Genomic DNA, 71,001 nt, shown 5'->3' on the forward strand with positions numbered 1-71,001 from the left:
TACAACTGAAACCAATGTCGATTGTTACTGAAAATACTTTAAATGTATGTCAACCGCAATTAAAACATTAAAATTAGATTACTTTCCTAATAAGATATAGGAGAGATTGATAAGAAAAATAGGGAAAGAATCAGCAACCTGATGTTAAAATGAGTTAAGGATGACTGTTCACTCCACCTTTCATGCTTCATAACAGCTTCCGTGTTCCAGAGAAAATGGGACTGTCATCCAGAGCCCAAATGTCCGTCCTAGAACTCACGGTCCGGGAAACTAAGTCTTAGATAAACAGCTGCAAACGCAAACCAGGAGCGCTAGTCAGGCTATACAGTGCAGGTGCCGCTCACCTGGAGACCCCACAGACACACCGGCCCCACAGTAAGACTCGGTCTCCGGGAATCGGCGCATTTCACCAGCCGTGACCACGCTGGTTTCCAGAGGAGCAAACTGAATGTCGCGTAGGTGACTAAGTGGGCCGGGCCGCTCAGTGGCCGACCGCAGACCTCCCACGCTCGCGCTGTCCGCACACCCACCCGGCCTCGCCAGCACCGTGGACTCACCACCCAGTTCGCGAAGCGTCTAGAACACGTGCCGGCCTTTCACAGGGAAGCCTCTTCTGACGAAGCGACCTCTGGAAGCACAGCCGGCGTCGGGGGACCTGCGACCCCCGCGCCGGCCGAGCGCCGCGACCGAGCACCCGCGCGTCAGGTCACGCCGCCAGTCACCCACCGACCTTCCGCTCCCACCCAGTGGGGCGACACCCCTCCTCCGCCCTCTGTGCCCGAGTGCCGCGGGGCTCCGCTTTCACCCGCGCGCCAGCCTCAAGGACACGGGACCCAACCCACGGCGCGCGGGAGCGGAGGCGGCCGAGCGGCAGGTGCGGGAACGTCAGGGAGAAAGCGGGTGTGAGTGGGCGTGGCCGCACACGCGCAGAAGGAACCAGGAAGACTTCCCCGAGTCCCGTGGGGACACGTCCTTGAAAGTCGAGACTAGTTTCCCACGAGCGTCTTCGTCAGAAGCCCTCCGAAGACGTTTTGTTTACTTGCCGCGTAATGGATGAGATGTCTGTATTTACCTGACAACCACGTGGAATTCCGGTTTCCCATTTAATCAGTTTGAAAACCTGAAAGAGACTGTGCGATGAATGAGGAAATTTGAAAGTGGGGAAAACATTCCATGATATTAAATGTTAGCTCTAATTGTTTTAGTTGTGATAATGGTTGTGGGGCCAGAGTCCCAGAGAGCAGTTTCTCGGCCAGAGAGCGGTTTCTAGGCTCTTGGCCTCACGTGGAAAGGTGCTGGCTCAGGTAGTAGATGGCCATCAGCTGTGACTAAGTTGGTTGTCTGCTGTTACGGGTTAGCCATTGGCCACTGATATAACTGCCGTGGCTAAGCCAGCAAGGGCAGATTGTGGAGTGCAGGTTGCAGAGAGGCGCGGATTGCAGTCAGCAAGTGAGGCTGATTGGCAGAGAAGCAGCTGGCGGGTTGCCGATCATGTGGCTCCTGCTTCCTGTGTCTCCAACTCAGCTGCCAGTGAGAATATAGTGCTATGACTCCCCTATCTATGGCTCCATGGGTGTTCCTTTTTGGTCTCACCATATCCTGCGTTCTTATGTGGGGAGCAGGAGCTGAGACCCCGCTTGACAGTGGTAATGGGTTATAGACCTACGTCTACTTTTTACCCTTGTATGCTAAAGCATGAATGATGAAATATCAGTGTCTGCATTTTATTAAACTACTTAAACCAATTGCCAACTGTTGTGACTTTGTTAAATTAACACTTTCAAAGTAAATTCCCAAATATGGGATAGTATGCTGTGTTTTCAACAGAAGACAAGGTAAAAGTGAAATAGAGAAGTTTATTACTCACAGGTCTGGGAGGAGCTATACAGCAGACCTCAAGGGGTCACCAGGGGAGGTCAAGGCAGGGTGCAGGCAGAGAGCATGGGGCAGGCCTTGGAGCACATGCCTTTCAGGGTCCACTGTGGAAGTGGTTTGGGGTTCCTGAGCTACGGCCCGATTGCTCAGTTCAAACAAAAAGTAAGCTCTGCAGGGGTCTTAGGTAAGGAGAGCAGGGGAAGGTACTGGGGAGGGAGGTGCTGTTACTCACAAGGGCTGCTGGGGAAGTCCTATCTGGATCCTACATGAGTTTATGACTCTGTGGACTATTATCTAGGGCTTGCAGGAAGGGTTTCTGTCAGTTTGAGGTCACAGCAGGCCACTTGGCCACATAATATGGATGCTGAGGTAGCAGTATCATGGAGTAGTTTAAATAAGCAACTGTTGAAAGCAACTCTCTTTGAACCCATTAAAAAGATGCTAAAATATTTTCTCATCCACCAAAATAACTTCTAAGCCATCAATATAAATGATGTTGGATCAAATATATGGTGAAGGAAAGCGAACTGATTCTGGGTGGTGCACACACAATGTGATATGTAGATGATGTGATACAGGATTGTGCACCTGAAATCTATGTAACTTGACTAACAGTTGTCACCCCAATAACCTTTAATGAAAAATATATATGTATATATATGTGTGTGTGTGTGTATATATATATATATATTCTACTGGCAAAAATAATTCTCCAGAGAAAGCCACAAGGAAAAAGTTTACTGAGGAGGGAGGTAAGGGGAAAAGAAACAGAAAACCACCACTGGGAGGCTCCAAGGGGCTCCCACGTGGAGAAGGAAAATAATGGCCAGGTTCTATTTATAAGCATCCCTCCCCCTGAAGTTACCACAAAGTTCAACAGGAAGTTAGGGCTAGAGAGTCAACAGGTGGCCCAGCTCCACCCACAGTCCTCCCAGCTCCATGGTTAAGCACCCCAAGATGTCAGTTCACTTTATCTATTTATCTCTATATCTATGTCTATCTATCTATCTATCTATCTATATAAATGTTACACTGTGATGGTATAAGAAGGTGGGGCCATTGGGAGATCATTATTTCATGAGGGTGAAGCCCTCGTGATGGGATTGGTGCCCTTATAAGAAGAGGCCAGCTAGCTAACTCTTTTTCTACCATGTAAGGGTACAGCAAGAAGTCAGCCATCTGCAACCCAAAAGAGGGCTCTCACCAGAACCTCACCATGCTGGCACCCTGATCTCGGACTTCCAGCCTCCAGACTGTAAGAAATACATTGGTAATTTGTTACAGTAGACAGAACTTTGTCCACCTCACTCCTGCTGACCCCTTTTCTTCCCATATTGCCAAATGTGGCTCATATCAGTGGAGGATTTCTTTAGCTGGGACCAGTTTTCTGAGGTAGTAGTACTTCCTGGCCAGTGCTCACCCTTGAGGAGACGACAAGACTTGTCATCGCTGAGGCTCGGTCAATCAGCATGTAAATACACAGTTTGACCAGGAAGTCAAACTGAGACTGCTAACAGCCGAATGCCATTGCCCAGATAAGTTAGATGTTCATGCTCAAAGGCATTCATTCTCCTCCCAACATTTTCCATCACTCTTGAGTACTTCGGAGTTTTCCTAAGATATTCCTCAAATTGAAATCCCCGAAGCAGCGTTACATTTTTCTGTTGGCAGCAGCATCACCACTGCATGGGCCTGATGATGAGGACGGGCCCCTCTCAGGCAGGGGCAGCTGGCTTCAGTTTGCTGATTTGCCAGTCTGTCCAAGTTAGATTTTGGTCACACCCCATGGTGGTTGGGGTGGAAAATGGGTTCGTACAACTATAGACCCAGTGACAATCACATCCTAATCACAGAGCCTGTGAACACGTTACCTTACACAGCAAATGGGACTCTGAATATGTGATTAAGGGTCCTGAGAGGAGATTACCCTGGGTTATCTGGGAGAGCCCACGGTTATCAGAGGATCCCTGCAAGAGAGAGGCGGGGGGGTTGGTCAGAGAGCGATTGGAAGATGCTGGCTTTGAAATATGACTCGTTTTATTCAGGACATGCACACAGCTTTCAGTGTGTCGCACTTTGCATACATAACCTGCTCAGCCTCGTACTCTGCACAAAGCAAGCGGCTTCTGGCATGCCCATTTGACCACCTTCAGAGTGCACGGGCCTCCCACTCATGAACGGGGAATGACACAGAATTCGTATTGGGGTGGAATGCTGCCAAACCCGTTCACGATAGGGCTGAGGTCAATATCCTTCGGGTCAACAAGAGACTTCAAGCGGAAGTGCTGCAACATGGCGGTCAAGAACAGGAACAACTCCATGCGAGCCAGGCCTTCTCCAACACACACCCGCTTTCCTGGAGTGACAATAGTGTGCATGAGACACTGGCACAGCTTTTGGAGACAGCAGCTCAGGAGCCAGGGAGGAGGAGGCTGTGGGCAAAATGCCACCCTATGCAGAATGAACCCCTCTCTGCCATTGAAAGGAAGCACAGGGTGGATTTCAGTATAAGAAAACCAGGGTTCAGCCTTCACAAACCTTAGTCACTTGGACTTGGTTGCATAAACCGATACTGGATTGGAGAATGGTCCCTGCCTACCTCAAGTTCACCCCAGTGTCCTACAGGAAAAAGGTCAACGCTGCAACATTGGTGTGAAAGTTACGAGTTGGCCATATGCCTGGCCCTCACACCCACACCAGAGGGAAGACCCTGGAAAGAAGGCCAATGGTCCAAGAGGGGGACACTGAGTCACAGCTCAAAGAAGGCTGGATGGGCCTATGATGAGCCCAGATAACCAAACGTTAGATTTTGTCTAGTAATCCTATTGAGAATTAGGTAATACAGTTTTGAAAGATTTTTCAGTAGGTCCTATTAAACAGATAAAGAGTTTTAGCCCTGAAAGTGAAATATCCACCGTATGGAAGAATAATTCGTCCGCAACACCTCACTCCCAGTATTTCTGGTGAAAAGATGTCACTTAACCTCTCTGAACAGGGAAGAACACATTTGGGTCATGTCAGTGAGAGAAGTGGGACATGATGTAGGTGTGGAATGATGGCAGATCACACATGGAGCAGAGGGCAGGAATTTGGGACAAATCCCTGAGGAAGGTGCTACATTTGAACTCTTCTTACCTGCGGAAAATGCCTTGAAATGGTCACTGTACTTGAACTTTCCATTTTCATTCAGAAAGTGCTCTGGCTTAAACTGCTCTGGATCAGGGAATTCTTGTTTGTCATACAAGAGGGAGTCCAGTGTCGGAATTATGATTGTGCCCTAGAAGGAAAAACAGTCAAGTTAGCAAACCATGGCCTTCGATGTGGAAGCCAGTTGTCTTGAATTTTACCTGACACAGATAATTTGATTCCAGTCGGGGAAGGTGTTTGCTTAAGGATGAGACAGAAAGCCGTCAGCGGTCAGGGCAAAATAGTGATGAGAGTTCTGATCTTTTCAGAAGAGTTACTCCAGAGCTGGATATTACTGTTGTTGGTTTCTGGTGTCAGAATACACCACAAGGCCCTGGCACTATCTGATGAGTCCCTTATCTGTATTTCCTCTGTTTCTGTGCTCACTGGGTCCATGTGAGGATTGCTGGGGAGGCAGCACTCTGCTGGCCCAGCCCCCACCATTCGGCCACATCTGCCATAAGGAGGTTCCTTTGGATCCCCCATAATGTGCCCTGGCAGGATTCCTGCACAGCTGCTAGAATGGTGCTCAGGGAGTGCAGTCTAGGCACACATCTGACCTTGGGGATCTCGTATCCTCTGAACACCGTGTCACGGGTGGCTTTGTGGTACACGTTCAAAGGCACGAGGTTGATGAACCGCATAATCTCATGCACCACGGCATCCATGTAGGGCATCTCCAGCCTGTCCTTGATGGCAGGGAGGCGGCTTGGCCCAATCACCCTATCAATTTCCTCGTGAAGTTTCTCTGCCAAGATATAAATGGACAGATGTAAAGGATTGAGTCCAGGCTTACTCAACATCCATCCATCCATCTGGTCACGCAACAGATGTTTATGAAGCACTCTGAGCAGTGCTTTGGGGTGCCCCAGCTACTCTGGACTGTTGGATAACCGCTCCATAAATGCCACTAAGAGCTAAGCTCTATGACGCTATAGTCTACAGCATGTTTTGGCCTCCATTATCTTTTTATCTTTTACTGAGGTAACATTGTTTTATAGCATTATTTAAGTTTTTGATGTACAACATTAAAAATCGCCATCTATATGTTGTGCTCACCACCAAAAGTATACTTTGCACCATCACCATACAATTGACTCCCTTTACCCACTTCACCCTCCCTCCACCCCCTTTTCCCTCTGGTAACCATGGATCTTTGGACTGTTTTTATGAGTTCATTTGTTCTGTTTTTTAATATTCCACATATGAGAAATCATATGGTATTTGTCCATCTTTTTCCATCTGACTTAGTTCACTTGATATATAGTAACTTAAAGGTCCACCCATGTTGTTGCAAATGGCAAGATTACATCCTTTTTATGGCTTAATAATATTCCATTCCATCTTCTTTATCCATCCAGCCACTGATGGACACCTAGGTTATTTCCATATCTTGGTTGTTGTAAATAATGCTGCAATTAATGTAGAGATGCATATATTTTTTTCAATTAACATTTTAATATTCTTTCCCCGCCCTACCCTTCCCCATTTTTTTTTTTTAAATTTTATTGGGGAAGGGGAACAGGACTTTATTGGGGAACAGTGTGTACTACCAGGACTGTTTTCCAAGTCAAGTTGTTGTCTTGTCAATCTTAGTTGTGGAGGGTGCCGTTTAGCTTCAAGTTGTTGTCCTTTCAGTCTTAGTTGTGGAGGGCGCAGCTCAGCTCCAGGTTCAGTTGCTGTTGCTAGTTGTAGGGGGCGCAGCCCACCATCCCTTGCGGGAGTCAAGGAATCAAACTAGCAACCTTGTGGTTGAGAGGACGCACTCCAACAAATTGAGCCATCTGGGAGCTCAGCGGCAGCTCAGCTCAAGGTGCCATGTTCAATTTTAGTTGCAGGAGGCGCTGCCCACCATCCCTTGCGGGACTCAAGGAATTGAATTGGCAACCTTGTGGTTGAGAGCCTACTGGCCCATGTGGGAATCGAACTGGCAGCCTTCTGAGTTAGGAGCATGGAGCTCTAACCGCCTCAGCCACTGGGCCGGCCCCATCCATGGTTTTTAAGCCATTGTTTCTCAGTCTAGTTGTAGAGCGCAGCTCCCTGGTCCATGCTGATATTATGAGCCTTGCACTCCACCCAGCTGAGGCAGTCGGTCACCGGTCATTGGTCAGCTGTTCACAGCAGCTCACGGTAGCTCTCGTCAGCTGACAGCCGCTCACGACTGCTAGCACAGCCACTCACAGTAGCACACATGTCAGCACACAGCGGCTCACACCGACCTCCGGCTGCTCACAGCAGCCCAGCTCTAGGGAGAGCAATTGTTCACAGTCTTAGCTGTAGAGGGCTCAGCTCACTGGCCCATGTGGGAATCGAACTGGCGGTGTTGGCGTTAGGAGCACGGTGCTCCAACCGCTTGAGCCACCGGGCCAGCCCCATTTTAATATTCTTCAGATAAATACCCAGAAGTGTGGTAGCTGGATCATATGGTAGTTAGATTTTTAATTTTTTGAGGTCTCTCTATACTGTTTTCCATGGCAGCTGCACCAATCTGCATTCCCACCAACAGTGCACAAGGGTTCCCTTTTCTCCACATCCTCACCAACACTAGTTATTTCTTGTCTTTTGGGTAATAGCCATCCTAAGAGGTGCGAATCTCATTGTGGTTTTGATTTGCATTTACTTGATTATTAGTGATGTTGAATATCTTTCATGTGCCTGTTGGTTATCTGTACGTCCTCTTTGAAAAAATGTCTGTTCAGATCTTCTGCCCATTTTTAAATCAGGTTGTTTGTTTGTTGTTGTTGAGTTGTATGAGTTCTTTATATATTTTAGATATTGACCCTTTATCAGATGTCTGATTTGCAACTATCTTTTTCCATTTAGTAGGTTGTCTTTTCATTTTGTTGATGGTTTTCTTTGCTGTGCTGAAGCTTTTGAGTTGATGTAGTCTTATTTGTTTATTTCTATTTTTGTTTCCCTTGCCTGTTTGAATTATTAGAGTCAAATCTACAAAAACATCACCAAGACCAGTGTCAATGAGCTTACCACCACCTATGTTTTCTTTTGTATATTTTATTGTTTCAAGTTTTATGTTCACGTCTTTAATCCATTTTGAGGTAACTTTAGTGGAAGATAGTGGTCTAGTTTCATTCTTTCACATGTAGTGGTCCAGTTTTCCCAACACTATTTACTGAAGAGACTGTCGTTTCTCCATGGTATCTTCTTGGCTCCTTTGTTGTATATTATTTGTCCATATATGTGTGGATTTATTTCTGGGCTCTTGATTCTGTTCCATTTATCTGTGTATCTGTTTTTCTGTCAGGACTACACTGTTTTGGTTACTACAGCTTTGTAGTATAGTTAGAAATCAGGAAGTGTGATACCTTCGGCTTTGTTATTTTTTTCTCTGGATTGCTTTGGCTATTTGGGGTCTTTTTTGTTTCCATACAAATGTTAGGATTTTTTGTTCTGTATCTGTGAAAAATGACATTCGGATTTTGATATGGATTGCATTGAATCTGTAGATTGCTTTAGGTAGTATGAACATTTTAACAATGTTAATTCTTCCAATCTATGAACACAGGATATCTTTCCATTTACTTGTGTCCTCCTCAATTTTTCCTGAGCTCATTGAATGGTCTTTCTGAGTTTTCTTGCAGCTTGTTGAGTTTCTTCATGACAGATATGTTGAATTTGCTACCAGTTAGATCACAATCTTCTGTGATTTTCAGTTTGGTTTCTGGAGAATTGACACTTTCTGTAATATTATGTTACCAAGGTTTATCATGGTGGTGGAAGGGTTGTCCCTCTGCCCTGCATTTGCAGTAGCAAACACTACTCTTTTTTAGGTAAGGCTTTTTCTACTTTGATTCTGAGTTCAACAGGTTGATCATTACAGGCCTTTCTTCTATTTTCCAGTAGGTGGAGCCATAGCACACGTTTTTGATTTTTCCTACCTGAGTTGTCTCCCGCTCTGACAGCCTGCACTTTCCACCCTTCACTGCCTCTGCCAGAGGTGCCGCAGGTACCTTTCTGTGTTTATTCTTGTGCTGCTGCCGGTGTCACAGAAGTTGTGGGCGGTGCTGCCAGGGTCCCTGGGATGGTGGGCACCTCTGCTGCATCTGGGGTCGCCTGAGTCGCAGGTGCCAGCACCATGGTAGGGTAAGGGCGAGGGTGGGGCAGAAGCCAAGGTCATGTACAAGCGCATTTCCCCTCAAAGAACTTGCCCATCAATCCCAAGTGCCACTCCTGCAAGGGTTAACAAGCAATGCCAGTTTCCCACTTTGCAGACAGAAAGCTGAAGCCCAAACACTCTAGGCTGACCGTTCAGGTATGATAGCCACACAGCCCAGGCATCCTTGTCTGTCACTTGACATACCTGCGACATCTGGGTACTTCATGAGAATCAGGAGCCCGTATCTCAGAGTGGTGCTGGTGGTCACTGTCCCCGCAAACAAAAGGTCGGCCACGGTCACAGCAATGCTGTCCAAGGTGTACACAGGCTCTGCACTGTGTTTTTCCTGAAGATGTTAGAGACAGACAGGAAGTTGATAAAGGGACATTTTCCGGTGAAAAAGAAACAGACCCTTGTGTCCCCCACAGCAGAGAGCCCGGCAGCACTGCCAGCTCCACAGGGAGGAGGGGCAGGTGTGCACAGGCTGTCCTGTGGAGACACAGTCATCTCCGTCGAGCAGCCAGAGATACCCTGGCTCCCAGAACACTAGCCACAGAAGGGACTGTGCCCCTTCCATAGCCTTGGGGGCCATCTTGGGGGTGAGGCTCTTCCTGGTCCTATGCTATGACCTCCTGTAGTCCAGGGCTGAGCTGTGGGGCCTCTGCTAACAACCCAAGAGTCTCAGGAGCTGCACTCAGCCACCTTCAGCCACCACAACCAGTTCCTTTGGGTCCCAGGAGGGAGGGATGTCCCTGGGACCCAGATACCTGGAAGGGCAGTGAGGGGCCCAACTGCTGGACGGGTTTCTCAGATACCCACAGGCCGTCATCTAGGGAAATCAGATGTGGAGTCACATGCTGTGTTAGAGCCACCAGTGACATCAAAGGAAGAAGGAGAGGCTTCACCAACCTGAGCTGGGGGCCTGAGAGGCTCAGGCAGATGCTGGGTAGGCCTGGGACCTGGGTCCAAATTGGGGTTTATGAACTGATGAGGAATGCTGAGGGCCTCTCCTCATATGGGACATGGCCGTGGTTAGGAAGCAAGGACTGGAGGCAGCCAATGTGAGGGACCCACAAACCCGGTCCCACTGAACAGCCTCTGACTGTTCCCCAAGAAAGACTGTCCTGTTGAGCAGTGTGGTGGCCAGTGCAGTGGTGGTGAAGGTCAGGCAGGCAGGCTGTCGACTGGTGTGGGAGCAGCGTGTGGTGGTTGTGCTGAAGGCAGTGCGCTTGTGTGAAACTAAAAGAATCACAATGTGCCCAGTGAAGGCAGCTTGGGCACCAGCAGTGCAGGTTATAATATCAACCTGCCCCCCACCTCCATCTCCTAACAGCTGCACTTGGCTTTACAGGCTGTGTGGCAAGGGTACCTTCTCCATCTCTATGAGCAGGCAATCGATGAAGTCTTGGGGGCAGTTGGGGTCCAGTGACTTATGGTGCTCCTTCACTCTTTCTAAAACATAGTTTTTTATTTCAGACACAGTTTTCATTACTTTTCTATGGCTTCCAGGCAGGTAGTGTACATAGGTTGGAAAAATATTATAAATCTGGAAAGAGAGAGAGAGAGAGATCTTACTATATATGTTTGTTTTTTCCCTGGATGCAACATAATTTTGTGTACTAAACTAGTAAATTTCTCCAAATCTAAACGTATGGCTGTGGGTATTGTATTATTTATAGTATTTGGGCCCACGGTATCTCTTGGGGCACTCTTCTATTAGGTGGGGTGAGTTCTGTGGGGAATGTGAATGTATCTGGTGGGGACTCATTTTACAGAGTGAAACGGTAAGTGTCCAGGGGAAGCAAGGGGCCAGTGGGCACCCCCAGAAAAAATGCTCGCAGCAGGAGTCCTGGCTCCTGCAGGCCTGTCTGCCCACATAACCCGGATTTCCCTTCTCCCTTTTCTAAGGTAAACTCTGGGTGGAAGGTGAGCACAGACTCACGACCAGCGCGGTGCCTTCACCTGCAGCCAGGCGGTGCTCAGCAGATAGAAGTTCTCGTGGAGCAGACGCCGCAGCCTCAGGCCCAACTCGTCGCGGTAGCCAAAGCGCTGGCGGAATAGGATGTCAGAAATGACGTTGAAGGGGGCGCAGTCGAGGAGGAAGGTAGGGTTGAAAGGCTGGCCTGGAAGACAGGTGCGAGATGACAGGGTGGCCCCTTGGTCTGTGGGCGAATACGCACCCGCGCCTGGGAGGAGACGCCCTGAAAACCGCGACAATTCCCAAGAGATTGGGATCTTGGAACCCACTCGGACTTCTTCACTTTTCGGTTATTCACGGAGCCGTGAAGCGGTGTCCGAGGGTAAACACGCCTTCCCGCGGGCTGTCCCCCCGGATGGGGGGAGCCCAGCCAGGGCGGGGCGCGGGGACTCGGGAGGCCAGGCAGCCACACGCACCCTGGGTCTGCCGGAGCGCCTCCAGCAGGAACTGGGCCTCCTTCTGGATCCGGTGCTCGTTGCCCTCCTTCCCCATCCCGAAGTCACGCAGGGTCGTCAGGGAAAACCGCCGGATGTCCTTCCAGGTCGGGCCATCATTGAAAATTATACCTAAGGAAGAGGGAACGGCAGAGCAGTTGCTGCCACCACGCAGAGCGGGCGCCAGGGGGCGGCAGCGAGGCACGCGCGGGATAGGACGCGGAGCCACCTGCCCGCCTCGGCCTGCGGTTCCTGTCCCCGTCCCGCTTACACCCACCCCCTCGGGAGCCCTCGCGTTCACTCCAGCAACTCAGTGTCGCTCCTTTTCCACTTTGCCTGCTCCCCCGAGTGAAATGGACTACGCTTCCCAGATTTTTCCTGTCTGCTGACGAAATTCCTGGAAAGCCATTCTGTTGTCATCGGTTTTTAACCCTTACGCCACAAATATCTCCAGTCGCAGCTCTGTGGCTTCACAAAGTATCCTTGCTACAGTGTCAGGGTCACAGGCCCCCAGCTCGGGAACTACATCTGACAGGTCTGGGACAGGGGCCTGTGGCCCTGTACCAAGTTCAACACAGGGGCCCGCCCAATGCGGTCCTGGGTTCCACTCCGTGTGTCTGAGCCACATATTCTGGGGGACTTTGCGTGGTGCACCGCGTGGACACTGGGCAGAGTCCTGGTTGCCAGGGTGTGGGCCTGGGGACATGGGACCCAAACACGAAGTTTCCAAGGGATCAACTGGCTGGGTGATCCAAGAAGGGGGTGTGGGGACCAGAGTGTCGCCCAGGAGGCAGGAGGCCAGCCACTGAGGGCAGTGGGCTAGGGGGCAGGTGATTTAAAATGTCACAGAGATGAGTGGTGTAGCAAGGTACAGATGGAAGATGGAGAAAAATTTGAGGAGAGACACAGAGAGAGAGAGACAAATACAGAGACACACGGAGAGACAGGCAGAAACAGACACAGAAAGAAACAAAGACAGAGACACAGAGATACAGGGAGACAGAGACAGATAGACACAGAGAGAGAACCCAGAGGAGCCAGCATTGTTTGGGACCCCTAACAGGCTGAAACGGAGCCAACAGTGGCTTCTGTCTCCATGTTTTATGAAGACTGAGTGGTGGGTACAGTTCTTTTGGCACAATATGATGCTAGCAATGAACATTCATGTCACTGTCCCTGGGGTACAGATATGTCCCATGTCCAGGGCCCGGCAGATGGTCAGGGTCAGCTCTGGGCCAGGTGGGATATGTGAAAACAGGGCTTTGGAGCCCCCAGGTGAAGCCCCCGTAAGTGTAGCCTGTGGAATGTGGGTGCTGGGCCCTGCCTGGCTGTATCCAGGGGCCCGTGACTTGGACCAGATGGCAGATAAGTGCTCTCTGGAACGAGGACAAGAGCTGCTTGAGTAAAACCCAAAAAAGTAAAACAAATCCACAATGTCCAAGAGGGAAAATCCAAGGCCATTGATTGTGACAGAATGTAACCTTGGAGACGTAGACTGGAAAACTAAGGCAAGAACACCATGAGAACACTGTGCCCAACTGTAACTGCATCGTTTTGAAATTTTTACGTAAAATGGATGAAGGTTTTCTTGAGGCTTGTCACCAAAATTGATTTAGGAAGAACTAAAGGCATCCAGGTTTTGTAGGGTGGACGAGACACTGTGTTTATTCCTAATCTGCTTTGGCATCACCCTAAAACTTAAAGCAACAGTGAACACCTGAAAAATAAGCAGGGGCAGTCAGAGGATGGGGGGGGGAGCAGCAGGTGGGGGCAATGAGCATTTGGAGGCGAGAGCTGAAGGAAGGAGCCCCCACTAAGCAGGTGCCCATATGAGCTCCAGAACATCCCAGGAGACACAGAAGGCGGGGCCTGGGGTCAGAGTTCTCAGACAAGGACCAGTTAAACCCCAAGACCCCAGCCCTCTTCCCCCTGCAGGAGGTGACAGGTGCGTTTTCTGGATGAGGGGACTCAGGGCTGTGGAGACATGGGGTGCACAAGACAGAGAGGTGAGATGGCACCCCTGGAAGTCTCATTCTGGTCTGGGACTGCACTCAGCACCCCCTTCCTGGTCTGAGAACACCCCCTGGTGGATATTGTTGGCCCCTCAATGGAGAACACAGACTGCAGCTGAGCAAAGCCCTGCGGACCTGCTCAGAATCCAGCAGATTTCGGTGCCCATCATTTGGGAGGGGACCTCAGTGGCCATTGAAGCCTTGAGCGGGAAGTGCTCCCAAGATCAGAGGAGGCTGAGGGCCCGCAGGCTGGAAGGTCTGCCCAAGGAAGGCATGCTCATCCTTCACAAGCATCACTTGCCATCTGTCGTATTTCTCTGCTAAAATGTCTGTCCTGCGGGTCAGAGTGTGGGTGCTGGAGGTCCTAGTCGTTTGGGGTACAACCTCACATAGAAGTTTTCGCGAATACACACACTGAGTGATGACTGAATGAATGAATGCACCAACCATCACCTGAATCATCTGAGCATCTCTTTACCTTTCTGCCTTTACTATGCGGCTTACTGCTGTCGTTTCAGCACCTGCCAGGCCCATGCACCCAGCTCGGCACCAAGAAGAGGGAGTGTGGGGACAGAGCCCCAAAAAGCAGTTTCCAGGCTCTCGGCCTCACATAGAAAGGTGCTGGCTCAGGTAATAGATGGCCATCAGCTGTGGCTGGTTGGCCGTCAGCTGTAACCATTGAGCCATTGGCCACTGATATAACTGCCGCGGCTACGGAGGGAAGTAGAGGAGAGAGGAGGAGACTGAAGGAGAGTGGAGGAGAGTGGAGGAGAGTCGGTCGGTTGGCAGCAAAGCGGACAGCAGGTCGCACGTCGTGTAAACCCAGCCTCCAGTGAGACCATAGTGGTTTGACTTCCCTACCTATGGCTCCGTGGGTGTTCCTTTTTGGCCTAGCCATATCCTGCGTTCTTGTGTGGGGAGTGGGACCAGAGACCCCGCAGGCCGCCCCGCGTGACAAATGGCGCAGCGAGCAGGGTCTCCCGCACGACAGGGAGGTACCTTTGTCCTTGTGCTGATGCATCATGAAGAATTCCGCTCGGCCGGAAAAGTGGTCCTTGTGTTGTAGCAGCGCCTCCCTCACAGCCTGGTAGCCATGCAGGACCACTATGCGAAAGGAGCCCAGGTGCAAGGTAAACACTGGCCCATACTGCTCTGCCATCTGCAGACCAGCAAGCAGAGAGTGAGGCCACCGGGGCCCCGGGGACAAGAGGACCCCCAAAGCCATTGCTGTGGACCAAGAGAACCCAGAGGGATCTGGGAAAAGACTGTCCTTGTCAAGCCTGACTTGAGAGGATCTTCCCCAGATGGCTTTCTTCTAAAGGAAGCCTTGCTCCTGTGCACCTGCACCCCGGCACAGCTGGCCACACTCACCTGGGTGTGGCTAGTACCCCTCCTGGTGGGCCAGCTTCCTCGTCCCTCCCCTGAGGCCACTTTGCCGACATCTGTCCTGTTACCTTCACTATTTGCGGTCCCCAGTCAAGGTCCTGGGCCCCAGTGCACTGCAGGAGGACCCAGACCCAGCACCATCCTGACCCCTGTGAGCCCATCCTCCGTGGCACATAAAGCACCGTCAACACCTCCCTTAACTCAAACACTTTCCAAGCCTGCCCTGTGCCTTGTGGCATTCTCTAAGGTATTAACTCATTTAATAGATTTATCAACTCATTTAATTTTTACGTTTGTTAGCTCATTCATGCTCCCGACGTAGGAGGAAGTAGCAGGCCGGTATGTCAAACACACACTTCACTTTTTACTCTGTTCTTGGACATACTCAGAGGACTGTGAGTGACACCCAGGAGGTGTGTATCTGGTGTGAATGCCGGGCCCTCGTATCGCAGGGGCAACATCAGCCGCAGCCACACAAGCCATCCAATGACAAGGCAGTTGACACTCAGCTGCAGCAGGGCCCCCCAGGGCTGGCCAGGGCCAATGCCCATTTGAGGACTCCACGCCCAAGCTGGACCATTAGTACACATTCTGAATATCACTCTTGGATGCTACTGTTAATTCAGAACAATTTGTCTGACAATGGGGACAATGCACATATATTACATCTAATTCCCAAATTCTCCTCTACCAAATGAACAGTATTTCTCTTACCTTGCTGAAGGATTTGGGCATATTACTGATTTCAATCTGGAACATGTTGCCAATTATGGGCAGTGGGAAGGGACCGGGGGGCAGTTTCCGGCTGCTGTAGACCTGCTTCCAGATGGAGAAGACCAGCAGGCTGGCCATCCACACCAGCAGGGCCACTGTGACGCTCAGGGCAGACATGGCACCGTTGCGGGCTCTGCCAAGTTCTGGGGACACTTCTGCAGAAAGGCAGAGCTTTTATAATGCACCGTTGAAAGGGAGGGTGACCAACCACCCAGTGCCTTTTCTTCTGGCCCGACGTGCTAGTTTATTATTACCTGCTGTTTGCTGTCACTTCAAAGGCTAACTCCTGTAGTGATTGCATCTTAGAAGCTTCATCCAGGCCCGACAATACCTGGCTCTGTAAACACTGCTGGCATCTGTCGGTGTTTACATAAGAACACCCCAACCTGTAGAGAATTTTTATAAAAATGTATTTGAGCTAAACAGAGGATACACCTGGAAGCAAGATCTCAACAGGCTGAGAAAAGTGCATCCGAGAACGACAGTGTGCAGCTTCTTTCATGCATTTAGAATTAAGGAGGGCATATAGGAACTTTAAATGGAGGTCAAGATCATGTGCTCTCTTGAGGGCGGTTACACCTCTGAGGAGTCTGAACAGAGGATCGCTCTGGCATTTCAAAGGTGTGCTAACCTACATACACAAGAATTGTGGACAGGGGCTGGCTTGAGGTGAAGTTGAACCTCTTAGTAAAGAAGTTACAAGCCTAAGAAGTGACTACCTCCCATGACCCGCCAAGTTAGGAATTCATGAAGTCACTTTCAGTTAGGTTGATTACAGCACCACTTTTTTGCCCACATCAGTAAATAAAGTCCAGGGTCACCAACACATAGGTCAGAACGGGGGATGGGGGACTACCTCCCTTTGATTCTGGTTGGACGAGGAGGATTAACGTTATGTTTTCATGTGCTTGTCTGGAGTAGGATTTATGCAAGCCAACATCAATTATATGCCGACTGTGTCAGGTTGTGCTGTTCAATTCTCTGAACATCGGATCAATAGTGAAGTTGTTAGCTCGTGGATTGTGAAAAATTCACAAGGCAGGTAGAAATACAGAAGGAAGATTTATTAAAGTAAGAGGAGGGCAGAGTCGGCTGGAGACTACTGCTTTGAGTCTTTGTTTCATTTGAAGTTTTATATTTTCTAACCAGGAAGTAAATTGCTTTGGCCTGTAATGGAATCTTCTATTGCATTTGGCTTTGTCTGTTGGGGTGGGGGAAGGTGCAGTTAAACTGGGTATGGCCACCTTTGCATGTTATGTAAATTAAGTTGGAGCAGGGGGGGATCCCATACAGATACAGAACCTCTCCCAAGTCACAGTGTCAGGCATACAAGGCCGAAGTACACAGAAGCATTGAAACTGGAATTCATGGTAAGTGTATAGTAAACAGAGTCATTAAGTTTTGACGGGTAGAAGGAAAAGAAAAGAAAGAACAAAACACTTTCAAAAAGTCCCAAGCTAAGTTATACTTGTTAAATCGAATTATACCAGAGGTCCAAATCTCAAAAGAGAAGATTTAGTGCCACCGTTAAAATCCCCCTGTCTTACCAGTCAGGTTTGTCTGGATAGCCCCTAATCGTGCCTGAATCACCATCAGCCAAACTCACAAGACCAGAGAAGGAAAATTCAACATCTGAATTCCATTCCACTTGTCAAATCAACTGGCAAAATTCAGTGGAGAAAAACGGGCATGGAAAAAAAGAGTTGATCAATTTTGAAAAAGTTAATCTCTGATTATAAAAGAAACATATCTTTTTATTGTAGAAAATTAGGAGACAATTAATCATTTTACCAAATTATAAAAAATTTAATGAGGATTTTTGTTGAATTTGCTGTAAATCAATGAGTTAATTTGGGTAGACTTTGTATTTTTCACACATCCTATTGTTAACAGAGAGAGGGCCCTTCTTGGCACAATGTCCAGGTTCCTGGCGTCTCGAGCAAAAAATTGAATGAGATACCCAGGTAAAGTAGTGAAAGAGTAGTTTATTAGAAGGAAAAGTACACTTCAAAGAGGTAGAAGCAGCCGGAGCAGAAGGCAGTGGCTCAAGGACATTATTAGAAGAGAAAGTACACTCCAAAGGGATTGGGGCGGGTCTAAGCAGAAGAATGGGCTCAAAAGGCTTGAAGGCTCAAAGGCGCTCACTGGCGAGGACTTGGAGTTTTTATCCCTTTTTTCTCTAGAGTGGGCTGTTCCTTGTCAGTTGTGGGACCACTTGATTGACACCTGTGATTGACAAGGGGCTATTACCTCATCTTTTTAGACTGAGCATGTTCCCTCCCAGAATTCAGTCTGTTACAATAATATTAATGAACTTCCGGGCATATGCATGATATTATAATGATGGTATAATGAGGCCCAGATGAAATTAAGGTCGTTGTGGCCTTTACTACGCAGGTGTGAGTGACGGGTTTAATCCAGCCGAGTATTTTGTACCCATTTGATCCCTGAGAGGGGTAGATAATTTTAGTGAGAAGGGGAAGTTTTGGACAGAGAGGGGAGGTCTTTTGGGTGGTTGCATTCTGTGGGTGCAGGAATGCAGAGACCCGGTGCCTGTCTCTAACTGCCTGCTTTGTTTTTCCCTTGAGGGACTGCCTTATTTCCCCATAAAATCTCTATGGGAAGTTGAGGGACAGAAGGTCTTTTCTTCTGTATCTGCTTCCTGCTGGACAGGGGCATAGAGTTGTCCTTACCTACTGAGGATTCACGGAACTCGCGCCGTATCTGAATCTTACATGAGAGAAAGGGGTCTCGAGATCCGCATCGAAGACTGTGCTGGCTTCTTTGGTTGGGACTGGTAATCTTGCTGGGGTATCCTCTGTATCCACAAGGCCCCTGAATGAGGAAAAATAGATTTTGGTTAAACAGAGTTAAAAGTGTTGGCCCAAGAAGAAGGACCCAAAGCCATCGACGCAAGGTGGCTGTGTGATAGAAATTCTGTTTAGCTTCGTGGACCTGTCGCTTTTTCCTCTGGCTAATCTGGTCATTCAGGTGGTGGTGTTCACCCAGGAACTGGGCCTGGAATGGAGCAGGGGGCAGGGGATTTCCTATGATTCAGGCTTGGAACAGTCTTCTGTTTAAGATGAAAAAGATGATTTGAAAGGTGATTAAGACAGGAACCAGGGAGCTATCACTATTTATGTCCAGGAACACGGAAGACCTCCATGTTGTACATCTTCTGCATCACAAATTCCTCCTTCACACAGACCCACTTCCAGCTTCCCATTAGAATGGTTTCTGGGTATTTTGCAGAGCTTTTTTGTGTGTGGTTAGAACTGTTGACCTAAAATGTAAAAGGCCAAACTGAGAGGCAACACGCATCTATTTAAGAACCTAAAGAATAGCTACTCAGGAGGCACTGGATCCAGGCACAGAGTCTCAGTTGGGAGATTCCCAGGAAGGACAAGGGGCATTTGGGAGGTGGAAGGGGAGCAATTACATGACAGAAGGAAGGAATTTCTGTGGGTACACATAAGCCAACAGTGATGCTAATCCCGGGAATTTGTCTTTAATTTTCAGTGTACTCAGTGTCTGCTTTCCTGTCACCTTTGCAAACAGTTGTTTGGGACGCGAAGCTGCGAGGGCTCGGTGCAAAGGTCACTTTGCCTGTTCTAACATCCGAAGGTTTGAGGAGTGAGATGAGCAGAGCCAGGCAGTTCCTCTGGGACAGCAGCTCTCACTCCATTTGAAGTGGCTCTGTTTATATAATTTTCTAGAGAATAAAGAGGATGTTTTTAATTGTCTCTTCTAACTGGTGACATAAGGGAGATCTTAAATTACAGGTTATAATTTTACGTTTTTTATAAGTCATGCATATTTGTGCACAATAGAAATCTTTGTGTATGTTGAAAGATGAAAAGAAAAAAATCTCCTTTTATAATTTTATTTACATAAAAATGAGGCTGTACTCCATACACTGAATTCCAACCCATTTTTTTCTCAATTTATTAGCAACACAGGCAAGCCCTTGATTGTTCTGCTTTGAAAGTGCAGCCACATTACTGGTGCTTACTTGTTAGCTCTCTTGTATTATGAAGGGGATTGGCTTCAGGCAGGACTAAGAGAGTCTTTGCTCCCTTCCAGCGTTTTGCACCCCGCGGACCTGGGAACTGACAGGGCAGGCTCTGTCCCACTTGCACTTTCTCTGAGCAGTGAGGGTGAGGACAGGATGCCTGTGAGGTAGGCAAGGCTCCTGACTCGCCTGAGAAAGGCCACACTTGCACAGCTCACCTGAGCTGTAGCGGGCATGGAGAGGCAGAGGGCAGACCACAGGTGCTGCTGTGGTCCAAGTGGAGTAGCCCTTCTCTGGGCACCCAGCCGGGTGTGGGGGAGCACGAAGGGCATGAAGTAGGGGTGGAGTTGGGAATGCGCTCAGAAGACTTGATTTAAGGAACCTAGCCTGGAAATTTCCTCTTATTTTGTGTGGCAAAAGAGTAGCGAGCCCCAAATTAGAAATTAGAGCAGACAAGTCTATCATGTTTAATGTGTTCTTGGTTAAAAATAATGACCTTGACAACTGCCAAAAATCTTTTCCAGGTAAAACAAAAGTAGAGGATACAGCATTACAGTGTCCAAAGGGCAAGCCAGCTTGGCTCAGGGACACATGTGTCCACTCAAGGGATCCACAGATTATATGTGTGTTACCTTATTTGTCACTCAGCTCTGCCTCTGAGCTGTTGTGAGAGATTCTGGTAGCAAGCCACATATCCCCTCTGGGTGGAAGCAGGACTCCTCCGAACTCTGGATGGCGACCTCCAGCTAACAAGACTCCAAAGGAGATGCCAGTTATTCACCTAAAAATGAAAGGCCTTTCAAAGTGAGAGGCAACAAGCATTTATTGAGTCTCCAAAAAAAAAGAAAGAAAGAAAGAAAGCTATTCTGGAAGCACTAATTCAGGCAGAAGTCCAAAGAGTGTTCCAATGAGGACACAAAGACCAGGGGTGTTTATGAGAAGGGGAGGGGACAATGACATCCTTAGAAAGAAGGCATTGGTGCCGATAACATGACACGGTGACACTAATTCTAAACAATGTTTTCAATTTTCACTCTGGTTGTCATTCGTGCTGTAGTCATAACATTTGCTTTCTTGTTGTCTTTGCAAACAGTTCTTTGAGACACAAGGTTGCTTTAGGCCCCGTTCTAAGGTTACTTTGTTCTAACATCTGAAGGTTTGAGGAGTGAGAAATGCCAGGCGGTTCCTCTGGGACGGCAGCTCCAACTCCATTTTGAAGGGGCTCCTTTCATATTATTTTTTCACACAGCCCATCAGTGGTGTTGGGCTTGGCAGCTGAAGGATGGCAAATAACTCACTAGGGAAATGCAAATTAAAACCATAATACAACACCACTACACACCTATTAGAATGGCTAAAATGCTTTCCTATGTAATTACCTAAATGTTTGGCAACCTCCCTTCCACCTACATCTTGTATCACATCCCACAGCCTCCCTCCACAGGTAACACTGTCCTGAATTTTGCTTCGAATATTCTCTGTGATTTTCTTTGTATGATTTTACATTGTATAATTGTTCTTATTTTTGAATTTCTAAAAGGGATTTCATAGCACGTATATTCTGAGGCCTGAATTTTTTACTCATTGTTACCCCGGGGTGCCCAGTGTGACCTGTGGTTGCAGACCACTGATTCCATGCCTTGCCTGCTGTCCTGTCAGATCACTCCCAAGTTCTTGGTGTCACACAAGAGTGCATACTTCCTGGAACACTTTGCAAGAACATGTCTAGGGCAGGTGTGTACATGGGACACATGACACATGACACCATATTATTGCTCAAGTATTTGGACCCGTTTCCACTCTGACCAGTGTGTCTCCATGATCCTGTATGGTGCACACCTCTCCAACACTTAATACTAGTAGGTTTCTTAATTTTTGCCCACCTAGTGCTATAAATTGTGTCTAATTGTGGCTCCAATTTGCAGTTCCCTGATTATGAATGAATGAAATATAGAATCTTTTCTTTCTTAAAGATTTTATTGGGGAAGGGGAACAGGACTTTACTGGGGAACAATGTGTGAACTTCCAGGCCTTTTTTCCAAGTCAAGTTGTTGTCCTTTCAGTCTTAGTTGTGGAGGGCGCCCCTCAGCTCCAGGTCCAGTTGCCGTTTTCTAATTGCAGGGGGCGCAGCCCACCATCCCTTGCAGGAGTAGAACCGGCAACCTTGTGGTTGAGAGGACGCGCTCCAACCAACTGAGCCATCCGGGAGCTCAGTGGCAGCTCAGCTCAAGGTGCTGTGTTCCAACTTAGTTGCAGGGGGCAGAGCCCACCATCCCTTGCAGGACTCGAGGAATTGAACTGGCAACCTTGTGGTTGAGAGCCCACTGGCCCATGTGGCAATCGAACCGGCAGCCTTCGGAGTTAGGAGCAGGGAGCTCTAACCACCTGAGCCACCAGGCCAGCCCTAGAATCTCTTTATAGATGTTTATTCATCAAGATTTTATCCTCTTCCATAAAACTCCTATTCATGTATTTAGCTCTTCCCTTGGGGTTTCTGTCTTTCCTCATTGTTTGTAGAAATGCTTTCTATATCTGGTTAATAATTCTTTTCTAGCTTTATGTGTTGTAAGGATTTTTTCAACTCTTTGGGCTACTGTTTCACAGTATTTATGGTTTTTTTGTTGTTGTTTGTTTGTTTGTTTTGATAAATAAATATGTTAAAATGATCAGACTTTTATTTTGGGGTAGGCTCTCCAAAGGTTTAAAAAACCTTTTCTTTCTTTCTTTCTTTCTTTCTTTCTTTCTTTCTTTCTTTCTTTCTTTCTTTCTTTCTTTCTTTCTTTCTTTTTCTTTTTTTTTTTTTTACCCCACAAAGATTGGAAAGATAGCTGCCTGTTTTAAAATTTTACCTTTCACATTGACATCTTAAATCCATGTGGAATTAATTCTTTGTGCTGTAGGGGTAGGATGAAATCGGTTTTCCCAGACAGCTGTGAGTTGTCCCAGGGCCAGTAAGGGGGCGAAGGGCCTGGGACAGGGCACATGCTGCCCGTGAGCACCTGCTCTGTCTGTGGTGACACCAGCCAGGAACTGGGGCAGCACACACACACTTTGAAGAGACTGTGATATCCAAGCACATGAGCCTTTTTCCAGTAATTCACTTGGATTATGCTTTTTAAAAATATTAGCCCATATTGGGTTAGAAAACAGCAAAACCATACACTAAACTAACTCTTTACTACAGACAGTCTGAGGGCACTGGTCTAGATGAAGCCCATCTATGTCTAAACTGGTTATTCAAATGTCTTTACTTCTAAAAGTATTTGTTTGTTTATTTGCTTGACTTCATGATGGACAGAGGACCATCAAAATCTTCCAAATTTCTCCCTGTAGGTCTATCAGTTTTTATACATTTTGAGACTACTTTTTGGATGCAGTGAAGTTAGTAAGCCTGAAAACACCTTTCTTACAGTCCATTTTGCTTGGTGTTACTGTAGCTACCTTGGCTTTCTGTAGAAGGTGTTAAAGCCCAACACAGCTGATGGTACCTTGTGGGACCAAAGAGTCATGGGTGGGTCTGTTGCTTGCTTACATATACCTGGATCCTGATTCTGGGATGTGGTGCTTGGAACAAGACTTACACAACCCACAAGAAACTTCTGCCCAGCTCAGCAAAAGACAATCTTCTCTCAATTTCACACCCCTCCACCCAACACAGGACCACACATTCAAATGTGGGGGGCAGAAGGAAACACAGGGTATGAGCTTGTCGGGCACTGCCACCTGTCACCCCGAGGGGTGATCTCTAAGTGGAATCGAAGACCCTCACCCATGCTACTGGTAGTTCACCTTTTCTCCTCTATCTCTGACTCATAAAATGCATTTCGGTTTTCTCATAGATTAGCTAAGAAATAATGGAAACATGAAGACGGGATTGGGAGAAACATTGGCCTCGAAGAAAAATTCACATTGGTAGAAGCAATGAGGTAAAAATAATAATGGATATCAAAAAAAAAACCCACTAGTTGATGAATGAAATTTTCACGGGGTAAATTAAATGGATAAACTAATATAGATGAAAACCATTTAAGTAAAATTAAAATGGAAAAAAGTTAGGCATATTTTCCCTCTATAGGAAATTGAGCAAGATATTAGACGATATTCAGTGAGTTTTAATGAAATGTTATCAATGGTGACACAATTCTGTTTTACAAGTGCATATTTATGAGAAATTGTCACTGGAGTTAAAATACCTTGCAGTCTAAGTGCAGTATAGAATTGTTGGGGATCAAAGGTCTCCTGCCTTCCTGTTAAATGTCCTCCAGGAGGATGACTTCAGCTGCAGTCGAGGGCTCCCTGGTTAAACAGCAGGAGGCTGGAGATATCCCCCACATACACACACACACGGGCATGTTTCAGCTCTACAGCCTGCATGTTCTACTTTAACAAATAGACTTCTCTGGCACGTACCACCTTTCACTTGTAATTAACTTTGCCCAGATCCTGGCAGCCCATCAGCTCACCAAGAGAGTGATCAAAAAATACCCAAGTCCAGGAGCCCCTAAAACAATCACACTTGCATCTCTGGGTGTGGGGCATGGCATGGCACGAGGAGAAGCCACGTGCAGCCTGGATGGAGAGCGCTGCCTCACAGACGATACCTGTAAGGGGGATGGATGGCTCTTCAAAGGGGATGGCTCCAAGTAAGTGGAAAAGATGAGGGAAGGCGCAGAAGAGAGCGGAGTCTGGAGAATGAAAATAAGCTGGAAGGAAGAGTGTGGTTAAGAGATGGTGTCAATGATTATAAAGTTCTTCTGGGTCTAAGTGAAAAAGGAGCAAGCATACCCAAATCATTGTTTTCCTTCCTATGATGGTGATGATAATAGTGACAATGCCAAGAATGACAGCTGATGGTGCTGATGGTGGTGATGGTGCTGATGGTGGTGATGGTGCTGATGGTGGTGATGGTGATGGTGATGGTGGTCACTAAGACTGTAAGAGGCCTCCATCTCAGAAGACGGGGGCATTATTTCTTGGACTTAAATCATGTGGAAATTGTGATGTGTTCAATATATTTATCTTATTGGAAGGGTTCATAAGCAGAAAGGCTCTCAGTTTTGTTAATAGCCTTGGACACAGAGCTCTATCTAAAATTCCAGAATTTACATCATGGTTGTTTTTTAAAACTGCTGTTATTTATGACAATAATCTTCTGTCATACACTGTGTAAGCTACTATGTATCCAGAAACAACCCCTGCAAAGTCCAGACTCTTAGGGTGCATGTCAGGAGACGATAACCTTTGGATGAAGTTCATCAACAAACTGTCACATGAGTAGATCTACTTGCCAAAGTCCACATCAAAGTGATGATGGCAGCATAATGGGAAAAGCCAGTAATAATGTGCTTCCGAGAACAGGCATGTGGACAGCAGTGGAAACCACCTTCAAAAGTCCTTTTTCAATAATTTAGTTTCATTTCATAATTAGTTACTATGGGAGGAACTGCCTTTTAACTACTTCTAGCTCTATTGACTTCTTTTCAAAATAGGGGGACTGTAAAATATTTCCATTTTATAACTTGTTAAGATTTATTGTGTTCCCAAGTACATAAATGTTTTTGTTTATTTCAAAGTAGGCTTAATGATTACATTACTCAATTCTTTTCTGTCCTTACTACATTTTTGTACAAATTTGTCCAATTCTGAAATACTGTTTTGAAGACACCCACTACAATAATCCTTTCATCTAGTTTTCTTTCTAGTTCTAGTAGACCTCAGTTTATATAGTTAGTCCTATGTTGTCTTGGTATATACAGATTTGTGGCTGTTATATTTTCTTTATAAAGTATACATTTAAAAAAATTTTTTGATTGTATTTTTTTCTTTATGGAAAAATATGCCACAGCATTTGTGTAAAAAAAAAAGAGAAAAAAGCATAAACATGTCACTAAAGCCACCAGAATTCCCTATACAAAGAAGATAATTTGACAACAAAATGTACTTTTTAAAGCAAAAGAAAAAATGTTACAGCATTTCAGATGAATTTTAACCCATAATCATACACCTACTATAGGTGTTTGATAATATAGGTAGATAAGTTGGGTGGGGGGATCAACATTCTAATGCTAGCTTTTATCATGGCTCAAACAATTTCATTTACTCTGAAATTTAAAGAAGCTTGTAGGAAAAAGGCATGAACACTTTTGTGCTCCATATGTAAGCACCCAAAGTATCAAGCAAAATTATTGTAGTTTTAGACACAAGTGAAAATCTCACCAACAGAAATTTTTGAGAGTTTGGCTGAAATAAACTCATAAAAATTCTCCACAGGTTTGGACTTTCTTACATGGACAGTGAGAAACAGGCCATGTCTGAACCGGGAAGGGCCCCGCCTCTGACTGGATCTGCAGGTCTTCAGTGTGGACTTCCAGCCTCCAGCACTGAGAGACTAAATGCTGGCTGTTTACTTGGCCTTGGTCTGTGGCATGCAGTTTTACGTCTCCAAATGAACTAAGACCACATCTGAACAAGTGTTAGGTCCTCCTGCCTTTGTGGGGCCAGTACACTCCGAGATAGTTCTCATAGGGTAGGTAGGAAGGGCGAAATGAGCAGGGAAGGCAGGAACCAGCCCCGTCAGGAGACCCCCTGGCAGCTGTTCCTACTTGGGCCAAGGCCCCTGGCAGATGCTGTCACTTGGGGCAAAAACACCCCTGCTTGCTCAGCAGTATGTATACTGAGAACAAGATATGTCATTAGAAGGAAGAAAAGTGCTGGAGAGGGAGGGAAACCATCCCGTTTATCCGAATGTACACCCTGCTTCTCAGGGCCATTTTAAGGACCTTCTCAGGTAAATCCTGGGAAATTGATGGGTTCGCGCTTTTGTCATGAAAAACAACCCTGGGAACCAGAGGGGAGGATGGAACACTTCAGCAGAGAGAGAGGAAGGTAACAGAGAGGGAGACAGGAGATGGTTCTACCCACAGAGATAAAAACCCTCCCACAATGGAAGGAGGCTGCTTCCTCTCTTGGGTCATCCCGCTCTGAGTCTCAACTGTACTGGCTTTTGCTAATAAACTTCTTGCTATCCTAAGCTGCACACACTCTGTCTCCTGACTGAATTCTCTCCTTCAAGAAGACAAGAGCCGAGGTGCGATATCATTCCTGCTAACAGTCTTAACTGAACATGCTTTTGGGAAAGCGAGGGAGTGGCCGAGACCCAGCCCTGACAGGCCTGGGAGGACGTGAGAACTGCCCTGCTTGCTAGGCTCTCGGTGGCATGTGACCCCATGGCTCAGGAGTCAGGCGCCACCAAAGCGCTGCTGTGCCAACGTCCTCTCTGGCTGAGCTCAGACGCCCTCGCCCCTGGAAGTTGCAGCCAGCTCCAACTGAGAGGGAGGTTTCAGTGCTGCTATCGAGGATTCAGAGAGGGAAAGATCCTGAGCCTGTGCTCCACGCTCACCTGCCAGGTGGTTAACGAGGGAAGGCTCTGGGCTCCCACCAACTGCCCGAGTCACCCACCAGCCACGCACAGCGACCTCCAGTATGCTTTTACGTGAACCACAAAGAAGTCCCCACGAGCCTGAGCTGTGGCCAGCTGTCTGTGCAACAGGAAGCACAACCTAGTTCGGTGGGAAGAGCAGCCGGGTAGAGGGTCACTCTGGGGGAGCTGAGGATTTGCAGAACCGAACACTGAGAACAAGATATGTCGGGTAACCAATGGGGCAGAAACCCATCTCCCCAACATGGGAGTGGAGAGGTTGCACTTGGGCCCCACTTGGGGCCTAAAATCGCAGTAGACGCGTGTCATGCAGGGACTCAGCTCCCGCTCCCTGCACAAGAACGCAGAATAAGGCCAAAAAGGAACATCCACGGAGCCACGGATAGGGGAGTCATACCACTATATTATCGCTGGCGGCTGGGGTGGAGACACAGGAAGCAGGAGCCACATGTTCGCCACAATCCACCGTCCGCTCCTCTGCCAACCAACCACCAACCAACCCCCTAGTGTAGCCACGGCAGTTATATTAGTGGCTAATGGCTAACCGGTAACAGCTGATGGCCACACAGCCACAGCTGATGACAGCTGATTACAGCTGATGGCCATGTAATAACTGAGCCAGTACTTTTCCATGTGAGGCCGAGAGGCTGGATACTGCTCTCTGGGACTCTGTCCCCACATAGGTGTACCTGAAGCCAAGAGACATTTTACGTGGATCCCAGAAAAACTGAGCGTCCCAGCAACCAGGGCCTTTCGGCCAATTCCCGGAACAGTGAGGAGATGGAGGGCTGAGTTAGGACAAGAAACGGTGGACAGAACAGGGCAGACACGTCTCACATGACCCATGAGCCCACGACACATAGGTCTCCCAGGCGAGCGAGAGAGAAGCATGCTGGGGAGTAGACACTTGGGTGCAGGCCATGGCCGTGACAATGAGGGCTCTCCCGCAAGAGCAGCTAGGGATAGGAGGGGAAGCCAGGCAAAGAGGAGCCCCGGCCCAGCGACCTCTAAAGAAACCACACGGTAGTTGTGGCCACTTAGCGGTAAGCCCCGCCAGCCTGCAGGGAGAGGCACAGGGGGGCGGGACTGCCTCTGGGGACACTTGCTGTTGGCAACTCTGCTCCAGGAAGCACATAATTAAGATATCAGCGAAGGCCCCACCTCAAGGAGACAACTGGAGAATAAGTTCTCCACACTGGACCCCTGCACCCCTCCCAGACCTGCAGCCGCCCCCTCCCATGAACCCTGCCTGTGGCTGGGCCACCATCACACGTAAAGTACACAGCATGAGCTTTCCCTCACGTTGCTCCCAACACTCCCCACACGTCCAGACACAGGGAAGCTCGCTGTTGCAGCCTCTGTCGGCCTGGTGCTGTGTGGGGGTCCCTGTTAGCAAGTCAGGCACAGCAGGTCAGATTCCCAAAAACAGGACCCAACATCTAGGACTGGGCCTCAGGACAGGATGGAACTTACGCCCGTGGGTGCTGCAAGATGGGCGCTGGGGCTGTGGGGAGCAGAGAATAGGGTCCTGGGGGCAGTGAGTGGCTGGGGGCACAGCCTGGACAGAGCTGGGCACCAGATGGCTCAGGCTTTTTGGGGAAGGTCCTCCATTGTCAGAGTCAGCTGTGGACTGACGTGGTCACAGCCCATTAGCCTCTGCCTGGGCCACTCCAGGCCGCTCCCTTGGGCAGGGCAGGCCCCCACGAGGCAGGAGGAGCGCAGCTGTCCTGGCTCCTGGTTCTATCCCATCCTCTGCTCTCGGGCTAAGCACCAGCTCATCTCCTGAGTGAGTCAGGCTGGGCTAGGGGCTGGGGTACAGGGAAGAAGGGCACAGACTCAGCACGCTGCAGCCCCAAGACCTGCCGACACACCCACCCAGCTCCCAGGCCTGCACCACACCCCTCCTGCCTCACGCCCCTCCCAGGGCCTGGCTGGGCTGGGGCCCCTGCTGGACAGGCTTCTCTTAGAGAGCCTGGCCTGCTTAGAGACCAAGCATATTGTGGTTTCTCCCCACTGCTGATCTGTGCAGTGCTGCCTGTCCCTGGGGCCTACTGTAGTGGGAAAACACATAGCAAAGCAATTGTGGTATATTTTTTTCCACAGGAAAGTAGGTCAGGGCAAAAACAAACCTAACTTTTCAGAAACATCAAAAAGAAAATTAAAGACGATCGTCCACAAGGCGAGGCAGGAAAGTTACTCGCTGAACATGGGGTCGTGCCCCCACTTGTCTCCTGTCTAAACATGAGACCTGAACATTTTCAGGAAAAGACGCAGGAAGTTCTTACTCTGGTGGAAAATGAGATGTGGTGTGAGGTAAAGGCTGTCTCTCCTAGTCCAGTGACTCTTGTTGATTGTTGACCTTTAAGCAGAGTCTGTTCCCTTGGGGTGAACACTGAAGTGCTGGGGAGCTCAGAACACCCCCGGGGACGGCTCTCAGGGAGCAATTACTCCCCCTCCCCAGAGGTAAACGGGGAGCCCTGTGGGCACAGAGAAGGCCCAGCACAGTGTTCAGGGGACACAGTCTTGAGGGCAGAGAGTCTGAGGAGAGTCAGTGCTGGTGGGCTGTCCCCGGCCCCATGCTGAGCGGGGCCCTGACAGTGATGCTGAGTCACGGTGAGCTCATCGTGGCTGGTTCCTTCCACAGCTGATCGATACAGTATCTGTTGATGGTCTGTTCCCAATATGTCCAACATACAGAACTGACAAAATAGCAGGTACAAGGGAAGTCTAGCAACTTAGCGACCAAGTTCAGAAAAAAAGACACACAGAAATTAGTCATTGCAAAGGAACCAAAAAAGGGGCCAGTATTAATTTACAGGGGTTCTTAACAAAAGAAATAATCACTGGTCCCAAGTGTCCTCAGGTCTTTCGACTCAATCAATCAGCACATATTTTTAATCTCTGACCAATAATTATCTATTTCATGTGACAGTAAATGCAATCGTTTCAATGACTCAAGATTTGAACAATTCTTCCAACTTACTTAGATGCAATACAGCTTCCAATTGTGTCTGATTTGCCTAATCGATACACCATGTTATTATAGGGCTGATGTGGGTTTATAAAAGCAGCCAGTGATGAAAGATTCCTTTGTAGCATATGAACCTCAATATTTGTACTAACTGCTTAATAACAACCTGCCACAAGCGTAGAATTATCCCAGAGCTGTGAGGATTCTCAAAAAGGTGCCAGAGTCTCTCTCCTCCAGAGGGTTCCAGGTCCACAGAGCAGCAGGATGGCCCACCAGCAAGGCCTCACATTGCTTCCTGATGTCACATTGCTACAAAGATACAGTAATCAAGACAGTGTGGCACTAGTGTCAGGACAGACATATAGATCAAAGGAATATAACTCAGAGTACAGAAAAAAACCCATGTAACTATGGCAAAATGATTTTTGACAAAGCTACCAAAGTCATTTGATGGGGAAAGGATAGTCTTTTCAACAAATGATATTAGGACAATTGGACAGCCACATGCAGAAGAATGAAGTTGGACCCGTACCTCACCATATACAAGAATTAAGTACAAAGGGATAAAAACCTAAGAATTCAAACTATAAGACACTTAGAAGAAAACATAAGGGTGTATCGCCATGACCTTCAATTTGACAATGGATTCTTAGATATGACACCAACAGCACTTCCAAACATCTAACAAAGAAATAAAACCAATGCTACATAAATTCTTGCCAGTATTTCTTAAAAGAGGGAAATGTCCTAATTTTAATGAGACATGAACAAACTTCATACCAAGAAATGAAACAGAAACATTTACAATAAAGGAAAATTACACATCAATCTCTCTTGTAACTATTGATCCCACATATTGCCAAACTGATTTCTGTCATAAATAAAAAGAACAATACATCACGACAAAGGCTAGTTTGTTTAACCCAATGTTGGTTTCACGTTTGAAAATCCATCAACATAAGTCACCACGCTAACCACAAAAGGGAGAAAAATCACATACCGTCTTAATAGATGCAGGGAGAGCATTTCATTAAAGTCAACACTTTCATGATAAAAACCAAAACTCTTAGAAAATTAACAATAGAATGGATTTTCCTTCGTCAGATAAATGGCATCCACAAAAACACCATCAGACATTATATTTAACAGCAAAATGAGATCTGGAGCACTGTCACCACGGTCAACAGTGAGACCCAGGCCATGTGCTGCCTGGACCAATGTCGGGTGAAGGCGTCCAGCCCATGGAGTCAGGCACAAAAAGGAAAGTGGGGGTGTCGAGGAAAGGAATGGATAATCTGACAGTGTTCACAGATGACATGATTTCACGTGCAGAAAACCTACAAGATATTTTGGGTTCAATGAAGTAGAGTTTACGAGAACACAATGAAGGCAGAGTCCGCCGGGTGCCACAGGCCACCCGGGTGCTGCTGGCAGCAGCAGGTTACAGATAATACATGACGATGGTGCTACTTACACTTTTTTGTTTCTGTTTTAAAGAAATAGTAAACACAACCATGGATTTCTATATGCGTCAGCATTTATCGTGATGCACAGGAAGTCTGCAGGTTATGAGGTGGAACTGTCCACAGGGAAAATCTCCCAAAGGGGACGAGGCCAAGGGGACAGGCGGGGTGAGGGAGGACGGGGCACCAAGAGTGATGTCTCTGTGTCATTCTGAAATTCGACACATTGCAAAGGAGCAGAAACAACAGTGACTCCAAGGACACGTCAGCTGCTGAGTTTTCCTCCAGGGTCTTCACGGCGTCGTCTCCTCCAGTGGAATTGCAGCATCGTCATAACCCTCCTCCACTGCAGACTCTTCATCCTTGAGGTTCGCCACCTCTCCTGAAATGACGCATGAGACACCATGTCACCATGTTGCCACAGAAGCTATATCTGACTCGTCATGGGTGGCCTGACCTGCTGGTTTCCCTCTCGTTAGGGAAGCGTAGCAATGTCACCAAAAAGCACTTGACAGAGTTCAGAGCATCTGGACACAGGCTCCTCAATCATCCCGTCACAGCGATGTGGGTGGTTCCATCATGCGCTCCTCCAGGTGAGGACGCAGGCTGAGTGAGATGCAGCGTGGCAGAAGCACAGGAGCTACCCACCCCACCCAGTTGCCACCCGCTGGACCCACGCACCTGGCCTCCCCCACCTCAGACATGCCCTCTCTGACTGGAGTCCGGCAGCCCATTCCGCCCTCATTGGTTTGATCCTGCCTTCCCCGTACCCAACGGACTCCTCATATCCAAGCACCCTGTGGTCAGCGGCCCCCTCCTGCTGGTCCTCCAGAGCCCCGCCCCCAGGCTCACCCTCAGAGCTGCAGACACACCTGCCATTGCACCTGGCCACACCCTGGTCCTCTTCACCCTGGGGCTTACCCTCAGCCTCCCCAATCTCCTCGTACAGCGACACTACAGGCAGTTCCCCAATGACATCATACAGGGGTTCTTCAGGAGATGCCTCAGAGCTTCCCAGACCTGAGGCAGAGGCAAGCACAGTCACACACAGAAGACCGGTATGGACGCGGCTGTAGAGGGTGGCGTGGGGGCAGGACTTCCAGGTGGGGACCTCATTCAGGAAGCAGAAAGCAGAGTGCTCTGGGCAGGGACTGGGGGCTTCAGTGATGGGACCAGGCCCCTCGGTGCCTCCTGCCCTGGACACCATCCCCTTGTCAGGAAAGCCAGGCACTGCCCCCAATAAGCCTCAATGGGGCATCCACGGGAGAGCTTCTAGGGTTCAGCTCTGACCAGGGGCCTGAGGCCGACTAATTTCTAAGTCTCTCTCTTTGGCCAATAAAAGGCCGCTTTAAGCGAAACCCCACCTCAGAGACCCCAACACCAGTTGTGAGTTTCCACTCATTTCTACCACACAGACAACAGGACCCGAGTGGGTGTATATACCTCTCTGCTTGGCTCGTGAGACTCGTAGCAGGATCAGGAGGCCCAGGAGGCCCAGGACGAGGAGACCGAGAAGCGTAGCCAGGACTGCACTGACCACCCTGAGCGTCAGGCAGGGCTCTGGGGCCGACAGGAGGCGGGGGCCAGGCCCTGGAAGGAGAGACCATGAGTGGCTTCATGGTGGGTGAGAGGTCTACGAGCCCCTTAGAGGGAGAAGGAGGCCCCGCGGGCCCACACCCTCACCCTCATGGGCCACCATGTGGCTTCAGAAGGGCTGAGGGAAGCATCTGCTGGCCCCTGCTGGGTGGAGCACCCCAGAATTGGCTGGTGTGTGCTGGGGTAGGTGCCAGGTTTCTGCTCTCAAGGAGAAGTCCCCCCTTGTTAAAACTATCACTATCGTGGCCTCACTATCAGAGGCTCCTGAGCAGCCACAGCAGGTGACTTATGGGCACAGAACTGACCCTGCCCACACAGAAGCTGCTGTGATGAGGACTCTGGTCGCTTTTGTTCTCTGCAAACAGAATGAGGTACAGTGCTTGGGAGTAAAGACACCGTAGGGAACAAGAGAGGCGGTGCTAGATCCAAGGTGACCCCACTCCCCAGGAGTGAACATGGATTGAGGGTATAAACAAGACATGTCCACAAAATATCATTGGAAACCACAATGAAGCAGCTTTTCCCGAAAGACTGAAATGAGGAAACCACCCACCACATGGACCATTCGCCAGGCCTCAGAAGGGACACAGAGGGACCTTGGGCCCCGCCCACTCACGGGAGCAGCGCACGCCCGCGTCCTCCTTGTGTCCACAGTCTGCGCGTCCCCACGGTTCCGCCGGGCAGCCCCACAGAGACGCCTCGCTGCCGCGGCACGCCACCTCGTCCAGCCACACGGGACCCGAGCCAGGACCAAAGGCAGCCCCCGCCAGGGCGCCCATGGCCCGGCCACAGCCCAGCTGGCGGCACACGACCTCAGCGTCTGCCAGGTCCCAGGAATCGTCGCACACGGTGCCCCAGGAGCCGGCGTGCCACAGCTCCACGCGGCCGGAGCAGCGGTCCTCGCCCCCGCGCACGCGCAGGGCGCCTTCCTCTGGAAACACAGTGGCCCGGGTCAGCAGGTACACGGCAAACCAGACAAAGGACAGAAAGGGGACACAGCACACACCTGGGCAGGTCTGAGTGGCTGAGCAGTTGAGGGTCTCCCCAGGGTCCTGAGGAGCTGGTCCCGCCTTTTCTGTGTAGGAAATTAGGACACATCTGATTTTTAAGGTTAGCAGTTTCAAATTATGTGAAATATTTTTCTTTTCCTCTTTTTCTCCCCATCCCTAGGAATTTCTGCTTCTAAAGGAAGAGAAGAGAGCTCTATCCATTTAGCCAAGGGGTACCCACACAAGTTGAGGGGTTCCACACACTCTCCTGGGCTTCTCCCAAAGGCCCCCTCCCTAGAGGAAGCCTGTGGAGCCCAGTTGCCCTGATTTTCCCACTGGGAGGGACAGGGGGACTGAGAAGACTTCAGATGACCCGCTGCAGCTCAGAGGCTCAGGACAAGGTCTCCACCCTTGCTGGACCAGCACACCCTACAATTATAAGCTTAAGTGAAGGTGGCAGTTTCATCCCACAGAGAAATGGGGTGGATTGACAACAGGCCTGTCCTGGAGAAGCAGCCCTCGCAGGCCCCAACACACACACACAGCCCCTCCTCACCTGCACATACAACCCAGGCTTCCTCCTGGCTGGAGCAGGAGTGCGGGTCCCAGGGGGCTGAGGGGCACTGCCACAGGGACGTTTCGTGCTTGTTCCGGCACCTAATGGAGGCTACCCAGAGGACCCCAGGGGCCTTCCGGGAAACGACCCCAGCCTGAAGCTGCCCGCGGTGCTCACAGCCCAGCTGCCCACACAGGACTTCCAGGGAGGCAGGACTCAGGGACTGGCAGATGCCACCCCACGTACCATTGTAGAAAACTTCCGGCCGCCCAGCGCAGGGCTGGCTTCTGTCCTGAAGCCTCAGGTCTGTGAACCCTACAGTAGAAGAGGAAAGTCAAGAGAACCAACCCTCCGTGAAGTGGGCTGGCAGGCTGGGTGGCAGCACCAACCTGAGCAGAAGACGCCGGCGTCCTCCTTGTGTCCACAGTCGTGCTGGCCCCAGACCCTCGACGGGCACTGCCACAGCGCAGACTCGTTGCCCCTGCAGCCCAGCTCATCCATCCAGATGCGACCCGACCCGGCCCCAAAGTGCGCGGCCCCCGGGGCGCTGAGGGCGCGGCCACAGCCCAGCTGCTCGCAGACGACGTGTGCGTCCTGCAGGTCCCAGCCGTCGTCACACACTGTGCCCCACGCGCCTCCGTGGAACACCTCCACGCGCCCTGCACAGCGGCCGGGCCCCGCCGCCAGCCGTACCCGGTGGCTCCCTGCAGAGGGACCGAATCAGGGCGGCCCACCCCCCACCCCAAGGCAGATGGCGGTGGGTGTGGGCCCTCACTCACCAGAGCACACGACGCCCACGTCCCGCGAGGCCCCCGCGGGCACCAGCAGGGATTTGGACACGTTGCACTGGGTCAGGAGGGTCTCAGTGCCCAGACAGCGCGCTCGGCTCAGCCCCACCCCGACGGCCCCACGCCTGGGCGCAGGCGCATCATAGGCTCGCTGGGCCCTTCCGCATCCCAGTTGCCGGCACACGACGATTGCGCCATATAGGTTCCACGAGTCGTCCAGAACACGGCCCCACACGCCGTCCAGGGACACCTCAACGCGGCCATCACAGTGGCTCTGTCCGTCCCTCAGCCGCAGGGTGTGGGAGAGACCTGGGGAGAGAGACGGGGGATATGGGAGGGACTGATAAGTGTCAGGGGGAGGGATCCTCGGCCTGTAAAGGGGAGAGCACCACCAACTCCCCCAGAGCGCCGTCCACTCTCAGCCCCCTCTGCCTAGTGCTGTTGCTGACCCACCTGAGCAGACCACGGTGGCCACGTTTCCCGGGGCACAGGCGGGGGCCCCCAGGGTGCTCACTGGGCAATTCCACAAATAGGGCTCTGTCCCCACACAGTGAAACACGTCGGACCAGATAGGAGCGTCCCCGTCCCCAAAATGGCCTCCTCGAGGTGTGGCCATTGCACTGCCACAGTTGAGCTGGTGGCAGAGGACGGTGGCATCTGCTAAGTCCCAGTGTGCAGCACAGAGGGGCGCCCATGCCCCCTGAACCCGGAGTTCCACTCGCCCTTCACAGCTGTGGCTGCCGTTGACCAGCTGGAACCCTAGTGGAGTGGGGGTATCAGCATTGCTCTGGACCCTGCGGACCCTGTCCTTAATGTAAGCTTTGTTAAACACAGTCCATTCCCAGACTTGGGAGGGACAGGCTGAGAGTAAGAAAACAGCTTTTAGGATTGACATCACTATAAATGGTGGATAGGGAATACCAAAACGCACTCCTCCACTACAGTAAGGATTAAGCTGGGGAAAACAGGTAAATCAACTTTTTGAGTACTCAGAAATGTAAGCAAAAACACAGGAACACTAATGAGAAGTGAAGTTGTGGAATATTGTCTCCATGCAAGCAGGAATTGAACACTAAGGCAGAAGCAGCTGGTCTGCAGAGCTCCTGCTTCACTGTCTAGCTGGCATTTCTGGAGTCAGCAGAGCACAGCAGCCTCCTACCTCAGTCTCTGTATATGCTGTGGCACCTGGCTCACAATGTGAGCCTAAACACACCCCACACCCTGGAAGTGGGAAGGAAAATCTGAGACATGCAAGAAGAGGGAACCCCCAAACTCTATCCCTCCTCTAAACAATGAGTAAGCTGGTAAAACCATCATAACCAACATTTTTGGAACTGTAGTATCTAATCAAACAGAGAAACTTAATGAAGCAAGAAGTTGGCCAATTTAGCTCTGCCAGGTAAGAAGTGAATGCTAAGGCAGAGTTGGAAAATGGCCTGTGTCAGCTTTGAAGGTGTAATCCAACAAAGAGCTAATATGCAAAGACCAAAACAGTTTTGAGTTTTGTTTGTTTGTTTGTTTGTTTGTTTGTTTGTTTAAGAGACCTCCGTGGTCACACATGACAAAGAATAGAGTCTTTACAAAAAGAACTTAGAAAAGTGACTAAACAAAGAACTATAACCCACATCAATTATCAACAACAAACCCTGGGGTGGGGAGAGAATCTGATTTTCTGAGTTGCCACATTAGAATAAGTTTTAAATGCCAAGCTTCCAAAGAAAATATAAAATACATGCAAAGTATCAAGACAGTATGACACATTCATGTGAAAAAAAATAGAAAATGTCCCTGAAGAAACTAAGTCATTAGTCTTACAAGACAAAGACTTTAAATACACTGTCTTAAATAAAGAGATAAAGGAAACTAGGATAACGAAGTCTCATCACATAGGGAATTTCAATAAAGAGATATAAATCATTTTAAAAGGAGTCAAAGGGAATTGTTGGAGGGTAAAAGTACAATAGCTGAACTGAAAATTCGCTAGAGGGGGTCAACTTCTGTTTTGAGCAGGCAAAAGAAAGAATCAATGAACTTGAAGACAAGTACACTGAAATTATCCAGTCTGGGGAGCAGAAAGAAAAAAGAATGAAAGAACATAAATAGATCCCTAAAAACCTGTGGCACACCATCAAGTGTACCAACATATGCATAGTAGGAGTCCTATTAAGAGAGGAGACAGAAAATGGTAGGGAAAATATTTCAAGAAATAAAGGTGTTTAAAAAACAAAAAAAACCTCCCCAGGTTTGATGCAAGACATGAACCTACACATCCAAGAAGCTCAACAAAGTCCAAGTGGACTATACTCAAAAAGATCCACACTGAGACACATTATAATCAAACTGTCAAACAACAAATATAAAGAGCGTCCTGAGAGCAGCAAAAGAGAAGTGAACCACCATTTACAAGGACCCTCAATAATTTTAACAGCTGATTTCTTATCAGAAACCATAGAAACCATGAAGCACCAGAATGACATACTTAAAAGGCTGAGAGAAAAAAAGTGTTACCCCCAAATTCTATATGCGGCACAGCTATTCTTCAAAAACGAAGGAAAAATTAAAACAGAGCTGAGGGAATTCATTGCTAGTGGACCTGTCTTAGAAGAAATGCTAAAGGAAGAACTTCAGGTTGAAATAATAGGTGGACAGTAAGTTAAAGCCATATGACTAAATAACATTGATAAAGGTAATTACATAAGAAAGCACAAAGCCAACATTATTGTATTGGGGTTTATTACTCCTCTGTTTTTCCTACATGCCTTAAAAGACAAATGCAAAAAACAATCATTATAAATCTATGTTCATGGGCACACAATGTATAAAGATGTGATTTATGACAATACATGCATAGGCGCAGGGCTTGTATATACTTTGAAGCTAAGTTGGTTTTAATTCAAACTAGAGTTTTAAAAATTTAAGATGTTAGTTATAATGGCCAAGTTAACCACTAGGGAAAAAAATTTTAAATATATCCCCCCCCAAAAAAAAAAAAGATAAGGGAATCAAAATGGTACACTACAAAACTCAATTATACACAAAAAAGGGCAGTATTAGAGGAACTGAGACACAAAAAAGTACATGACATACAAAAAATATAGCAAAATGATAGACGGAAATATTCCTTTATCAGTTTTATTTTAAATGTAAAGAGATTAAATTCCCTAATTAAAAGGCAGAGAGTGGTAGAATGGATTAAAAAATAAAACACAGTCCAATAATATGCTATCTTCAATGAACTCACTTTGGATCTAAAGACAGAATTGGTTTAAAGTGAAAGGCTGAAAAAAAAGCTATTCATGCAAATATTGACCAAAAGAGCACTGGAATGGCTATACTAATATTACACAAAAATAGACTTTAAGTTTTAAAAAAAATGTTATGAGAGAAAAGATTATATATTGATTAAAGGGTTAATCCATGAAGAAGATATAACAACTATGAATATATATGCATCTAATAACAGAGCCACAAAAACTGACAGAATTAAAGGGTTATTTTAAAATAATGACTAGAGACTGACCTTGTAATAAATGAATACAACTATTAAGGCAACGAGAACAAGCAAAACTAAACGTTTTTAAAACTAAAAATTTAGGGAGGCATATTTTCTGTAGGTGTTATGTTTGATTATGTTATATTTTCTGCTTGGCCCAAGGATCTAATTTCTATCTGATGTAAATAACAGACTCAGCCATGTATCCTACATCTTTTACTGGGGAAAATGACATGCAAATTTCTTTTTCTTCTTCATAGTGGTGTTTATCATAAGTAGCTTAAGTTGACTTGTGAATTTTCTGTGTTCATGTTCTATTACGTGCCAGGCTCCTTACAGTCTAAACTTTCCTTTCGAATGCATTTAAAAAAATTACTTCTAGTATAGAAAATTAAATGTATACTAAGATAATTTCCTCTAATTTTCAATTAGAAGGGGCTTAAAGGTTAATACATTTCTCTTGATAAATTATATTCTATACATGACAAGGAAAATTTCTTTTAAGGACCTTGGTGTATTTGGTTTTTAAATATGTGAACTTGATGGATTTCCAGTGCTGTGGCTAAGATATTTTAACTTTTTCTTTTTCACTGATTCACCTGTTGGCACTATTTTGATATATCATTAATTGATTTAGACTTGTCGAAAAAAACTTTGTCATTTAATCTTAATAGATCAAACCTTTTCAATAATACAAAATTATGATTGTTCTGGTTATGAGTGGTTGATATCCACAACCACTTGTGGATTGCCTATTCTTCACTTTTCTCAAATTTTTCTCCTTGTTTTTGTAATAAACAATCTGGGTGGTTTTTTCAATAAATAAATAAATAAATAAATAAATAAAAATAATGACTAGAGCATTAATACCTCATTTTAAATCACGAATAGACCGTGTACACATAAGGTAAATTAGGAAGTAAAGAACTGGAACAATACTATAAACCAACTAGACTTAACAGACATGAACAGTGCATGACTCTACCGAACAACAGCAGAATACACACTCTTCTCAAATGCCCATGAAACATTCACCAGGACAGACCATGTGCTGGGGCACAAATCAAGTCTGAATAAATGTTAAAAGACTGAAATCATAAAAATATCATCTCTGACTACAGTAAAATGAAGCTAGAAATCAGTAACAGCAGGAAAACTGGAAAATTCACAAATGCAACACACTCATAAACAACAGATGGGCCACAGAAGAAATCAGAAGGAAAACTGAAAATACTTTGAGATGAATGAAAATGAAAACAACATACTAAAACTTATAGATTGAAGCAGAAAAAGTGTTCAGAGGAAAATTTCTAGTGGCAAATGTCTATATTACGAAAGAAGGAGTATCTCTAATCAATAACCTAAATACTCCTTAGGAAACTAGAAAAATAAGAATAAACTAGATCTGAAACTAGTGAAAGGAAGAAAATAATAAAGGTTAGAGTGGAAATAAATATAGAATAAAAACAATACAGAGAATAATGAAAATAAAAGTTTATTCTTTGAAAAGGTCAACAAAATTCACGTTTAGCAAGATTGGCCAAGAAAAAAAAAAACACAAAAGGCCCAAATTACAAAAATCAGATGAAAGTGGAGGTATTACTAGTGAACTTACAGATACAGAGGAACATAAGTGAATGCTATGAGCGCACACCCCAACACATAGGTAATTTAAATGAAATGGACAAATTTCTAGAAACACACAAAGTACCAAAACTGACTCAGTAAGAAATGGAAAATATGAACAAACTTATAAAAAGTAAAGAAAATGAATCAAGAAACAAAAATCTCTGAGCAAAGAAAAGCTCAGCACCAGACGGCTTCACTAACAACACAAAGGAAAAGCAAAGTAAAACAATTGCTGCAGAAAAGGCATTTGACCAAATCCAACAGACTCGTGATAAAAACACTCCACACACTAGGAAAAGAAGGAACATTTCTCAACACGATAAAGGGCATTTAGAGAAAACCCACAGCTAACACACTCAGTGGAGAAAAGCTGAAAGCTTTCCCCTGTATCAGGAGGAACACAAGGGTGCCACTCTCACCACTGCTATTCAGCACTGCCCTGGAAGTTCCAGCCCTGGAAGTTCCAGAACAACGAGGCAAGAAAAAAGACATAAAGAGCATTCCAGTTGGAAAGGAAGAAGTAAAACTATCTCTGCGCATATTCAAGGAGATGTGCCCTACATAGAAAACCCCACAGAATCCACCTAGAACTACTAAAGCAGCAAAAAGCTCAGGAAAGTCGAGAGTGCAAGATCAATACACAAAGATTTCTATATTCTGAAATCTGAATATAGAAATACACCTGTATTTCTATATTCTGGCAATGAACAATCCTAACAACAATTAAGAGAACAATTCTATTTACAATCACATGAAAACTTACTTTCCCCTGAACACCTGAGCCCAGCATCCTGGCTGTGCCCACACTGGTGCCCGGGACCCTGAGGGCAGTGGAACAGCAGGGACTCGTTGCCCACACAGTGGAAGGCCTCCGTCCACACGACCCCGGAGCCCGGGCCAAAGTGGGAGCTGCCAGGCATGGACACGGCTGAGCCGCACTGCAGCTCCCGGCACACCACCTGGGCCGTGGCCTGGTCCAGATCAGCGTCGCAGACGGTGCCCCAGGTCAGGCCGCGCCTCACCTCCAGACGCCCAGCACAGGGGTGCTCGCCGTCCGCCAGCCGGGCCTCGGTGTGTCCTAGAGGTGGATATTGGACTGAAACAACCCCTCAGGGGCAGGGCAGGGGCTTTGCAGGCCCCTGCGCAAAGTGACACATTTGCCCTGCCCTTCAGTCCCATGGGGAGGAAGGACATAGGGGGACCAGGACCACCTGGCCTGGCACAGCTCTGAGGGGCACCAAAGGGGGCACAGGGATTCCTGGGGGCCTGCAGGCTGGGAGGACCCTCCCCTCCCATCCCTCAGCATCTCACTCGGTTTCTGACAGCATTCCTCACCCCGAGGCCCCACTGAGCCAGGGGTAAACGAACACAGTCCCCTCGGCCCTGCACCGCAGTCTGTCATCACCCCATCCTCAGGCTTGGACTGCATGTCTGGCTTGCACTTTAATTGCCTGGTCAGTTTTAAACCCGAGTGCCTAGCCACACCCCGGTACGTGCCATCAGAGGCGTGTGGATGGCCTGGCACAGGAAAGGATCACCTCCCAAGGTGACTTCAGGCCACCAGGAGAGAAGCAGGGTCCTAGGGACGCTCCATGTCACTCTCCCTCCAGGGGCAGCGTGGAAGCTGGTAGGCAGTGGGTAGACAAACTCCCCACCTCTCCTCCAGGCAGTGGATGTCCCCTTTAGTCCCCCAAGCACAACTGTGAGAGGATGCCTCCCCCTCAGAGGCCCTTGGGCTCTGCATCCCTACCTGAACACACCACCTGGGAGTCCGTCTCATGTGTGCAATACGTCCACACGTTCAAGTTGAACCTGCAGTTTAAGATGCTGGACTCTGTTCCCTGACAGGTCACGACCTTTGGGCTGGGGAGGGTTTTGGATGCCTGGAGTGCCTGGCCGCACCCTAGTCTCCTGCAGAACACATTGGCCTCCTCTGCATGCAAGCCACAATTCACGTTAAAGCCGTCTCCAAACAGGATGTCAGGGGTCCCCGCACAGGGGCTGCTTCCTCCACTCAGCTGCTCGGTGACCGGCCTCCCACCTGCACACACACAGGAGCCCCCCCTGCTCCTCACCTGAGCAGGGCTGGGAGGGTTGCACCCCACTCAGCCCACAGTGCCCCCCCCCACCCCCAGAAGGAGGGGTTGGCCTTTGGCGGATGGAGTGGAGCCAGAGACCTGTCTGCAGAGAGGCTCTTTCTTCCCGCCTAGGACCCCTGAGGAGGGGAGAGGCAGCAGCTGCGTCCACCTCACCCCTCCTTGCCTGAGGCCGCCCCCACCCCCACAGCACAGCAGAAATGAGCTCCAAGCTTTCGGGCTCCTGGGGCTTCCATGCCCCAGGGGGAAGACTCCCCTCCCCAACCAGAGCAGAGGGGCCAGGACCACTGCGCCTGGCCTGAGCCAGAAGTTTGTGTGGTCACCACTGGGCCCCACGCTTGAACCCAGAAAGGGTTGCCCTGGTGTGCGACTCCATCTGCGAATGCGCACGTTCCTCACCGGTGCGGTGCCGGCCTCAGAGCGGGCGCTGCTGCGGGTGGGGCCATCGCAATGCGATGAGGGTCTTGAGGGGCACGCACCGGGCCCCTCACGAGGGTGGGGACAGGCCCGGCCGCCTACCTGAGCAGTGCAGGGCGCTGATGCACTCACAGGCGCAGCCCCGCGCGGGCCCCCACGGCCCCAGCGAGCAGTCCCAGAGCGAGGCCTCGCCGCCCTGGCACTGCACGGCCTGCAGCAGGGACCGCTGCCTCTCCGAGGGCCACAGCACATACGTGGGCGCGAAGAGCGCGCGGCCGCAGCCCAGCTGCCGGCAGATGACGTCCGCCTCGCCCGGGCCCCAGCCGTCTCCGCACACCATGCCCTGCTGCCCTCCGCGCTGCACGGTGACCAGGCCCTCGCAGCGGCTCTCGCCCCTCAGCAGAGTCACGGAGTCCTCGGCGAGGCCTTGGGGGCAAGAACACGGGGAGTGACCATGGCAAAGATGTGCTGGAGAACTTTTTGCCCAGAATTTTCCAAAATTAGAAATCTAATGTTCACCTTCCATCCCAGTTTGCAACCTTAATTTCGATTTCCTCAAGTTTCCTCACACTTTATTTTGATGGTGATGCCATTAAAGAAGTAAACTGTTACCACGAATGAATGTCTGCGGACCGTTTTCTGTGGACTCTTCACACGAGCATGGCCCATAGTCACTTTGCCTGCAGAGGGCTGAGACTTCCAGAATGTGCCTCCCTGAGCTATGTCGTGCCCTCCCCTTGTGGACCAGCCTCAGAGCCCGGAGCCCTCCAGACCCCAGCACTCACCTTGAGGGAGGTTCCAGCAGGCCAGGAGGAAGGGCCACAGCCTCAGAGGGGACAATGCCATCCCTGGTCACATTCGCTGCTGCAGCAACCCCAGGCACAAGTGAGGGTGCTCCACCCAAGTTCGGGAGGTGGCCTCCAACTCAGTGGGAAGCCCTTTTGAGACGGAACCCTGGGAGTACCACCTGCCCCCCTGGTGGTATCAGAGCTGTCAATCAGAGCTGTTAATCAGAGCCGCCATCTGTCCCAAGAGCAGGAGCTCACCCACTGGGCCTGAGCACAGACATCACCAGTGGCATGTGGTGAGGCCCCGCTGGGCTTCCTGCACAGCAGCTGCCTGGCACAGACCCAGGCTCGAGACTCCCAGAGGAGCCACCACCTCAGGACCAGGGGCCAGGGCTGGGGAGGTGAGGGTGGTGGGGAAACACGCCTTCCTCTGCCTCGCACAAAAGGTGTGTTGAGAACAAGGATCGCTGCAAGCTGCGGTGTTCCCTGAACAGACACAGCGGTTTGACCAAAACTCGTAAAAACGTGCCTGATCTGGGTACATGAAGCTCTCTGTGAGAATGGAATCCTTGAAAAGCAGCCAAAGGTACAAGAGGAGAGGAATAAATAAATGATGGAAGATACATGTGAAGGAATAATAGCAGCCACTGACAATGGGACATTAGCTGCATGTTTTAGGTAAGAAACACACAGGGAATATAGAGCATGCACCTAATGCATCACTGTAAATCACATTCACCTCTGTGCCTTCATGCAAAGAAAAGTTCTTGATGGATACAAAGCAAGGTGCGGACATATTCATTTCTAAGTGATACAATAGTACTTTCCATTTTCTTTCTTCGTTCTATGAGTTTTTAAATTCACAATAATAATGTGTATTATTTTGTAAGCAGAATAACATCAATAAAGTTACTTTTCAAAAGATTTGCCAGAGAACCAGTTGAAGAGGGCAGCTTGGGTCTTCGGACCTGTATGCATTTCCAGGGAAGGCAGGAGGACCCCGTCAAGAAGGACCCTCTGTGCAGGAGCTCCAGCTCCTCCCACCACAGCCCACCTCAGGGAGTGTGCCCTGAGCTGCACTCCCAGCTGGGGGCAGATGGGAGGATGCACTTCACTCAAAGATGCCTAAAAAGGACCCTGCAGAGATGGAAGAGGGACGGCGAGAGCTGTGGGGAAAGAGCTCAGCACACAGCCCTGAATGGATGCAGCCTGGATGCCCAAGGCAGGTGCCAGAGATGGACCCTGCGCCCTCTCCTCACTCCCAACCTTCTGACCGCTGGGTCGGTGTCCTGACTCTCCTCCCAGTGTCTTCCAGGTCCCCTGGCCCATGCTTAGACCCCCACCCCATTTCCTGCCAGCTCCCTTCTCTCCTTCCCAACCCTCGGAATGCCCTGCCCCTCACTGGGCCCAGTGACAGCCAGTATGCACCTAAGGGTGGTCTCAGATGTCCAGGACACACCTTCTCATGCCCAAAGTCTCTGTCAGGAGCGGTTCCGGCCACACCTCCAGAAGGTGGCAACTTCGCTTCCTCAGACTGCCTCACCCCAGAGGCCCTGTCCAGCCTCTCTGGATGTCACTCTATCTCCCTCGTTAGGGTATCCTATCCGGAGGGACCCTCAAGTTTCCCTTGCGGGCACAAGCAGCACCTGCCTCACAGCCAGAGGGGTAAGCATGGGGGGCTGGATGGTGGGAGGCAGTGCTCAGGAGACCCCACAGCAAGCTGGCCAGATGCGGTGGAGGACACTGAGAGATGGGTGTCAACGCTGGCATCATTGGGGGCCCGATCCAGACAAGGGGCTCACAGGATGATTAAACCTGGTGTTACCCGGGGTGCCGACATGCGAGAGTAGGAGTCAAAACAGATCTAGGTCTGAGTGGTGTGGTCACTTGCAAACCTATCCCAGACACACACAGGAAAGAGGGTACAGAGAAACACTTCCCAGAGAGGTGTGCTGAGTGTGGGTGTGATCAGGGAGGTGTGGTCACAAAGGACTTGGTGGGGTCATCAGAGTACAGTGGATTCTCGCACAACACCTGAGCCAGGTGGGGGGGCTGTCTGCAGATGAAAGGTGGGGGACCAGGAGCTGGTTCATAGGGAGCCCCACCCCACATCCCTGGAGAACCTGTGGGTGAGGACAGCTAACAACACTGAGAGCCCACGACATCAGACTAGGCTGAGGCAGAGGGGGCCACAGCCAGAACCTGGGCCCTGGTGGTTGTTGAAGGTCCTTTCAGGGACAAATTAATGGATGAATGAATGAGTTCAGGGGAGTTTAATAACATCTCATTTAGAAATGAGGAAAATGGAAGCCCCCAGGGGCCCTGGCTTCTCTCCCACCCTCGGGTCTCACTGATGTCCCCCATGGCCAGCTCATGGTCATCACATCCTGGGGCAGGGGCCGCCATGGTCTTCTGTCCCAGCCTGAGCTTCAGGGCCCAGGCTGCCTGGACCCCCACCTGCATTTAAGGAGGGAGACATGCATTGGGACCCTCAGCAATTCCTCAGCACCCCCAGGACTTCTGGGCCCTAGTTTGTCACTACACCTTGAAGCCACAGGCCAGCCAAGCACTGGACAGTGTGTTAGTCGAAGTGAGAGTAAGTGGCTCCTCAAACCCTGAAGCTGACTGGGGACAAGGTCCTAGAGGGACTGTGTGCACAGCCACGAAAAGAAAGCGAAACAAAAATCTGGGGCCTCCCTCAACTCCACGTCTGCCCATGAGAAGATTCCCGTGTGATGACAGCCACATATCCTGACGCCCAAGCCTGTCATGGGAGTGAGGGTCACAGACACAGGCAGAGGAGATTCTCAAGAGCTTTAAATGTAAGCGCTGGCCAGAGCGGGGCCCTGGGCACAGGAGCAGTAAAGCAGGAAAAGCACTGTGGGTACCAAGGCACACAGGCACACACCTGTGGGGCTCAGGGGCAGGCCCCCATCCTCGTCCCCGTCCTCGTCCTCATCGTCCAGGCCGTACTCTGGCTCCCAGGCATCGTCATACTCCTCCAGCACCAGGTCCCAGGACACACTGGGCTCCTCATCTTTCTCCCCCATGGAGACGGCTCCAATGTCCTCATAAACCCCTTCCAAGGGAAGGTTCCCCAACATTCCAGAACCTGCAAAGGCCACACGAGAACCTCTAGGTCGAACACTCCCGCAGTCTAAGTCCACTGCTGCCAGACCCTCCAGACCCTCAGCTCCTCCTGCCACAGTTCCCCACAAGGGGACGCACACTTCCCCGGCACCCAGTTGTGGGTCACCAAGAAGCCACCATAGGAGAGTCAGGGTGGGACCAGGCACACAGCACAATGACCAGAACAGAGAGTTAGCATCTCAGCATGTGCCCCCAGCCTCCCCATCCCCAGGGCCCTGTGTCAACCCCGACGGCCACGCCCACTTACCTCGGCTGCGGTACCAATGTGCCCCCAGGACCAGGGACACGATGCCCAGGAGGGTGCCCAGGACAAGGCAGAAGGTCATGGGCATGGTCCCAGCCTTGAGCGCAGATAGAGGGACCAGGGTGGGGCCTGTAAGGACAGTGAGAGGCGGGTCTTCCTTGTGTGCCTGCACTGCCTGGGCAATTGTGACCTTGGGCCTGGACCACCTGAGCCTCCCAGGAGGGGGAGGGGGATGGTAAGGGGGAGGGGCCTTGTGCTGCTCCTCCCCACAGGGCTGAGGGTCAGGAGGGAGGGGCCAGGAGGGCAGATCTAAAGGTCCTGACCACCCACTGTCCTCAGTTGTGCTTTGGACACAGCCACAGTGTCCAACAGGCCACAGCATAGCCAGTCTGGCAGGGGAAGAGCCCAGAGAAGAGGCTGGGCAGGGCCTGGGCCTGCTGTCTGTCCACCTCGCCAGAGGGGGAGGGCAGCGGTGTTCCTCAGAAAAGGCGTGTCTCCTGGTCCTGCTCTTCCTGACCTCAGCCCCACTGGGTGCAGGAGGGATGACTGAGGCACAGGACACTCCATGTGACCTGATCGCAGGGCTCCTCTAGGTCAGGGCCTGGAGCAGGCACGTACCTGATGCCAATGGCAGGACAGTGGTACCCCTGTCACCTGCAGGAGAAAGGGCAGGACTTTAGGGCGAGGAAGGAGAGGAAGCAGCCTAGCGCCTGGGAGTAGCGTTCCAGCCCCATTCAGCCTGAGTCTGACTTGTCATCGGAGCCCTACTGAGGCAACCTGTGCCCCACCACCCGGAGGGACCCAGCACTGGGGCAGCTGCAGGGCCGGACTCTGGAGCACGCAGGGTGAGGGGATGTTCCAGGGGAACCCTCCTGGCACCCCCTTCTTCCCTGGCCCCCAACACTCTCCTTGCTTCCTGCCCACTCACGGGAGCAGCGCACGCCCGCGTCCTCCTTGTGTCCACAGTCTGCGCGTCCCCACGGTTCCGCCGGGCAGCCCCACAGAGACGCCTCGCTGCCCCGGCACGCCACCTCGTCCAGCCACACGGGACCCGAGCCAGGACCAAAGGCAGCCCCCGCCAGGGCGCCCATGGCCCGGCCACAGCCCAGCTGGCGGCACACGACCTCAGCGTCTGCCAGGTCCCAGGAATCGTCGCACACGGTGCCCCAGGAGCCGGCGTGCCACAGCTCCACGCGGCCGGAGCAGCGGTCCTCGCCCCCGCGCACGCGCACGGCGCCCTCCTCTGGAAAAGGGGGCGTGGTCACTGCAGGGCAGGACTGGGCTGAGGAGCGGACAGAAGTACTGACAGAGGGGTACCTGGGCAGCTGTGGGTGGATAAGCAGTTGAGGGTCTCCCAGGATTCCTGCCACGTTTTCTCTGACAATCCTGTTGGATTAAACAGCAGCCGTCCCAGTGTGAATGCCCTGACAGCTTCAGAACGAAGTTTGTGGAGCCCAGGTGACCCCCAGACTCCCTGCCATGGGTCAAAGGCAACCCCTGCAGTGACTTGTCTGGATATGCAAGCCTCTTGCAGGCCCCCCAGAGACGCCAGGGCCCCACCTGCACAGGTGATCCAGACCTCCTCTCCACGGGCACAGGAGTGTGGATGCCATGGGGCTGACGGGCAGTGCCACAGCGTGGAGTTTTGCAGCCTGCGGCACTCAATGTTGTCCACCCAGGAGGTGTCCAGGCCAGTGTGGACAGGCCTGTTCTCCAGCCAGCCCTGCTCCCCACAGCCCAGCTGCTTGCAGATGACAGACAAGGAGGTGTCCTTCAGGGCGTTACTGCACACGCCACCCCACGTCCCATTGTAGAACACGTCCAGCCACCCCTCACAGAGCTGGCTGCCACCTCGCAGCCTCAGAGCCACTGACCCTGGAAGACAAGCACAGTCCCCACTGCAGGTAGCAGGTAACCACAGGTAACCAGATTTAATCCCCAGTAATAATGTCTTAGCAGGTACGGAAGCTGATTGTCCAGAAACCATCCTTGCAAATTACTTGAAATACAGAATAATCTTTTTGAACAAGATAATCAATTTAGCAGTGATTATAAAAATTGAAAAATTTGAAAAAAAGAAAGTAGTCCTGAGCTCCATGTTCAGACATAGCATCATTCCTGGCGGGTCAGTGCCCACGTCCTGTCACAACACGCTTGACCAGCATAATTCCAACAGGGACATGTTAAGTAAACTCTAACAGTGCCACACAATAGAGTATTAGACAACCCTTTAAAGTGTCATTGTGAGAGCCTGTAATACATGAAAAATACTTATACCAGGATCAGTGAAGAAATTTGGATATGAATTGCATCTGGCTGGATCATAACTAATTGAAGTAAATTTAGAAAAAACATGGGAAGGAACTACATCTGTGACAGATTATAAAAGTGGCCACAAAGACCCCTGCCTGTGTCCACGCCCCTTGCAATCAGTCAGTGTCCCACTCCTGAATCTGCACTGGCTACAAGACTCCAGCCCACTGAATGAGTGGGCAGCAGTGACCGTGCCTGGTCCATGCCTGCCTCTGCTCTTGGCTCTGGGAACCTGCTGCCAGGTAACAGAAACAGCATCCCTCGCCCTTGGCAACAGCCAGACCCCACAGAGCCCAATCAGTCAGTGAGTGAGGGCAGCAACCTGAGGGAGCTCAAGGACAGACAGAGGAAGGAGGGGCTTGAGGGACGTTAAAAACACAACAGCAAACTGAATGTACATCCAGAAACATGAGGCCAGAATTGCCAGAAAAGCAAATCAGCGATATGGTAACACCTGGAGACACCTCTCCCAGAGATGATTCAAAATGGTGGGGAAGATCCAAAGTGACGAACCTCAGTGTTATTACAAAGAAACATGATGACTGAAACTGATGCAATCATCTAAGATAGAGAGGAAAACTTTCCTAAACCGAAACAGGAACCAAAATCAGTGAGAAGAGACCACACACTTAGATGCCCAAGCCCGCCCAGGAGGTGCCTAGGGAGGTAGTGCCACTGAGACCCCTTGCAGGCTCACCCCCTCAGGAAATGAAAAAATCCTGTCACTCAAGAATGATCACACACAGATGAGAGCCACATAAAAAACCTCAGATAAGTATGAACTAAAATCCAAACCAAAACCCTTAAAAACACTCTGGAAAAATTCCTCCAGCACATTAAAATATGCATCAAAAGAGCTGGAGACGGAGACCTGGAGTACACGTGAGAGGGGAGCTTGTGAGGGAGAGAAACCCAGGCAGCAGCCCTTGGGTCCAGGACCACCAGCAACCCCCGCCTGGCAAAGAAGGAAAGTCGTTTTGTCATGCAGCATCACTGGGGCCAGAGGACACTGACACAGTGTAGACTCCTGTACACCAGCAAGCGAGGAGGCCCTGAAGATGTTGGCCACCCTGCGTGGAGCAAGTGTGCGCTATGCTGACAGCACAACTGCGGGTACCCAACTGGCCCACGAGGGACTCAGCTACCAGGACTGACCTGAACAGAAGACGCCGGCGTCCTCCTTGTGTCCACAGTCGTGCTGGCCCCAGACCCTCGACGGGCACTGCCACAGCGCAGACTCGTTGCCCCTGCAGCCCAGCTCATCCATCCAGATGCGACCCGACCCGGCCCCAAAGTGCGCGGCCCCCAGGGCGCTGAGGGCGCGGCCACAGCCCAGCTGCTCGCAGACGACGTGTGCGTCCTGCAGGTCCCAGCCGTCGTCACACACTGTGCCCCACGCGCCTCCGTGGAACACCTCCACGCGCCCTGCACAGCGGCCGGGCCCCGCTGCCAGCCGTACCCGGTGGCTCCCTGCAGAGGGACCGAATCAGGGCGGCCCACCCCCCACCCCAAGGCAGATGGCGGTGGGTGTGGGCCCTCACTCACCAGAGCACACGACGCCCACGTCCCGCGAGGCCCCCGCGGGCACCAGCAGGGATTTGGACACGTTGCACTGGGTCAGGAGGGTCTCAGTGCCCAGACAGCGCGCTCGGCTCAGCCCCACCCCGACGGCCCCACGCCTGGGCGCAGGCGCATCATAGGCTCGCTGGGCCCTTCCGCATCCCAGTTGCCGGCACACGACGATTGCGCCGTGTAGGTTCCACGAGTCGTCCAGAACACGGCCCCACACGCCGTCCAGGGACACCTCAACGCGGCCATCACAGTGGCTCTGTCCGTCCCTCAGCCGCAGGGTGTGGGAGAGACCTGGGGAGAGAGACGGGGGATATGGGAGGGGCTGGCAAGTGTCAGGGGGAGGAACCCTCGGCCTGTAAAGGGGAGAGCACCACCAACTCCCCCAGAGCGCCGTCCACTCTCAGCCCCCTCTGCCTAGTGCTGTTGCTGACCCACCTGAGCAGACCACGGTGGCCACGTTTCCCGGGGCACAGGCGGGTGCCCCCAAGGTGCTCACTGGGCAATTCCACAAATAGGGCTCTGTCCCCACACAGTGAAACACGTCGGACCAGATAGGAGCGTCCCCGCCCCCAAAATGGCCTCCTCGAGGTGTGGCCATTGCACTGCCACAGTTGAGCTGGTGGCAGAGGACGGTGGCATCTGCTAAGTCCCAGTGTGCAGCACAGAGGGGCGCCCAGGCCCCCTGAACCTGGAGTTCCACTCGCCCTTCACAGCTGTGGCTGCCGTTGACCAGCCGGAACTCTGTGGAGAGGGGGTGTCAGGTTCCCTCTGACCTGCAGACCGAGCAATTTCTTTGTAGCTGGCGGTGGCCGGCGAGCAGCATCCTGGCTCTTACCAGCTCCCTATGCCCCTCAGCTCAGCGTCTGCTCACACACTGCAGACAGGTCCACATGCCAGGTTGTATCCTCAGGGCACCTCTCTGTGTGACCCTTTTCCCCCTTCCCTCAACCCAGCACAGGCACCCTCCTGGCTGGAGGCATCTTTGTGAGCTGGGGTCAGAGCACCCAGGTGGAGTCCAGGAAAGGAAGCCTGGCCGAGCCTCAGAGCCCACCCTACCTGCCTCACCTGAGCACCTGAGCCCAGCATCCTGGTTGTGCCCACACTGGTGCCCGGGACCCTGAGGGCAGTGGAACAGCAGGGACTCGTTGCCCACACAGTGGAAGGCCTCCGTCCACACGACCCCGGAGCCCGGGCCAAAGAGGGAGATGCCAGGCATGGACACGGCTGAGCCGCACTGCAGCTCCCGGCACACCACCTGGGCCGTGGCCTGGTCCAGATCAGCGTCGCAGACGGTGCCCCAGGTCAGGCCGCGCCTCACCTCCAGACGCCCAGCACAGGGGTGCTCGCCGTCCGCCAGCCGGGCCTCGGTGTGTCCTGGGGGAGGACACAAATTCTCAGTTAGGGACAGCTATTCTCAGGTAAACAGCTCTACCTGGAGCCACACTCCTGAAGGTGCCAACCAGGGAGATCTGCGTCCAGGCAGTGGGTCTGCCAAGTACCAGGTGGAAGCTGAGAGCCAGAGGCCCATCTGCCCTGCACCCAGAACAAAGCAGGTGTCCCTGGTGGCTTCCCCAAGGTCACAGGTTAAGTTCACCTGCTACAGGTACCACGCGTGTCATACAGCCTCTGCCTGCCCAGGGCAGTGGCAGCGAGGCCCTGTATATTCTTGGAGGCAAGGTCCAGGCACCCTCAGGCCACAGAGCACTGCCCTCACCTCATTTTAGCTTGCCGTAATTCCAGGACCTATGAGGGACAATTCAGTCACATCTGACACAGGGCTGGGAGGGAAGGAGTCATACCCAACCTGACTCATGTCAGATATACAACCATCGTAGCTAAAACAGCACAGATGCTGCAGCGACAGCCAGGACCCCTGCCAGCCTAGGGCTCTGAGCCAAGACCCCTGTACCTGCTGTGAGCCAGCTGAAAGAGCTCTGTCCTCTAGGTCTCTGTCCAAAGAGCGACGAGCTCGATTTTCAGAGCAGCATTCCTTCCTCTCGTCCTTCCCTTCCCTTCCCCAGCCTGCTCTTATTTCCTCTGAAGCAGCAAGATGAACAGGTATCCTCGAAGAAAATGGCAGCAGGAGCCCTGAGCAGGAGGGCCCCCAGGCACAGAGGGCGCCTCATCTGGGCAGGGCCCCCTGGGAATGGAGGGAGCTTCACCTGGGCAGCAGGGAGCCCTGGGCACGGAGGGCGCCTCACCTGAGCAGACCACCTCGGCATCCTGCTGGAAGTCGCAGCCACCGCGGAGGTTGTTGTTGAGCCTGCAGTTCCGGATGGTGGGCTCTGTGCCCTTGCAGGTCATGTACTTCCTGACAATGCCCACGTCCTGGCGGGAAGCCTGCAGCACGGGGCCGCAGCCCAGCTCCTGGCAGAACACAGTGGCCTCCTCCTTGTGCAGGCCACACAGGCGGTCCGCCGCATTCACGTTCCTGATCTCCGGGAGCCCAGAGCAGGGGCTTCGGCCCTGCACCAGCCGGATCTCGCGGAAAGTGCCATCTGCCAGGCATAGGCACACGTTCAGGAGGTGTGGACGCTGCTGGCCACACGGCCTGCCTCCGTGAGCAGCCATTTCCACTGGGTGTGGCAGTCCCTCCCAGGCACTCCACCTGGGCCAGATCAGAGCCCCGACCCACCCTGCTCCCCGCAGCCCTCCTGGCTGACTTACTGGAGCAGAGTGCCACCACCAACCACTCATGGGGACAGCGGCTCTGCGTCCACGCCCCGAGGCTGCAGTCCCACAGGGAGGTCTCATCGCCCCTGCAGGACACGTTGTGCAGCCTGGGCAGCACCATCTCTCCAGGCAGTGGGACGTACTTGGGGGCGCCCACAGCGGAGCCACAGCCTAGCTGCCTGCAGACCACGGAAGCCTCCGCCAGCGTCCACTCTTGGTTGCACACATGCCCCCACACACCCTCGTGTCGGACCAGCACCACTCCGTCACACTGACTCTGTCTGTACGCCAGCCTCAGAGCATCTGGACCATCTGCAGAAGCACAGTCCAGCCTTAGATGGGCCACAGCTGTCCGTGCCAGGTGGACGAGCGAGCACTGGCCACATGCTGATGACATCTGCATTTGCCTGAGGCCACCGCCAAGGCCTTGTTGTGACCTCCCAGTCGAGCCAGTCCCGAAACGTGACCATGGACACTTCCTCCTACCACAGCCTTTCTAGGCCTCTGCACCCTGGTCTCGCGGAAAGTGCCATCTGCCACACAGCCCCTTGACCCTCCATCCTTGTGACCCAGTCCTGGGCTGGTGCAGGGGAAATAAACAGCAGTCTTGGGGAGATCTGCGTAGGTGGGGCTGAGTCGTCCCAGCCTGGGCCACCCAGACCACCTCCAGGGCCTGTCCTGGAGAAGAGAAAGGGCAGACGCCCCGTGGGTCCAGAGGGAGCCACTTCCCCCAAAGCCCCTTTGTCACCCTCCCGACCCTCCTAGTTCTTGTCCAGATATGCACGTGCACCAATGTCTGCATCTCCAACACAAAACGGATCCCTCTTCGGGTACCCCACATCACTCGGCCCCTCCACGTGGCTGCCCACAGACTCCCTCCTCCACCACCTGTGTGCCCCTTCTGTCCAGCTCGGTGGTGACCTCCTGGCTGGACCCCTGGATCAGCCTGCCCAGGAATGTTGTCTTCCATCAGCTTCCAGGATGCCGCGACCCTCTCCTGCCTCCCTGCCCCACACACTCACACTCACGCACCCTCTCTCACACTCACCCTCTCACAGGTCCCACTGTGCCATACGCTCACTCTCTCACCCGCAGCCTCTCCACGCTGTGCCTTCATGACTGCCATGCAGGCCCCCTCTGCACAGCTTCCTGCCTATGTATGTTTCTGCCTCTTGGCTTCTAGGCCCAGCAGCCCCCCCATAACCCTGTGTCCCCCATCCTGGTGTGCCATCTCCTTGGGACTATAGTCCTGTACCAGGGGACAGTGGATGGACGAGACCTTGCATAAGACCCATCCTGTCAGTCTGGGTCATTGGAACCAGGTGCCAACCACGTCCCCTCATTTCATCCGTCTTGACCCAGCCCACACCCTCGGCTCTGAGTAGTGGGGTTGAGGGCCGTGGGTCCATTCTGGGATTGGGCCTGCTCAGTGTTGGGACAAGAGTCGCCAGTGGTCTGCACTTTGGAGCCCACATGCCCTCCTGCCCCAGGACATCCCACCCACCTCTAGGCTGAGAGAGACCCAGGCTGCTGCTCATAGCAGGAGATCCTCCCACCTCAGGGTCTCGGCACCTACAGAGCCACTGTCCCCAGGAGGTTCCATGGGTGAAGGAAGGAGAAACTTACCGATGGGGACCGCCCAGAGAGTGAGGACAAGGCGCCCGACTCCCAAGGCCCAGAGTGCTGCCCTCATGGCCTCAGCCAGCTCTTGCCACTCAGCTGAGGCCATGGCGGAAATGATGGTCCAGAGTCAAATATATAGAAGTGAGAGCCACCAACAGCCTCCCAGGACCAATGGGGACAGCGAGAGCCTTTCCAGAGCGTATCAGTGGCTCTGATTCTCAGTCTGTGAGTGGAGCAGCCAATGGCCTCAGCAGCTCTGAGCATTGCCAGACATGAGCGAGGGGCCCAGGCTGTGGGTTCCTCCCTTGGTGATAACTGCTGACAGGGTTGCTTCACTCAGACCCCACGATCAGGCAGGCAGTCCAATCTGCCCACAGCCACAGCAGCAGCACAACCCTTTGTGTGCCGGTGGCTTCATCTCCCCACCATAGACAGTAACACAGTGACACCTGACATCCTGGGAACCAGCAGGGACGAGTGGGGCCTCTGCTGCCCAGAAGAGTGAGCTAGACCACGGTGGCTTTGCCAGGACTGAAAACTAAACTCATTGGAACCGAAGTCCACAAAAGAAGGCCAGAACCTACACCCTAAGCTGAAACAGGTGACCACCTGCTAAAATAGAAGATTTAAAAACAATCACAAGTCTGTTGACATCATAACCAAAATGTCCACAATCTGATGATAAAAGACAATTAACTGATGCCAACACCAAGATGAATTAGGGCTGTCAGAATTATCTGACAAGGGTTTTGACACAGCATTCATAAAAATGCTTCTGACGTAAATTGCAGATTCTTCTGAAACAAATGAAAAAATAGAGAATCTCAGCAAAGAAATAGAAGCTGGAAAACTGAGCCAGTGGCAAGGACGTGGAGACACTGTGATACTCATATGTTGCTGGTAGGGTTGGAAAACAGTCCACAGTTCTTCAAAATGGTAAACACAGAGGTGCCCCATGAGCTGGCAAGTCTACTACTAGGTACAGACCAAAGAGAAATGAAAAGTTATGTCCACACAAAAATCTGTCCATGAATGTTCATAGCAGCATTCTTCATAATAAACAAGCAGCAGAAACAACCCAACTGTGCATCATTGATGGACGGATAAACAGGCATGGTCAGTCCACACCATGGAGACAAATTCGGCATTAAAAGGAATGGAGCACTGATGTTCGCTACAACGGTGTCAACCTGAAAACATGATGCTGAGTGAAAGAAGTCTGACACAGAAGGCCAGAAATATGCCTCCATTTATATGACATGTCCTGAGCAGGCAAATCCATTCACCTAGAAAGTGGTTTCGTGGTTGCGGAAAGGAGGAAAGTGGAAGTGGAAGGAGGCGGATGTGGAAAAAGGGCACAGGGTTTCTTCTGGGGTGATGAGAACGTTCTGAAGTCAGCCAGTGGTGATGGAGGCATAATTCCAAGTATACTACACCACTGGATCAGACACTTCTAAAGGATGCGTCTGTGCTATATGACTCATATCTCAATAAAGCTGTTGGTTTTTAAAGAAACAAATGTATAATATAGAACTAAAAATACAATAACTGAAAAAAATTTAATTCATGGAATACACTCAATCGTAGAATAGAAATGACAAAGGATAGCATCCGTGAACTTGAAGATAAACAGATAGAATTTACTCAGTGTAAATAACAGAGAGAAAAATAGAAAAAAATAATAAAGCAGCAGAGATCTCGGGAAAGTAACAAAAGATCTCATATTTCTGTCATGCATACATGAAACATTCACCAAAATTGACTGTATTCTAGGTTATAAAACAAATTAATAAATTTAAAATAAATTAAATCATACAGAGTATGTTTTCTGACCATTATAGTATCAAACAAGAAATCAATAACAGAAAGACAACAGAAAAATCTGCAAACACTTGGAAAATTAAACATACTTCTAAGTAATCCATGGGTAAAAGATGAAATCTCAAAGAAAAATTTAAAAGTCCAAACAACTGAATGGAAATGAAAACACAACATATGCAAATTTGTGGGAAGCAGCTAAAGTAATTCTAAGAGGGAAACTTAGAGTGCTACCTGTTTACATAACAGGAAGGATCTCTAATCAATCATCTAAATTCCTATCTCAAATAGCTAGAAAAAAAAAGGAGCTAAATAAACCCAAAGTACACATAGGAAAGGAAACAAGAAAGAGAAAAGCATAAATCAATGGAATTGAAAACAGGAAAACACAGAGAAAATTAATGAAACATAAAGCTGGTTCTCTAAAAAAAAATCAATACAATTAATAAACCTCTAAAAAGATTGACAAAGATTTAAAAAGATAAAACACAAATCAGTATTAGGAATTTAAAAGGTGACGTCACAACAGATCCCGCAGGCATTAGAAGGGTGACAGGGAAACACTATGACCAACTGTAAACTCATAAATTTGGCCACGTTAGAACAAACAGACCAACTCCTTGAAAACCACAAACTACTAAAACTTAGCCAAGATAAAATAGATAACCTGAAGAAAAAAAACAAGATAACCTGAATATTCCTGTAACTATTAACGAAATTAAATTTTTGTAATCAAAATGCTCCAGAAGCCAGGGTTCTCATGGTTAGTATGGACATTTACAGATCAGCAAATGGTGGGAGGGGCTAGAAGAATCCGTGTGGTGATGGATTAGAGTTGGAGACATCAGGAGGATTTCATGCTTAGCTAAATATACATACAGACGGTTACATACAGAAATAATTATAGATATGTGTATATAGATATGTGTATGTATTTATAGATGTGTGCGTGTATTTGGATAGATACTTGGATACACACATGTATTTCTGCGCTCTGTCAGCTGAGAGGGCCTAGAAGCAAATACACTCCAGCAGCGATAAGCAAACCTGGCTCCCAGACCTTGGTCTCTAACACCATCTGCAACAGAAGGAAACAGCGCTCCTGGGAGAAATGGCTGATTCTAGGACTGGAGCCAGAAATACACAAGATGAGCCTAGAGCACCTCGTAGGGCCAGAAAGTAAAGAAGTGATGAAAAGCAAACAACAACAAAAAACATTGATGAAGGTATGCCCAAGGTATACAGGGGCTAACTGAAAAGCTCCCAAAGGTCAAGGCTAGAATAATTTGAAAAACAACAAAAAAATAAAGCAACATTGGATTATAATTCAAAGTTTATAATACAACTATCCATGAGGCATACTGATATAAATGATTGAATAAATAAATAAAGGCGAAGAGACAAATCTATGCAGAAGAATTCCAAATAATTTGTATAGACACTCTCCTTTCAAGGAGGGAGAGCATAAACTTCCACTCCTTAATAGAAAGAAAAGGAAAAGGATGCTTTTCCAGTGGAGAAACCAGACAGACGTTACCTCAACCAGGTCATCACTGTCAACATCGAAAGTCATAATCACGCTAGTTGTACATACCCTTGACATTATGTGATGAAAATGGCACTTTACCTCTGTGATCTCCCTCCCAAAAACCCATAACCACACTCTAATGAGAAAAAGATCACACAAATTCCAGTAAAGGGGCATCCTACAAAATAAACATCTGACTAGCACTCCTCAAAACTATGAAAGTCACCAAAAACAAGGAAAGTCTGAGAAACTGTCACAGCCAAGAGGAGACTAAAGAGACATGAGACTAAATGTAACGTGCTGTCCTCATGGGATCCTGGGACAGAGAGAAGGACATTAGGTAAAAACTAAGGAAGTCTGAATAAATGATGGAGCTTGGTTTATAATAATGTATCTATCGGTTCACTAATTGTAGCAAAGGCACCACACTAATGTAAGAATTTAATGATAATAAAACTGGGTGTGGGGTATATGGTAACTCTCTTTACTATCTTCTCTACTTTTGTGTAAATCTAAAACTGTTCTAAAAAACAAAGTCTAAGTTCTCCTCTAAAAGAAATGTCTAAGCCCAAATGGTTTCACTAGAGAATTGTACCAAACACTTAAAGAATACACCAATTTCACACAATATCTTCCAGAAAATAAAAGAAGATACACCCCTTTCCAGCTCATTATATAATACCAAGATTACCCTGATACTAAAATCAGACAGAGAGAGCACAGAAAAAGAAAGCTATAGAGCAATGTCTCTAATGAATTTAAAGGCAAATTCCTCAACAAAATTTTATCAACTATAACCCAATATACAAAAAGAATAATACACTACAACCAAGGGGAATTATTCCAGACGTGCAAGGCTGGTTCAACATTTGAAAACCAATCATTGCAATCTACCACATCAATAATGTTAAGAAGACAAATCACACGATCATATCAAATGATGCCAAAAAAGCATTTGGCAAAATTTACACTCCTTTTGTGATAAATAAGAATAAACTCTCAAAAACTAGGAACAGAAGGGAACTTCCTCAACCTCATAAAGAGCATCTACAAAAAAACCTATAGTTAACATCACATATAATGTGAAAGACAAAGTTTTCCCTGTACGATCAGAAACAGCACGATCATGTCCATCATCACCACTCTTACACAACACATTATTGGTAGTTCTAGCTACGGCAAAGGCAAGAAAAAGAAAACAAAAGCAAACAGATTGGAAAGGAAGACACTTTTTTTTAAAAAAGTCTCTATTTACAGATGACATAATGGTCTATGTAGAAAATTCCAAGGAGTCTACAAAAAGAAAACTCCTAGGACTAATAAGTGAATTCAGTAATGTGTCAGGATACAAGATCAGAACACAAAAATCAATTGCATTTCTATATACTAACAATTCACAAGTGGAAACTAAAATAAAAAATGCAATACAATTTGCAATTTCTCCAAAGAAAATGAAACACGTAGGCATAAATCTGACAAAATATGCAAAGGATATGTCTGATGAAAATTCCCAAATGCTGATGACAGAAATCAAAGAAGACCTGAATACATGGAGAGGTGTGTTCATGGAATGGAAGACTCAACACAGCAAAGATACCAATTCTCCCTAATTTGATGTATGGTTTTAAGGCAATTCCTATCAAAATCTCAACAAAGTTTTTTGTAGACACAGACAAGCCTATTCTGAAATTTCTATGACACAGGAAAGGTCCGAGAATATAGTAATCAAGACATATAGATAAATGGAATGGAGTGGAGAATCCAGAAACAGAGTCACACAAATATACCTAATTAATTTTTGACTAAAGAATAAAAGCAATTAAATGGAGGAGGTATAGACTTTACAATAACTGGTCCCAGAAGAATTGGATACCCATGGTGGGGAAAATGAACCTCAATCTAAACTTCATACCTTATACAAAAATTAATTCAAAAAGGATCGTGGACGTAAATGTATAATGTAAACCTGTAAAACTTCCAGAAAAAATAGAATAAAATCTTTGGTACCTAAGATGAGGTAAAACATTCTTAGACTTGACACCACACGCAAAATTCCATTAAAAATGATAAATTGGGCCTTGTTAAAATTAAAAATCTTTGCTTTGTGAAAGTATTGTAAAAATACACACTGGGATAAAATGCTTGCAAATCACATATTCAACACGGGACTTGTATTCAGAGTATAGGTATTTTGAAAAACTCCAAAACCTCAACATTTAAAATACTCACTTAGAAAATGGGCACACAAAGTCCTTTCTCCAAAGAGGATATTCATATACAGATGTGAAAAGATGTTCAGCATCGTTAGCCACTAAGGAAATGCAAACTAGAAACAAGGAGCTATCACTACAGAACCACCAGGATGGCACCAGAAACTGACACACTCATCGGGAACAGATCCACAGTCCCTCAGTCACTCTGTGAAATAACTTGGCAGTTCCTTTAAAGCGAAAACTAGACTTACCATATGACTCAGCAATTGCACGTCTGGGCATTTTTACCAGAGAAATGAAAATTTACTTTCATGCAAAAATTCCACAGCAATGCTTATAGCAACTTTATTCATGGCAGCCAGAAACTGGAAACTACCTCAATGTCTATCAGAAGGCAAATAGTTAAATCAATGGTGGTGCACCCACACCATGGACACTTACTCAGCACTAAAAAGGCTCGAGCTATGGAAACACGCAACAACTTAGGTGAACCTTAACGATATGATGCTAGATTAAAAAAAAAAAAACAATCTCAAAAGCACACACACTTCATGATTCCATTTAGGTAACATTTTGAAATAACATAATTACAGAGATGAAGGCCAGATTAGTGGTTTCCTGGGGTTAGGTATGTCAGGGGTAGAGGGTGGTGTGACTATAAAGGGTTGCATGTGGGAGTCCTATGGTGACGGTACAGGTGAATAACCGGATTGCAGTGGTGGTTACACGAAGTTGCACATGGGATCAACTTGGAACTTACGCAGACACACATGAGTGCATGTGTGAGCAGCGAAATCTGAATAAGCTCTACGGCCGTACCAAAGTCAGTTCCTCGGACGATCTACAGTCTGGGCTATTATACGTAAAGCTGATGTCAACTCTTTGGTGTGAGTTATTTTGTGGATATGCCTTGTCATTTCTTATGTGTAATTGTCTAGGAATAGAATTGCTGGGTCATTGGTGTATGTAACTTTAAAAGAAACCTCCAAATGTTTTCTAAAGTGCTGCACCACTTCATTTCTTACTGGCCACGGAGGAAAGTCCTGGCTGCCTCACACCCTCACCAACATTTGGTCTTGTCAGTCTTTTAAATTGTATACACTCTTGTGTGTGGCAGTGTCCTTTCACTGTGGCCTCAGTTTATTTTTCCTGATGACTGGTGACGCTGAGCCCCTGCTGATGTGCTCACTCGCCAATCACACATGTTCTGAGAATCAACTGTTGGAGTTATTTGTCCTTTTGTTGATGCTGTTTGTCTTTTTACTATTGATTTGTGGGAGTTCTTTATGTTTTCTAGATACAAGTTCTTGGTCAGATATGTGGCTTATAAATATTTTCTTTGGCTTGTCTTTTCATTTTGGTGTTTTTTGATGAGCAGAGGTTTTAATTTTTATGGAGTCCAATTTATGAATGTTTTTCCCTTTTTGTCTCTCTTCAAGAAAGTGTTGCTTTCTTGGGGTTGTAAAGGTATTCCCCATGTTTTCTTCTAGAGACTTTACTGTTTTAGCTGTTACGTTTAGGTCTAGGACCACCTTACTCATTTTTGTATGTGGTGTGAGGGAGATGCCAGGGTTTTTTTCTCACGTGGATCCCTAACTCAGTTGGTTGAAGTCTTCCCTTCTCCCATGAAAATGCCTTTGCATTCCGACTGAAATCAACTAAGTGCATGGGGGGGGGGGGCGTTTCTGGACTCTCTATTTGCTCTATCCTTACGCCAGTCCCACAACTGTCGTTGCTGTAGCTGTAGAATGAGGATGAAAATGAAACATTGCTAGTTCTAGCATTTTGTTCTTTTTCAAGATTTTTCTATGGCCATTCTAGGTCCTTTGCATGTCCATACATATCTTGGCTTCAGCATGAATAAGCACTGAATTTTCTCAGATAGATTTTCTGCATCTATTGTAATAGCATATAATTTTCCCCTTTATTCTGTTAATATGGTTAATTACTTTGACGAATGTTAAACTAACCTTCCATTCTTGGGCCAAACTGAACCTGGTTATGATATTTTTTTTCTTTTTTTATATTGTTAAAATTTAATTATAAATACTTTATTAGGGATTTTATGTTCATAAAGTGTATTGTTCTGTATTTGGCTGACAGACTTTGGTATCAGAGCTGTGAAAATTAATACAGGGAAACCTCATGCAAAATGGATTCGGTCTAGTAGCCATCTGACACCATACATAGTTATTACCATATTATTGACTATATTCCTTATGCTATACACTACCTCCCCATGACTACTGTGTAACAATCAGTTTGTACTTCTTTCTTTTTTTTTTAACTTTTTTTTTTAACTGCGTTTTTCCAGGACCCATCATGTCCGAGTCAAGTAGTTGTTTCAGTCTAGTTGTGGAGGGCACAGCTCACACTGGCCCATGCAGGGATCAAACCGGCAACCCTGGTGTTACGAGCATCGCACTCTAACCAACTGAGCTAACCGGCCGTCCCCAATTTGTATTTCTTAATCCCTTCCCCTTTTCGCCCACCCATCTGGCAACCATAAAATGTTCTCTGTATCTATGAGTTTGTTTATGTTTCATTTGTTTATTTATTTTGTTCTTTAGATTCCACTTATAGGTGAACTCATATGACATTTGCCTTTGCTGCCTGACTTGTTACACTCAGCACAATACCTTCTAGGTCCACCCATGTTGTAACAGATGGCAAGGTAAAGTATAGGGAATATAATCAATAATATGGTAATAGCTATGTATAATGCCAGGTGGGCACTAGACTAGTCAGGGGGATCACTTCGTACATTTTATGAAAGTCTAACCACTAGTCTATACACTTGAAACTAATATAAATTAATATTGAATGTCAACTCTAATTGAAAAATTTAGAAAGTGGGGGAAGATCAATAATATTGTGATAGCATGGTGCACTGTCGAATGGGTGACCATGGTGATCACTTTAGCACAGGGAATATAATCAATAATGTGTTAATAACTCTGTATAGTGCTAGGTGGATACTGTTGAATAACTGTGATGTACACCTGAAACTGAACGTTAGCTATATTTTAATAAAAATCTTTAAATACAAAATAAATAAATAAATAAATAATAAGTAAATAAATAAATAAATGGAGCTGGGATGCCAGCAGGGGGCGCTCACAGCAGGACCAGGATGAACCACAGGAAGGACGGCAATCCCAGACCTCACCAAAAGACTCCATTCCAGGCCCAACAGGAAAAGACGCTCCTGTGTCTCCTACAACAAATCCTGCAACTCAGTCCAGTCATCACCTGGGCTCTCACTTTCCCCGTGAACTTTCGTTCAGAACAGTCCCTCCCAACTTTCTCCGTTTTCTCTAACAAATAACGTTCCTCTCCTTCATTGGACTTGCCTATGGTTTTTGCCATAGAATAAGCATGTCCCAAACGCAATTCTCTGCTATTCCTGAATAAACTCATTTTTGCTGGTAAAATAGCTGTTTTATTATCATCAACAGGGCTGTGCTGGCCTCATTGAAAGATTGGGAAGTTAGTTCCTTCTCCTCTGTTTTCACTTTCCAATTTGTGTGTGATTGGCCTTATTTTTCCTTAAATGTTTGATAGAATTCACCAGTGAAGTCATTTGGGTCTGGATTTTTCTTTGTAGAAAGGTTTGTTTTATATCCATCATCATTCAATTTGAAATATTTTCTCATTTCCATTGTGATTTCTCCTTGGGCCCATGGGTTCCTGAGAAGTGTGTAGCTTAATTTCCAAATTTTGGGATTTCTAGATATATTTCTGTTATTGATTTCTAGTTTGATTCTATGTGGTCTGAGGATATACTCTTAGGATTTCAGTCCTTGAAGATGTATTGACATTTATCACATGGCCTGTATGCAGTTGGTCTTGGATAGACATGTGCTCCTGAAAACCCTGTGTGGCGTGCAGGCATTCAGTGCAATGTTCATTAATTTTTATTAAGTCTTGTGGGTGATACTGTATGTACATTTTTCAATTACTGAATTTTTTATCTACATATTCTATCAATCACTGTGTGTGGAGTGTTAAATCCTCTAACTATCATGTGTTGTTGTCTATTTCTGCTCTTAGTTATGTCAATTTTTGCTTCTTGTATTTTGAAACTGTTAATAATTGCCTTCACCTTTGATTACCAGGTCGTTCTGGTTACTTGGCCTTGTTATCACTATGATAGGTCCTCAATTTCAGTAATGCTCTTTGTCTTAAGGTTTAGTTTGTCTCTCATTTATGTGCCCTCCCCAGCTTTCGTATACTTAGCATTCGCTTGGTATATATTTTTCATCTTTTAATTTTTATCCTATTTGTGTCATTATATTTAAAGTACATCCCTTGTAAACAGTATATAACTTGAACTTGTTTTTTTAATCCAGTCTGCCACTTAATTAGATTATTCAGTCCATTTATATTAAATGAAATTATTAATATTGTGGGGTTAAGTCTGCCATTTTGCTGTTTGTTTTCCATTTGTCCATCTACTCTCTGTTCCTCTTTTCCTAACTTTTTTTGGGTTAACCAAGTACTTTTTTAGTATTTCATTTCATTTCTCTTGGCTTTTCCGCGATACTCCTAACCCTACAAAAGCCTACCTTGAATTAATATGGTAGTGTTTCACATGATCCTTTCATTTCATATCCTGATTTTGATTCTGTCCCGTGATATTTTTAAAAGCAGATTAAAGAAAATGTGGTGTTGGTGTCAAGATAGACAAATAGATCCACAGAACTGAATCATGAGACAAGAACTAGATTCACAAATATATGGACAACTGATTTCTGTTAAAGGTACAAAGGCAATTCAGTAGGAAAGACATGAACTTTGATCCATACCTCATACTATAGAGAAAAAATTAACTCATAATGCATCATGCACTTGAATATAAAACCTAAACCTTCTGGAAGAAAACACAGGACAAATCTTTTTGACCATGGATTATGCAAATATTTCTTAGATACGACACAAAAAAATGAAATATGAAAAAATAGATAAATTGGACTTAATCAAAATTTAAAACTTCTTCTTGAAATAGACTGTAAGATAACAAGAAGACAAGCTACAGACTTTGAGAAAATATTTAAAAATCATATGTAGCCAATAAAGGACGTACATTCAGAAGATATAATGAACTCTCATAATCAAGAATAAGACAACAAAAAACAACCCAATAATATAATAGGAAAAATATTGAACCTCACCAAAGAAGAAACACAGATGGCAAAGAAGTCACTCATTATTTGCAACACCACTACACACCTATTAGAGTAGCTAAAATTAAAACACTGACTACACCTGTTATTGGAGAAGATGTGGGGGACAGGAACTCAAAATAGTACAACCACTTTGGAAAACAGTTCAGGGTTTCATAAAAAGCCATACAAACTCCTGCATGCTGTCCGGCCCTGTTACTTCAATTTCACTACCCAAGAGAAATCAAAAGGTGTGTAAAAAGAGACCTGTGCATGGATATTCACAGCAGCATGATTCACAATGACCAAAAACTTCAACCAGCTGGAACGTCCGTCAACAGGGATGGAGACACAGATATGGCATTGACCAATAGTGGGTACAACTGAGGCGTAACAATGCTGACCTCTGGACACAGAGCAACATAGTGAATTCAACACCCGGTTGAGTGAAAGAAGCCAGACCCAAAGTGTGCACACCATGGCTCCATGTATAAAAACTCTAGAAAACACAAACCTATAATGACAGAAAGCAGGTCAGTGGTGGCTTGCAACGGTGGTTGTGGGGAGGGGCAGGAAGGAGGGGACTTTTGGGGCTGATGGAAATATACAATCTCCTGGTTTCGGTGATGGTTTCATGGTGTATACACAAGTCAAACCTAATCAAACTGCACACTTTCAACACGTGCTGTTTATTGTTTGTCAATCACACTTCAATAATGCTGTTGTTAAATAAAGGTAAACCTCCTGCAGAGAAACCCCAGGCTCAGGGCCAGCACACCAGCCAAGTGCACACAGCACCCTAACTGCCAAGCTGGCTTCTCACTAGCGCTGCAAAGCTGGTTTAACATTAAAGCATCGCTGTCACTTGCCACACTAAAATACTCAGGGGGAAAAAATCATATTATTGTCTTAAGAGATGCAAAAAGATTTATATAAAATTCAACACCCATTTGTGACAATAAATAACGTCTTTGCACACTAGAAATAGCACAGAACTAGGGAACTTCCTTAATCTGATAACACATATCATCAAAACAAAACCCACAGCAAACGACCTACTTTCTTAAATCAGAAAGGGGGGTCGGGGGGCACTCTCACTCTTCCTGTCTTCCTGTCCTACTTTCCCTGGTCTTAACCAGCGAAGTAAGTTAGGGGGAGAGCCTGTCCTAAGGGCTGAAAGGAGAAAATGCCACTGGGAATAAAAAATCCAGAATCTACGAGTAAGTTAGAATTCCTAAGCAAGTTTAGCAAGTTTACTAGATACAGTCAATAAATGAAAGTCATTTGTTTTTCTACATACAGTCAATACACAGAAAATGAGTTCTTTTAACTAGCTAGCTATTTTAAAAACAACAAAAAGTATCTAGGAATTAGTCTAACGAAAGACGTGGAAGACCTTCATGCTGAAAATGGAGGCCGAGAGGAAGGTTTAAGTAAAGGTGGAAATGCACTGAGGTTTGCGGTTGGAAGACTCAATCTCGCAAACATATAAAATCTCCCTCAAATGAAACTTCTGAAGGAGAGGGACTGGACGTGACAAAATGATTCTAAAATTCCCATGGAAATCCAGATGGGTGGGAACAGCCACCCAGGTGTGGTGAAGGGGGTCTGGGGATGCTGGTGGCCGCAGCAGGGACACTGGGCGCCTTCAGGCCCAGTCACAGGGGTGTGGGGAGGCCGGATCCTGCCCAGAGGGCATGAGCAGGGGCGGGGTGAGGATGGTGGGTAGGCTGCAGGGGTGGTGTTTCCTTCCATTTTGTTTATACGGCAGGAGGCCTGAGCCTGTTTCCACACTGATGTTAGAAGCCAAAAGAGAAGGAAGGGGCAGGGTCCTCAGGGGGTGGGGAGAGGTGGCGAGCTCAGCCCTGGCTGCTACATGGGCGTGGGTGGAGGCCCGGGAGGTGGGTGGGTGAAGAGGAAGCTGGTAGCCTGCCCAGGGTTTGTTTTCCAAGGAGGGGGCGGGAAGGCAGGCCAGCTGCGCAGGTCCTGCTACTGGCACAGACTGGGGCTCTCTGGGCGTGTGGAAAGCTGGCCCTGGAGGTCAGGGAGGGGTGGCGGTGCCAGGTCCTGGGCGCTCACTGACGTGGGACAGGGATGCTGTGGGAGTGGCCTGAGAAATGGTCAGGACCTAACCTCCACTCCTGAACCTGAAGATGAAGCTCTGGGCGCTGGAAAGCTGGGGTGTCTGGGAGAAGGGGCTGAGATGGGTGGGGGAGCAGCACCTCAGTCAGCAGGACTGTCCACAGATGCTGGGGTTCCCAAGAAGAAAATCTCCAACCATGTGCCAGAGTCTTCAACAACAGAGCAAGAAGTCCCAGCCATTCTGCAGCCTGAGATGCTCGGTGCCAGGCTCCTGGGCTGGTGGGGGATTTGCACCAGGGCAAGGAAGCCTGAGCAGACCAGGGGTAAGTCAGGTGCCTAGAAGCTTTTGGCCGCCTCTCTGCAAGCTGCCTGGGGGGCAGAGGCAGAGTAGAGGCTGTGGAGGGCGGGCAGCCCTGCCCCACCCGGAGCCTGCAGCTGCCCCCACCGCAGGCCCAGTGGGAAGATGGTGCAGTGCTGCACGTTGCTCCCTTGGCCGTCAGCACTGGCCGCACTCTGGCTCACCTAGAAGTACAGCCTGCGTGGATGAGCTCGAGCACCCTCAGAATGCCCCAAACTAGGCAAAGGATGTCACCTACAGTGATGGAGAAGCCGCCTCACCTGGTTGGCCCATCATCCGCCCCCATCCCACCTGCTCCTGGCTGTTTTCTCCCTCGTGTTTGTCGGTGGAAGCCCCAGGCCTTGGTCGTCTTCTCAGACTCATAGAGATAGGCCACCGTGCCCTGAGGGATCCCAAATGCCACTACCAGCCCAGCTCTGCACTCCAGACTGCACATCCCCACACAGCTGTCACGTCATCTCTCACTTAGCACACGGAAACTTCCTCCTGACCCCCAGGCCACGCTGCTCCCACAGCAGCACTCCTCGCGTTGTCCCACCCACGTCCAGTCCATCAGCAAATCTACAGGCTGTGCCAGAAATGGATCCAGTGACATCCTGGCCCCACCATGGTCATCGCTATGCTCACCACAGCCTACAAGTGCAGCCCTACTAGACCCTACCCTGCCTGTTGTCACCCAGCAGCCGGGGTCCTTCAACGAGAAGTCGCATCAGGAGTCTCCTCTGGTCAGAGCCCTACAGACTCAGCTGGGTGAGAGCTGGGCTCCAAGGACACCACCTCGCTACTGACCGTGCCCCTGCCTCTGCGCCCAGCTCGCCAAGCCTCACCGGTCTCCCAGCACTCAGCCCACCCCCGCACCCCACACAGACACCATAACACCCCCATGCCCAGCCCATGCCCTGTCCCCAGCCTTTGCAGTCGCTGTTCCCTGCGCCAGGGTCTGCACTCACCGTAGCACCCCTGTACTTCATCCCCCACCCCTGCTAGCCCAGACCACCTTCATCCACAGTAGCCAGTTCATTAGCATGTTGTCTGTTCCCACCAACACCTGAGCTGCCCACGGCAAGAACTCATCTGCTCACTGCTGTGTTGCCAGTTGAGAGAGCCCCAGAGACACAGTAACGACCCAGCAAATGTCACTGAATAACAGTAAATGTGACTTCTGTAAAGTGACGGGGGCAGACGGACACAGCCAGCCAAGCCAACCCTGGGTCACCATATGAGGCAGCCCACCAAGTCTGGATCCCAGGTAGGCCCCTTACCCACCTCTAAAGGGCTGGTCATCTGTCCCCTGTGACCAGCAGGCTCCCTCCTCTGAGCCAACACTGGCTGGACAGCATGGGCAGACCCTGGACCCCACATACCAGGGAGGAGTGGAAGACCCTGTGCAGTCCTGGGCGCCTTCCCCTCACCTCCCTCTGGGCAGAGGGGCCTGCTGCCCGCATCCCTCATAGCTCACGAAGAGGTTTCTCTGTCCACGTGTGTGACCTGGCTGTGGGCCTGTCCTGAGATCAGGGAGGTGGGTGACCATGACTCTGAGCAGGCAGCGTGGGAACCCACTCAGGAGAGCAGAGTCTGGGGCCTGCCCCTAACCCTCAGCTCTGGCTGGTTAGGGGGTGAGAGCTGCTGAATGGGGGAGGGTGACCACCTGTACCCACATCCTACCGCCCAGATCACACCTGCCCTGTCCCCATGAGGACAGTGCGGGGAGGGGGGGTAGGTTTCCATTTGGCCTCTGATTCTGGCCCCTTGGTCACAGGGGAGAAGTGGCCAGCAGCCCTGAGTTGGTGTGAGCTGGTGTCGGTGTGCATGGCCCCTTGGTCAGTGGGTGGAAGAGAGCCTGACTCCAGCCACAGGTCCTGCCCCTCTCTGCCTCTGTCTTCTGTGAGTTCCTCATATGCGAGACGGAAGTGGGTGAGGCCAAGGACACTGCTTCCCACTGGTCAAAGGATTATCTTTTGGGCCTGGGAGGGTGGAAAAGTCAGCTCCTGGCTGTCCACCCTCAGCCACTGTCCCCACACAAAGAGGACACACCCAGCAGTGGGAATCTTAGGGACCCTCATGTTTTTGCCCCAAAACCTGACTCCTACTGCAAAATTCGGACATTGGGGGAGGTACCTGCTCCATCTGGGGCACCAACTGCTGTCCCTGAATAGAGTGTCTCTGTGACAGGCAAGGCTGGTCTCATTCCTCCTCCTCCAGGCTCTGTCCTGAGTGGTAGCAGGGAAGGAGACAGCGCTGGGAGGGGGACCTGCAGGCCCAGTACG

General features: G+C 49.0%; 2 protein-coding genes across 2 annotated transcripts; both read right to left on the minus strand.

Annotated features, from left to right (window-relative positions):
- Positions 1-3,890: 3,890 nt before the first annotated feature.
- LOC117036334 (cytochrome P450 2E1) lies at positions 3,891-15,917 on the minus strand. The gene is made up of 9 exons (XM_033131158.1): positions 15,700-15,917; positions 14,599-14,758; positions 11,570-11,719; positions 11,138-11,298; positions 10,545-10,721; positions 9,380-9,521; positions 5,622-5,809; positions 5,011-5,152; positions 3,891-4,231 (listed from the first exon to the last, which is right to left on the minus strand). The coding sequence occupies exons 1-9, from the start codon at positions 15,874-15,876 to the stop codon at positions 4,047-4,049; spliced, it is 1,482 nt and encodes a 493-aa protein (XP_032987049.1). The 5' UTR covers positions 15,877-15,917; the 3' UTR covers positions 3,891-4,046.
- A 16,019-nt stretch (positions 15,918-31,936) lies between these two features.
- SCART1 (scavenger receptor family member expressed on T cells 1) lies at positions 31,937-55,712 on the minus strand. The gene is made up of 25 exons (XM_033131072.1): positions 55,574-55,712; positions 53,942-54,259; positions 53,476-53,772; positions 52,340-52,648; positions 51,710-52,015; positions 51,248-51,565; positions 50,858-51,172; positions 48,950-49,264; positions 48,707-48,775; positions 48,318-48,632; positions 48,008-48,043; positions 47,393-47,518; positions 46,904-47,107; positions 43,310-43,633; positions 42,445-42,735; positions 41,458-41,772; positions 36,026-36,331; positions 35,564-35,881; positions 35,174-35,488; positions 34,785-35,099; positions 34,246-34,314; positions 33,856-34,170; positions 33,087-33,233; positions 32,325-32,663; positions 31,937-32,025 (listed from the first exon to the last, which is right to left on the minus strand). The coding sequence occupies exons 1-25, from the start codon at positions 55,674-55,676 to the stop codon at positions 31,937-31,939; spliced, it is 6,174 nt and encodes a 2,057-aa protein (XP_032986963.1). The 5' UTR covers positions 55,677-55,712.
- Positions 55,713-71,001: the final 15,289 nt, after the last annotated feature.

This window comes from Rhinolophus ferrumequinum, chromosome 16 (assembly GCF_004115265.2).
Source record: "Rhinolophus ferrumequinum isolate MPI-CBG mRhiFer1 chromosome 16, mRhiFer1_v1.p, whole genome shotgun sequence".
Classification (NCBI taxonomy): Eukaryota; Metazoa; Chordata; class Mammalia; order Chiroptera; family Rhinolophidae; genus Rhinolophus; species Rhinolophus ferrumequinum.

Bases quoted from the DNA above. Each gene is read 5' to 3' on its own strand.
- SCART1 (XM_033131072.1), bottom strand. From the start codon at position 55,676: ATGGCCTCAGCTGAGTGGCAAGAGCTGGCTGAGGCCATGAGGGCAGCA. The intron at 48,044-48,317 runs GTGAGTGGGCAG...TTTCTCCTGCAG, and splicing joins CGCGGGCGTGCGCTGCTCCC to GTGACAGGGGTACCACTGTC. The intron at 43,634-46,903 runs GTGTGTGCCTGT...CTTGCCCCCAAG, and splicing joins CCTGCCCCTGAGCCCCACAG to GCCTCGCCGAGGACTCCGTG.
- LOC117036334 (XM_033131158.1), bottom strand. From the start codon at position 15,876: ATGTCTGCCCTGAGCGTCACAGTGGCCCTGCTGGTGTGGATGGCCAGC. The intron at 11,720-14,598 runs GTACCTCCCTGT...CCTCTTCCTTAG, and splicing joins GCATCAGCACAAGGACAAAG to GTATAATTTTCAATGATGGC. The intron at 11,299-11,569 runs GTGCGTGTGGCT...CCTGTCTTCCAG, and splicing joins GGCGCTCCGGCAGACCCAGG to GCCAGCCTTTCAACCCTACC.